Below are 55,568 nucleotides of genomic sequence, written 5' to 3'. Positions count from 1 at the left end.
TATTAGGGGTCTCATCTCCGACTTGGTTCAAAATGTACATGAAGTTTCCTTTCGGCTTACAATTAAGAGTTACGATATTTTAAAGGCGGGCAAACAATATATCGTTCTTGGGGAAAATCATCAAGTGATACTGTTTTAGGTAAATACATAGAAAACTGGTGCTATCCTCGATTTCAATAATTTTCTAATATGTCATCAAAGCTATCACTCTGAGACCTTCAGAAGGTTTTAGCCAGCTATTGTTTATTAAGAAGTTATTAACGAAAACTGTTTAATGATATTTCAAGAATTTTTAGCTGTGAAAAGTGTTACATTGAGAGGTTAGATTAAGTTAGATTTTTGCGAGGAGGGGATGCAGGTGGAGGGGTGAAACCCCCCCTCCGTCCACATATCCACTATATCTATAGATCCTTTATAAATTTGCAGAGTCCAGAGTTTTATATTGACAAGGGGAGGCCACAGGATGTACCTGGACTTTTTGGACGAAACGATGAGTATTTAGAGAACAATATGTAGATAACGGTAAGAGGGGTCTCCACTTTCGGAACTTTTCGGAACCCAAATAAATAAGATTACAATAGTCACTTTTTATTATATTCAATTTTTCCTTTCCCGAACAAAATTGAGCAAAAATTACTTCTGCAATCTTCTTTTCTAATCAAAATAGAACAACCAAAATTATATGTATATACAGGGTGTCCCGTAAAGACCGGATGAACTCTTAAGGGTAGATTCCTGAGATGATTTTAAGGCGAAAATCCTAATACTAAAATGTCGAGGCTATAATAGTTTTTGAATTATAAGCATTTATAGTAAGCGAATCAGATCGCCTAAAGTTGGCGCGCTCAGACGTGGCACAACGCAAAGTGCTAAAGGCGAAAAGTAAATGTCGCCCTTCTTGTTTACATCGATACAAAGATTACTTATGCGAAGATAAGATTACTTTTATTAATATTTCTGCAAACGCGCATTGCGCAATGTAACCTTTTACCGTTTTTTTAAATATTGGAAGTGGACATTTTTGTGTTTTTATGTGATACATAAAGTGCAAGCTGTCAGATGACATTTCTTTCAGAAATCCGCTGTCAATTTCATATTCTACAGGCAAAACTATAGTTATCAAACAGTAACTATGTAATTAGCAATAATATGTATTTAGTTTACAATTATTTAACAAACTAAGCAGCTATTATTGCTAATATCCAAATGAAACTCATTCAAGTAAAGTACTCTGTTAAGTATTCTGTTTGATAACTATAGTTTTGCCTGTAGAATATGAAATTGACAGCGGATTTCTGAAAGAAATGTCATCTGACAGCTTGCACTTTATGTATCACATAAAAACACAAAAATGTCCACTTTCAATATTTAAAAAAACGGTAAAAGGTTACATTGCGCAATGCGCGTTTGCAGAAATATTAATAAAAGTAATCTTATCTTCGCATAAGTAATCTTTGTATCGATGTAAACAAGAAGGGCGACATTTACTTTTCGCCTTTAGCACTTTGCGTTGTGCCACGTCTGAGCGCGCCAACTTTAGGCGATCTGATTCGCTTACTATAAATGCTTATAATTCAAAACCTATTATAGCCTCGACATTTTAGTATTAGGATTTTCGCCTTAAAATCATCTCAGGAATCTACCCTTAAGAGTTCATCCGGTCTTTACGGGACACCCTGTATATACATATAATTTTGGTTGTTCCATTTTGATTAGAAAAGAAGATTGCAGAAGTAATTTTTGCTCAATTTTGTTCGGGAAAGGAAAAATTGAATATAATAAAAAGTGACTATTGTAATCTTATTTATTTGGGTTCCGAAAAGTTCCGAAAGTGGAGACCCCTCTTACCGTTATCTACATATTGTTCTCTAAATACTCATCGTTTCGTCCAAAAAGTCCAGGTACATCCTGTGGCCTCCCCTTGTGAGTGGACAAGAGAGGGACTCTTCCGGCACTCCCTTGCCGCAAAAACCTAACCAAACCTAACTTAACTTAACCCGTATCTCCTCCTTTCGCGTAGAAAATTTGTACAGTATCATTAAACGTTTTTTCTTAATAATTTTTTAATAAACGAGAGATAGTTAAAGCCTTATGCGGGTTACTCAGGACGATGACCTTTATAATATGTCAAGGTCAAGTTCTTGTTTGGTGTGGACAGCTGAAAATTCATGCAAAACCATTAAATGGTAAATATTGACAATAACGGAGGCCGCCCCGATGACCTGGACTTTGATATATATTGTCAAGATTACCCTCCTGAGAGACCTTCAAAAGATTTTAGCCGTCGCTCGTTGTTCAATAAAAAGTTATTAACAAAAGAAGTTTAATAATTTTGCATGAATTTTCAGTTGTCCACGCGAAGCAAAGACTTGAGTTTAACATATATTACAAAGGTCACCTTCCCGAATACCCCGCATTAGGTTTCACCCGTCGTTCATTGTTTGCTAAAAAGTTATTAACAAAAAAGTTTAATAAATAAAGCATAATTTTACGATACCATATACGTTTACGAAAGAGTATATTTGATGGAATTTTAACTTTAAATCAGAAATAGGATTGGCTTAGGTTACATTTTCCGAAAGTGGAGCCCCGGACACATACGCTCGTTTTCAGCCCGTTTCGCGGGAGGGTGGGGAGGGAGGGGCTTTGTCCCTTCCCCCGCCGGAGCCAGTGTAAGAGATTTTACCGTACAGATTTTGATCACCTGGTACACGGTACGAATTCCAGCGGGGGAGGGGCTACGCCCCCCCCCGCCCTCCCGCGAAGCGGGCTGAAACCGAGCGTATGTGTCCGGGGCTCTAGTTTCGGAAATATCAGGTTAGGTTAGGTTAGGTTAGGTTAGGTTAGGTTAAAGCAGAGAATACTTTGTATTTAACTGTTTGTGCTTTTGGTTAAAGTGAAGAATACTTTGTACTTATATTAAAAGAAACTATTCTATATATTAACGATTCACTGCTTTAAATGACTTTCCTTCCTGCGTTCATATACATATTCGTCGTTTATATCTTTCAATATGCAAAATAACTAATATATTTTCGAAACTTCTTTTGTTAATAACTTTTTCATAAACAACGATCGACGACTAAAACCTAGTGCGGGTTATTCGAGAAGGTGACCTTTGTAATATATGTCAATATCATGTTCTTGCTTCGTGTGGACAGCTAAAAATTCGTGTGAAATCATTAAACTTTTTTTGTTAATAACTTTTTAATAAACAACGAGCGACGGCTAAAACCTTTTGAAGGTCACTCAGGAGGGTGACCTCTATAATATATGTCATGGTCAAGGTCATAGGGGCGGCCTCCGTTATTGTCAATATTTACCCCAGTTTCTATATATTTACTCCAGACATTATTATTTCAATAATAATTTATATTAACGAAACCTTGAGTTAAGTATTTCCACAATTGTTTGAAAAGTAGTCTCCAATAAAGTATATACATATCTACAGTGTATACAACATACAAAAAACAACCTAAATGCGAATAGCACTTGAAGCTCGACCACTTGATGATTTTCCCCATGAACGACATACTGTTTGTTCGCCTTGAAAATATCGTTTCTATCGACTTGGTATATCCAGTACGTAGCAAACTTTGAACTCTTATAACTCCTAAACTATTGCGCATTGGCAAGAGTTATATGATAGTTTGTTAGTGGGAGGGGTGAACTACAATATATTAATAAGAGGTCGGGTACACCGTCGGTCATTTTCGCTCATAGATTTGAATTTGATCATGATTTTGACTGGGATGATGTACAAGTTGTTGACACAGAAAGTTTATATAGGAAAAGATTGATATTTGAAATGATTAATATAAAAAACAATTAAACTCTTTGAATCTACAGAGTGATATTCAGTCGTTGCCGGTTGAATAGTTTCCTTGCTTAAATTTGTTTTCTTTCTCTTAACCTTTGTTTGTCTGCTAATAGGTCTGTTTGTGTGTGCGACTGTTCACTTTTGGGGTCCCGTCGTGCTCAGTCTCTCTGTAACACTCGACTGATAATGTTATATATTTGACATTTATATGTGTTCGGTTTATTTGAACTTTATTATGGTAGGCTGTTTTTCATTTATTGTAATTTGATGTAACAATGACTCAATTTTATTTGCGATTTATTATTTTTATTACTTGTTATTTATTTACCACATTGTTCTTGTTTTTGACGTAACATTGACAGTTAATTGGTTTCTTTTTATAAAATTTAACACGTATATAAATCTGTACAGGACAATAAGCTATTACATATGTCAAATGACTACGACTATAATTGCGACTTGCATTGTTTGTGTGATAATATTGGATCCTTGGTTTGCGGTATGTTCACATGCTTTTTATAATTTATCAGTTCATTATGTTTATATGTTCTATAATTTGTTAATTCATACTATTATATGCTTTCTATAATTTGTCAACTTATATTATTGTAATTATTGCGACAATCTTGGTACTTTGCTTGCTACACTGTAATATATATATATATATAAATTCATACAGGTCGATGAGCCGTCAATTCCATAATGTGATTCTAACGACTTCTAACACCGATATCAAGAGACACGGTAGTGTCTCGCGCCAAGTTCACGCGCAGCGCAACGGCAGCGAGAGACGGACCGTGTATCTTTACGCGAGCCGACTAGTTGAGACTAGCCGAGATTTGCGGATCTTAATAACGCGTGGATCGATCGAGTTAAGAACAGGCTCAATCGATTCTGCGTACTCGAATTATATAATGAAAGTGTTTTTATTTTTCTCCTACATGCCCGGTGAAGGGAGATATTACGATACAAAGTCCACATCGTGAAATATTTTTATTAAGAAACTCTTTATCGTCGTCGTCGTCTTGGTCACGGAAAACGTACAGTTCACCTTTTAACTACTAGGCGGCGCGGCGTTTACGGCAGTGCCGGCACGGCTGACGGCTCCGCTTAGAGAGCAGTTAGTGCGCATTCTAGTATTTGTGATTCTAGAAAAATTTGACATGACAAATTAAACGTTATTTATTTCGATGATTAATTATAATATACTGGGTGTCAACTTTCGATTATAATTTAGAGGGTGTCCGATTTTAATTGACCAACCCGAAAAACTTGTAATTGTGAGATTCTAGAAAAATTTGACACGAGAGATTAAACTTTATATTTTCCGATGATTAATTATAATATACTGGGTGTCGACTTTTGATTATAATATATAGGATGTCCTATAAGATTATAACATGTAGGGATTTTAATTGACCCGAAAACCCGAAAAACTTGTATTTGTGATTCCAGAAAAATTTGACATGATAAATTAAACTGTTTGTATTCCGATAGTTATTGCAATATACTGGGTATTGACATTCGATTATAATAAAAAAAGAAATGATATCTCACAAAAATTACTTTTTTTAAAAAAAGGAGAAAAAAGGCACCAAGTACACGCGCCAGTCGCAACCAACCAAATAAAAAGTAATCTATTAAACAAATGTCGTATATATATAAAATTAACCAAGTAAAAATTAACTTATTAAAAAAATGTCGTATATAAACCTATAAAAAATATGATGTCGGAAAATGGCGCCAAGTAAAACTTTACCAGTCACAACTAACCAAATAAAAATTAATTTCTTTAAAAAATGTCGTATATATATATAAATAAAAAATAGTAATGCTAAAGAACTTGGCGCTGCTACATAAAACAATATTCACTAAGTAAATAACAATATTACATTAGTGAACACTGTCAATTAACGTATTTAAACATTAGTTAGCATTGTCAGTTAACGTATTACTTGATGATGTAGCAGCGCCAAGTTCTTTAGCATTACTATTTTTTATTTTTATGCAGGGTGTCCAATTTTAATCTATCACCCCTCGTAACTTTTCAGGGAGCGGTTGTAGAGAAAAATGGTTCATACAAAAGTTTCTCGACTTCGAGGGGGACATGAGATGGTGTCATTGGTTTGACCTTGAGTGAACCTGCCAAGGTCATATGGAGTTCAACTTTGTTTTTTTAAATAGAACCTCCTATTTTTCATTGCATATTTTTTTTTTTTTATTAAAGATAATGATTCCCTTCTCGGGATACATGAGTTTGCGTCTATTTACATGCCTTCCTATATTTATTTCATTGTATGCCTTTAATTATCTTGTTTCTTTTTTCTTCCGTCTTTCTCCCTCCTTCCTTCTGTTACATAACTCCAACATCCATTCTATTCCTTCTCCCTCTTCTGCCATTATCGATTCTTCGGTCTTAGTTGTTCTGGATTCTGGGCATTCCTTCAGTATGTGTTGCCAAGTTTCTTCCTCTCCGCATAATCTGCACGTTTTCCTGCTTTCTTCCTCCCAGTATCTATTTCCTTTCCATTCATTTCCGCACCTAAACCTTGCTATGGTTTTTATCTTCCTGCCTTTTCCCTTCTGGTCTAAGTATCTTGCTCTTCCTTCCGTCTTCCATCTTTTGTATTCCTTTGTTGATTTTGATTCTTCCACCTTCCTCCTTCTTTCCTCCAGTTTCCTTTCCCTGTAGATATTCATCCATTCTTCCACCGTGTTTGCTCCTAAATCCTCTCTTGCCTCTCTTGTCCATTGACTTGTTCTGCCTTCTTCGTAGAACATCTTCATCCTTCTGCCCCATTGTGTTTTCTCCCATTCTGTATTGTTGATCTCTCTCCTGCACTCCTTTAATATCTTATTTTCTGTTTCTCTCTTTATCTTTTCTTGGTACTTTAATACTCTTCCTCCTGCTTCTATACTGATTTGTTCTGTTTTTGTCTCTTCTCTCACTATATAGCCTGGTGTGCATCTATCTAGTCCTAGCATCCATCTTATATATCTTTCTTGTAGTGTTTCTATTTCCTTCCATTCTCTCCATCCCCATATTTCCACTCCATATAACAGTATGCTTTTGACCATGATATTGAACATTAACATTCTTCTGCCGTAATCTTCTCCAAATTTCCTTTCTCCTATTCCCCATATCTGCGCCATGGCTGCTGCTGCTCTTTTCACTACATCTTTTATGTGCGCCTCGTCCGTGTTGCATTTGTTAAATGTAAATCTCAGATATTTAAATTCTTTGACCTCTTCTATTATTTCGCTCTTCCATCTCCATCTTCTTTCTTGTTTTACTTTTTCTTTCTTACAAATAACCAACATTTTCGATTTGTCTGCATTCAGTATTAATTCTTTTTCTTCCAGATATCTCTCTAGGCTCTTCATCATTTTCTTCATTTCTTTTTCCGTTTCCGCCATCATTGCTAGATCATCTGCATACGTTAAACTGTGTATTCTCTTTCTTCCTATTTTAATCCCTCCGTTCTGTCTTTTCTTTAAGAAATCTTCAACGTTTGCGATGAATATTATGAAGAGAAGTGGGCTGAGTGGGCACCCTTGCCTCAATCCTCTCTCTGTCCTGAAACTGCTTGTACACTTGTCCCCCATGATTACTCTACTAATTGTCTCTTCATAGATATCTTTTATTCTGTCAATTAATCTTTTGTTGATGCCATATTCTTCTAGTACCTTCCATAGTTTCTTTCTGTTCACCTTATCGAAAGCCGCCTTTAGGTCTGCAAAGAATACGTACAGCTTCCTTCTTTCTTTTGATATCACTTTTTCTGTCGCTGTTTTTAGTGTGAATATGTTGTCTATACTACTTCTCCCCTTCCTAAATCCCGCTTGCGTTTCTGGAAGAATCCATAGTCTTTCTGTTTCCTTCCTTAACTTATCTTCTAGTATCATCGCATAAATTTTGTATCCAAAAGTGTAATTCCTCTGTAATTTTTAACTTCTTTCCTGTCTCCTTTCTTATGGATTGGATATATTAAGCCTGTTTTCCACCCTCTTGGTATTTTCTTTCCATTCCATATCTTCCCTAGAATTCTTCTTAATTTTTCTTTTGTTTCTCTGTCTGCATTTAACCATACTTCGTTTTTGAGTCCATCTTCTCCCGTTGCTTTCTTTTTCTTGAGCCTTTTTATCGCAGTTTCTAATTCTTCTTCTGTGATTCCTCCTCGTTCCTCCACTGCCTCTTCCTCTCTGCACAATTTTTCCCGTATATCCTTCTCTTCCTGCTCGTCTTCTGTATCGGTTATTTCTTTTCCTTCCAGTAATTCCATAAAATGTCTTTTCCATTGTAATTCTCCTATGCTGTTGTCCAGTTGTTCTCGTTGACCTCTTTCCTTCCTTATGTATCTCCATATCTCTGTTTCGTTGCTTATTTCTGCTAATCTTTTCTGTTCTCTTTCTCTGTCCTCTTTTCGCTTTCTTTCACATAGTTTGTTGTGCCTTTGTTTTTCTTCTATATATTCTCTTCTTTCTATCGTTCCTTTTTTCATTTGTCTTAAAGATCGATTTAGTTTCGTTTTACTGTTTCTACATTCCTTGTCCCACCAAGTTTTCTGTCCTATTCCTTTCGCTTTTCTCTTGATTGTCTTTTTGTTTATCGCCTTTCTGATTTCTTCCACTAGTTCTTCCCATTCTTCCTGTGCTCCTTCTTTTTCTGTCTTTCTTCTCTTAAGATTTTCCTTATATATTTTTATTCCTTCTTCTGACCAATCTTTTATCTCTATTTCTCTCTCTTCTTCCTCTCTTCTTATCTCCTCTATTTTCGCCTTCATTTCTACCACCAGTGGTTGGTGATCTGCCTCCGTCCTCTCTCCTATTTTGAAGCTCTTAATTTCTTCCCATGTTTCCACATTGCAGATTGCATAGTCTATTACTGATTTTCCCATTGTCCCTGTAAACGTCCACTCTCCTTGTTCATCCTCTTCCTTGTTTCCGTTTAGTATACCAAGTCCCATCTTTTCTATTTTCTCTATCAAATCCATTCCTTGTCTGTTTATTGTCTTATCCTTCGAAGTCCTTTTACTTTCTTCTTCCTCATTCCATACTATTTCTCCTTTCTGTGCCGTTCTCGCGTTGAAATCTCCAATTATCAGTTTCTTCTCTCTTTCATTTTCAATTTTTTCTTCTAGTTCTTCTAATGTCCTCTTTTTCCCTTCTCTGTTGTAGATTGAAATAATTCTCCATATTTCTCCCTTAATCTTTACTTTGTAGCTTATTATTCCTCTTGTTTCTTTTTGTACGTCTCCATCCTGATATTTTTCTTCACTCCTACTATCATGCCTCCACTTCCTCTTCCTTTCTTCTTATCCCTTGTTGCATATTGGATTTCCCATTTAAATTCTTTGGGCATCCATGCTTCCATTTTATTCCACGTTTCTGTTAGATTGACTATCTTAAATTTTCGTACATACTCCCAGAAATCTTTATCTTTCCTTGCAATTCCTGCCGTGTTCCAAAATATTACCTTGATCTCTTTTGTGTTTTCGGCGTCATCCTTTTTTAGTTTATTCCTTGTGTATTGTTTCTTTCGTTTATTTCTGAGCCAGTTTTCGTCGCCTTTGTTGTTCTGTCTCGTTATTTTATCCGTTCCGTGTTTCTCCCGCCTTGGTCTGTGTCGGTCTTTGTTCCGAAAATTTATCTCCTTCATTCCTTCTTCTTCCTCCCATATGAAAGTTTTCCCGTTGGCTATAAGTTTCTTGTATCCTATCTTTACTTCCTCTCCTTGTTCTCTTTTTGTTCTTGCTATTCCCGTTATCTCTTTTTGTACGTCTCTTTCCTTTTTCGTTAGATCATTGTCAATGTACAGTTTCTTTCCTTTCATTTTGCTCTTCTTTATTAATATTTCCTTCTTCTGTTGCCAACTCCCTAACTTTGCTACCAGCATTCTTCTACCCTGCTCCCTTTTTATCCAGTACGCATCTTCTATGTCCGCCTCGATTTGCAATTCTTGTCTTAATGTTTGTTTTATTATCTCCTTCGGTGATCCTTCAGTCGGTATCCCCTCTCCTTTCATAATGATGTTGTTCCTTCTTTCTCTTCTCTCTCTTTCATCGTCTTTCCTTTCCAGTTGTTTCATTCTTGCTATCATCATTTCCATTTGTTCCTCTTTAGTCTCTAGTTCATTTAGTCTCTCTTCCATTATCTTCTTCTCTTTCACCCATTCTTCTTGCCTTCTTTTCCACTCTTCCCTCATGACTTGCAATTCCGCCTTTATTTCTTTGTTTTCTTTTTTTATCTCTTCTGTGTCTTTTTTAATTGTTAGCATAATTTCCGTTATCTGTTCTAATTTATCCATGTCTGTTTCTTCCTTGTCCCCTATTTTCTTTCCTTTCTGAATTTTCCGTGACTCTTCGGTTTCTTCTTCTTTCTTATGTGGTGGTGTTCTATCCACAATCCTAGATTTACGGAAGATCTCGTAAAATTCTTTTTCCGCCTTTATCCTGTCCTCTTCGTCCTCCTCTTCTCTTTTTCTCTTGAATGAGTCAGCTATTGACCCTAGACTGCCTGTCCTCTGCCTGGTAACTCTTTCTATGATGATGGATCTTTCTTTTCTTTTTGATTCCTTTTTCTTTTCTGAGCTTCCGCCTGCCTTAGTCATTGGTGTTCCACTGTTTCCTCCGACCCAGCTTGACTTCTCCGTTCCGATGATAACTGCTTCCTTCTATTATCGGCTGATAACTGCCACTTATTTTCATTGCATATTCTTGTAGCTTACCTCGAGAGCTTTTCAATTCACTATAAGAAAGTATTTTTTCATTAAGTACTTTTTGAGTTACAAGGCTTGAAAGTTACAGTACCGCCGGCATTAGCATTACCCAAGGTGTACCACGTGGAAGTTGTTCGGTCGGATTTACACCTCTTTGTGTGTGTGTGTGTGTGTGTGTAACAGAGGAGATGAGGACCCCGTGGTTCGTCACTCCCACAGTATTTACCGACTCCAAACCCTCTCCTTTTGTGTGTGTGTGTGTGTGTGTGTGGTGTGGTGTGTGGTGTGTGTGTGTGTCACAGAAAGGGTTTGGAGTCATTAAATACTTCGGGAGTGACGAACCGTGGGGTCCATATCTCTGCTGTAACACACACCCACCCACCCACACCACCCACACACACACACACACACACACACACACACACAAGAGGTGTCAATCCGACCGTGCAACCTCCACGCGATACACCTTGGGTAATACTAATGCCGGCGGTAACTGTAACTTTCAAGCCTCATAACTCGGAAAGTATTTAATGAAAAAATACTTTCTTATAGTGAATTGAAAAGCTCTCGAGGCAAGCTACAAGAATATGCAATGAAAAATAGGGGATTCTATTTAAAAAAACAAAGTTGAACTCCATATGACCTTGGCAGGTTCACTCAAGGTCAAACCAATGACACCATCTCATGTCCCCCTCGAAGTCAAGAAACTTTTGTATGAACCATTTTTCTCTATGACCGCTCCCTGAAAAGTTACGAGGGGTGATAGATTAAAATTGGACACCCTGTATATATACGACATTTTTTAAAGAAATTAATTTTTATTTGGTTAGTTGTGACTGGTAAAGTTTTACTTGGCGCCATTTTCCGATATCATATTTTTTATAGGTTTATATACGACATTTTTTTAATAAGTTAATCTTTACTTGGTTAATTTTATATATATACGACATTTGTGTAATAGATTAATTTTTATTTGGTTGGTTGCGACTGGCGCATGTACTTGGCGCCTTTTTTCTCCTTTTTTTAAAAAAAGTAATTTTTGTGAGATAGTTAATACATTGAAGATGGTTTAACGAAAAGACCGAAACGTTTGTTGTGAATTGTATTGTAATTTAATTTTAATAATAAGCACGTACACCTAGCTTCGCTCTTTGTTTCAGTTTTATTTTATTTGTATCTAAAGAATTTGAGCTTTTATTTGTCAATATATTAAAAGTTGAACGAAATCAGAGGGATTACACCTTGGTCCTCTCCTTGTCAGTTAAGGCCCAGTTTCACAATTTACTTTAACCGACATTTAACTCGTTAATGAAGAATTCATACTGCGTCCGATGTCCGATGTTTGACGTTTAATCCAATAGGAGAGTTCGTTTTCTAGAGATTCTAAACGTGACGCATTGTGAATTCTCCATTAACGAGTTAAACTCCAGTTAAAATAAGTTGTGGAACTGGGCCTAAGTCCCAACTATACGCCATTAACCGGCGGTAACAGAGTTATGAGACTCCCTGTATAATATATATTAATATACAGGGTATCTCAGACCACCCGTACCTTTTTAAAATGAAAATAAATGACTTTTATCAAAACTCGCGAACAGTTTTTAAGTAAATCGAGTACGCTCTATCGAATGGTGATATTTTCAACTTTTGATTCCGACCGGAAATACACCATCTGGACCTGAAGTTGAATGTTTTGAGGGGAACATGGTACTTTTTATTACAGGTTCGAATTGTACGTGACAAAATAAGAAACTTTTGTATCAAACGTTTTTTCTGAAAGTGCCTCTGTCAACTTTAAAATTGACCTTGAAAGTAAATGTGATGAAATAATGAACTTCAGCTTTCACGGCTACTTCCCATCAGTTGAATATCGGGTTAATTTAATGTATTTACTATTCTTGATAACGAAGGTTTCATAAAGATCCATCTAGCCATGTCCTATTCGAATATGGAAGCATATGATATGCTACTAATTTTGGGTGAGTGTAGAGGTTCGTTCTCTGCAACTGAAATATTATGGCGACAGCGGTATCCTGATCGAACACCTCATTCACGCAACGTTTTTCCACGTTTGGCTAAACGAATACAAAACGAAGGTGTCATTCAGCCTCACCATAACAAGGATAGACAGATCCACCGTCCAATTAGGGATGAAAGAGCGGCGGAAATTCTTGAATCGGCAGAATTAAATCCTCGTGATTCCTTAAGACGCCGAGAAAGAAATTCTGGTGTTAGTCGTAGTAGTATCTGGCGCATTTTCAGACAAAACAAGTTTCACCCTTATAGAATGTCTCTTCATTAAGCATTGACTAACAATGCTTTTTATCAGAGACTTGCATTTTGCAACTGGATAAGACAACCACCTGATTTTCATCACAAAATTTTGTTTTGTGATGAATGCACATTTAAAAGTGTTGGATCTGTCAATACTTGGAACTGTCGTCATTGGTCACAGGTTAATCCTCACTGGTTGAGAGAAATAGACCATCAACATGTAGGGAAAATCAATGTTTGGTGCGGTATTATTGGAAATCGCATCATAGGTCCTATTTTCTTTCAAGAAACTCTAAATGCTGATAGATACTCAGCCTTGATAGAGACAGATCTTCCTGTCTTGTTAGAAACTCTTCCTCTGTGATTGCGCCTGGATATGTAATTCCAACAAGATGGATGTCCGTCACATACATCGAAAGTTGCCCGTACAGTATTAAATACTATGTTTCCCAACAAGTGAATTGGCAAATATGGTCCGATCACTTATCCACTCCGATCGCCGGACCTCACTATCCTTGATTATTATTTATATGGGGAAAGGTAAAAGATTTGGTGTACCGTAAACGTTCAACTACAAGATGTGATATGATTCATAGGATAAGTGAAGCAATTCGATCCTTAGGCGATGATGAGATTCTTCGAGCAATCAATTCCTTCCAAAATAGAATAGATGCTTGCATCACAGCGAATAGTGCTCACTTTGAATATTTTGTTTGAACATACACTTCAGTCACTCAGATACGTGTGTGCGAACGTTCATAAGGTACCGTACATGCAAGCACATACACATCCTTGTCATTAGTTACGCCACAGAAACACGAAGTTATTTCATCACATTTACTTTCAAGGTCAATTTTAAGGTTGACAGAGGCACTTTCAGAAAAAACGTTTCATGCAAAAGTTTCTTATTTTTTTTACGTACAATTCGAATCTGTAATAAAAAGTACCATGTTACCCTCAAAATATTCAACTTCCGGTCTGGATGACGTATTTCCGATCGGAATCAAAAGTTGAAAATATCACCATTCGATAGAGCGTACCCGATTTACTTAAAAAATGTTTGCGAGTTTTGATAAAAGCCATTTATTTTCATTTTAAAAGGGGTGTACGCGTGGTCTGGGACACCATGTATATTATACAGGGTGTCCGGCATGAAGCGGACAAACGCTCGTGAGCTGGTAAAGCACAATGAACTGAAAAGAAAAGTCCTGTACCACTTTACAATTTTCGCAATAATTATCAAGTAATTAATTATTAAAAATTATCATATTAAGCCGGCCTACCGCCAAATGTAAGCGCGCGAGATGTGACCGCCTAGCGATCGTGGTTGCTAGGCGCGCGGGGCGGTAGTTTATTACATACTTCGCGATCATACTTCGTTACCATATGACATTTGCCATTTGTGCGCCATTGCCGCTTGTAGGCAGGAATTAAGTTTATCACCTAATATTATGATAGAACCAGACTCACGCAAATATTTTACGTGATGACTGCTTCTGTAAATTATTTTGTTACTCATATCATAAGCAAGCTGACTAAAATAAATAAATAAGTCGCAAGCACTTCCTCTGTGATCGTTACGAGAGCATGAGCGCGATAACCGTCGCAGCCTGTTTCACTTCGCGCATTGCGCCCCTGGCTTACTCTTGTAACTCCACACTGATTGACTGATTACAATAATTAATTGCGACGAAACTATTCATCGCATCGAAAAGTAGTATTACACATTTTTTCTTATATTTTCATTCTATACCGAATGGTGTTGAGCAAATCCGACACTTTTTTAATACCCTGTATATACATTTATATACATATAGGGTGTCCCATTTTACAGTTTCCCCTAAAATATTTCAGAAACACTGCGTTAAATCGAAAAATGTTTCAAACAAAAGTTTTGTGACTTCGAGGGGGACATAAGACGGTACTATTGGTTTGACCTTGGGTGGCGTTATCAAGGTCATATGGAGTTCAACTTTTATTTTTTTTAACGGAATCCCATACTTTTTATTGCAGATTCTGATTCTTCGTCAAAAAGTAAGTAACTTTTGTCCGACATTGTTTTTAAAAACACCCTCCTTATCCCGAAAACTCAGGTTCAACCTTTAGCGGACCAATAATAATACTCGCTTTATAACAGACACTGAAGTTTTTTTTAGTATTTTACTGTTTACCATCAGCATGTGCGTGCGTGCGTATGCATGTGTTTTACATCCAGCCAACTAAGGCAAGATCGATCACAGATCCGGCCAATTAAGACAAGATTGATCACTGATCCAGCCAGTTAAGACAAGATCGTGCTCTGATCCAGCCAGTTAAGACAAGATCGTGCTCTGATCCAGCCAGTTAAGGGGTCATACCTAGTTAGAAAAATCGAAAAAATCGATTTTTGGGTTTTTGCATATTCTTGAAGTACACCATTTCAAGAATGTTTTCTGAAAATTTCATGTCAATCAGACGAAAATTGACAAAGTTATGCGAGTTTGAACGTAGGGACCGCTCCGAGAGCAGGTAGCGCGCGCGGCGCGGCGGCAAGCAGGGCGCACTACCTGGGTTTATACTCACAATAGACAGGACACAATAGGACAGGTTCGCTACACGTCTAAACAAGTTTCTGTGTGCTTGTATTCAAACGGCCAACGAGCTCAGTTTGGCAGTTGGTTTTGGGCTAAGCAGATCAACTTAGCTACTTCGATTTTGCTGCAGGTTTTCGATTTCGCTTTCATTTTCGCGTGTTTTTCACGATGAATCCGAATGAAAAAGTCACACGAAATAAAAGAGCACTGCTAAAAACGTACAAATCAAGATCAAAGAAGAGAAAACAATCTTTCAACCCTAAGACAGCGGAGATGAACGAAGCAAGTTTTAGTGCACAAGAGGCCAGAAAGCGTCGTAGACAGGAGAAAATTGATGCTTTGGAGGTGGCTTCAGCAGCAGAAGGCTTACTTTATGGGCCTGAAATCGATAATTCTGTGTAAGTTAAAAAAATTAAACTATACTCTACTACTGATAACTACTGATAACTAGACTGCAAACTTTAAACGCGTTTTTCTCGAAATTACATTTTTCGAAAAAGTCCCGTGCGGTGATCACGATATCTCGAGAACCGTTAAAGCAATCGACCTAAAATTTTTTCGTACTTATTCTGTGTATCAAGGGCTTGTTCGTGAACGAAGTGTTTTTTTTTAATGAAAAATTTTTTTTCTTGAAGGAAAACGAAAAATTAAGAGCCCGAAAAATCACATTTTTCCTTAAAACGGTCGCCATTTTGTCAAAATTTATTTTTTCAAAAAATCCTTCGTTCACGAACAAGATATATTCATATACTAACAGAATCGTTTTGGTTTTTTTATTTTAGATGATTTGGCTTGGAGTTATCGCGAACACCGCACGACACCGCTGAAAAACCAGGTTTCCTTAAGGTGGCCGTAACTTCCTCAATTTACAATATTTTTCAACGAAAAAAATTCTGAATGTTGTTCAATATATGTACTTTTGATATCAACATTTTGTTGTAAGAAAAAATTACTTGAACTTTCTTATAAAAATCCCCGAAAATCACGTTTTTTTTCACCTTGCAACTAAGTATGACCCCTTAAGGCAAGATCGTGCTCTGATCCAGTCAGGTAAGGCAAGATCATACCGTTATGTAGTCAATTAAAGCCAAGTAAGGTAGTTGTAAATTAGTTTTGTAGGTCGTCTCTCTGCTCATCTGATGAGATGTTCAAACGTAGCTCCGTTGACTTGTTGACAATATTGAATCCGTCTCTCGAAGTTTGTAACAGTACGTAAGAGAACATCACGTGGAATAATGTTACACGCTGCTCGGATCCTCTCCATCATGTTTTCTCTTGTCGTTGGTCTCTCCCGATAGACTACATCTTTCAGGTAACCTCATAAATAAAAATCTGGAGAAGTTAAATCTGGTGATCTTGCTGGCCATCTTACTCGACTACCCCTTCCAATCCATACTCACGGAAGGTCTTGTTCAGATAATCTCTGACGATATTGGCATAGTGAGGACCTGCACCATCATATTGGAACCACATTCTTCTCCGTGTATTAAGGTCAATATCTTCAAGAAGTATTGGAAGAATATCTCTTAGAAATTGTAAATAATTCTGAGCATTAACCATACCATCAAAAAAGTAGGGGCCAATTACATAGCCATTGACGATTCCGCACCAGACAGTGAGACTCCATCGATGCTGAATGTCTATTTGTTGCATCCAACGAGGATCAACTGGAGCCCAATAGTGACAATTATGACGATTCAACGTTCCATGACTATGAAAAGTAGCTTCATCGCTGAACAAAACGTACTTAAAAAAATCGCCATCGTGCAGAAGTTGCTGTGTTGCCCAGCGACAAAATAATAGCCGTTCTCGATGATCATTCTCAGTCAAGGCTTGATTTAGTGTAATATGATAAGGGTGGTACTTTGCAACCTTCAAGTATCTAGAAGCAGTCGATCTTGGAATTCCCATTGTACGCTTAATTTCACGTAATAATACATGAGAGTTCAAATGAACCATCGCCAGAGTTACGAGGAAACGAGCATTCAGCGCGTAATCATCTACGTTGTAACATCTTCTTCGTCGACAGAGATTCCCTCTCCGAATCCTTATTTCAATTTTACGTATTGCAGTATGACTCGGATGTTGTCGTAGAGGAAATCTTCTTCGGTACAATGCTGCTGCTCTTTTGTAATTACGTCGACATTCTCCTAGGATGAGAAGAATGTCGGTCAACTCGTTCGACGTATAACCGAGCATTGTTTTTGCTTGGACAACAATGGAATTTTAGAAACAAAAAAATTTGAAAATCATTCACGAATGATGTGACGAGTTAAAGAGGAAGTGTCGAGAACAGAAAACTTTATGCTAATTGCTCAAGGACTCATACAAGTTGAGAAAGACACCAGCTGTCAATTGATAAGTCAACTTTCAATGAGATGTATCGAATCCTGCAGTAAATAAGAATAACCAATAGTGTTTAATATTGAGATGGGAAAGTAATAGTGCAATAATCCTCAAACTCTCGAGCCGATTAAAGCAAAGACCATTTCTGAATGTTCCACTCTTGGCTTTGAAATAATAATTCGGAACTACCTACTGTTTGACCTTGAAATTATGTAACCAACGAGTGACGCCCAGTTACGCACAGAATAAATCGGACACAGCAGGTTTAGTGAATCGGACACGGACCCAATCGGACACAATAAGAAACGGACACACTGCGTGTGGAATCGGACACAGTGATAATCGTACACAACGCTAATCGGACACAGTGGCAATCGGACACATTGGCAATCGGACACAGTGCCAATTGCGCACAGTAGGAAACGGACACACAGTGGTTGCAATCGGACACAATAGGAAATGGACACATGTTCCGTAACAGTTTCATTCTAATAAGGAAGAGTCAAAATTAGATGTAGAGTAAACATTGCTTTGTCTTGCAAAGTACATGCGTGGATACAGTGTGGATACTTTCCCAGTATAAACTTTCTTACTTTAATATTATTAATTTTTTATACTGGGAAAGTATATGCTTAGGTGGAAGAGTACTAGGTGACGGGTGAAGCCCGTCTCCTCGTGCTCATAAAAAAAATAACAAAACTTTGGGGTGACCAAAAGTACTGCGTGGAAGTTACAATGTAGAATTTTGCTTCGTGTGGAACCTCGCTTCATATACTCTCAGCATATGGTTTCTAAATTTATTAAATATCGCACGTATGTGCAAAGTAAGCATGGTATCATCGTTACGCCATATAAAGAAATAGAAATAGAAAAGTCCTTACAAGTAACATTTCCAGGTTAGGAAAACTGTCACGGAACATATGTCCGTTTCCTACTGTGTCCGATTGCAACCACCGTGTGTCCATTTCCTATTGTGTCCGATTGCAACCACTGTATGTCCGTTTCCTACTGTGCGCAATTGGCACTGTGTCCGATTGTCGATTGACAATGTGTCCGATTGCCACTGTGTCCGATTAGCTTTGTGTACGATTAACACTGTGTCCGATTCCACACGCAGTATGTCCGTTTCTTATTGTGTCCGATTGGGTCCGTGTCCGATTCACTAAACCTGCTGTGTCCGATTTATTCTGTGCGCAACTGGGATCATCCCATTTGAAACCAGAGGTGACCACCGACGAGGATGTTCAGGATCTTTTAGATGAGTTAGAAGCCTTTTTAAGTGACCCCGATATTTTCCCTCCACCATCTGAAACATCATCTCCATCCTATTTGCCCATCCCTTTCGATCAATTATCGCAACACTCCCCCGTGCGTTATGTCTTACGGTCTCCCTCTCCAATCCTACTGGAGGATATAGAAACCTTCGTCGATCATCCTCATCAAAACTTATCCCCGGCCGACTATCCATTGTTTTCCCACCTTCCACCTTTCCTTCCGGATCCACCACCTATCATACCTCCACCTCTAACTGACACTGCGGACGCCGAAGAATCCCAGTGAACAGATCGCTATTGTTTACGTTATTAATCATATATTTACATTTTTATTATAATTTAGATTCAATTACTTATAAATTTTTTTCAAGACTTTAAAAGTACAATTTCCGTTCACCAAATGGTTAATTCTTTTATCTGACTATTTTAATAAAATTAATTTTTATTTGCTCATGTTAATTTTTGTTTAATTTATTTACCTCTTTCCTTCCTCAATTGATCGCACGAGGTCCTGTCCCTTGTAATAGGAATTCGATTCCCTTACATAAAAAGGACCGACGAGCAGACATTAATTTGGAAGAAGCGTAAGAGTGGCTTTCGGCCGCTGACCTTCTTTCCGATAACTCGGTCGACTCGACTCGCGTTGATACGTGAGAGATACGTGGTTTGTGCGTCTCTCTTAGGGAGCTGGACGTAACAGATATAAGACGGGACATGTGGTTTCAACATGACGGAGCACCTGCACACTTCAGTTTGAACGTACGCCAGTATCTGGATCAGCGTTTTCTGAACAGATGGATTGGAAGAGGAGATCCCGTAGCTTGGCCTGCGCGATCTCCTGATCTTAATCCCCTCGACTTTTTCCTTTGGGGTTTTGTGAAGTCTCTGATATACGAGACTCCTGTACTTGGAGAGGAAGATCTTCTCGCAAGAGTCATGGCCGCTTGCGAACATGTGCAAACTATTCCCGGGATATTCCATAGAATCCGTGAATCCATGAACCGACGATGCCATCTGTGTATAGAAGAAAATAGCCAACAATTTGAGCATTTGTTATAAATCCAAATAATTTACTCTCCTGCAAAAACGGCTCATTTTCGGGTATCGGTATATTAATAAAAGTTGCTTGTTTTGGTGTCCTCTATAACCCCCTGAAGTTTGTCGGTATGTTTTTGGAATATCCTGTATACACACACACACACACAAACACGGCGTTTTTTATAATGTTACCAAGTTAAATAAACTATTTCACCAGCTTGATATATAAAATGAAATATACTATTATATATCTCTCGAGATTTTCAGGCTTTAATATACAGGGTGGACCATTTTAATCAATCTACGCGAATATCTCGAAAAGGAGAAGTTTTTCAAAAAAATGTTTCAGACAAGAGTTTTATGGCTTCGAGGGGGAAAGATGAAGATATTATCAATTTAATTTTAGATGGCGCCACTTTAGAGATTTCATCATGGCGGCCATTATTGTAAATGGAAGTCGAATAAAATCCGAGTGGCACCTACCTGCCGTTTTGGAACTGTTGTAATGTAGCACCCATGGCGAAATCTGATGCAGAAGTAAGGGCGCAGCTTCGCGAGGATGCGCTAGAAGAGAGACTTGAGCGAGTTGCTGTTTACATGCGTCGAATGTACGCTCGGTTTCAGGGCACGTATTATGATACTGTTCGGAAACGATTCCGATCGGAATGATTCCGTTTCTCTACATTTTTCCCTAGAAAAAAGAAAGAGAAGAACAGGGAAGAAAGGGACAAATGTGGAAAAAACGGAATCATTCCGATCGGAATCGTTTCCAAACAGTATCATAATACGTGCCCAGGAGTCCATGTAACTGAGCGCTTGTCGCATTTAGTTGCCCCTGCGATGAGAGCATGAAGAGGTGCTTGTGTAACAGCTACGTTCTTGATGAACCTCCTATAGAAATTTATTAAACCAAGGAATCGTCGAAGTTCCGCGATTTTCGGCTTAGGAAACTTGGCGATTGCGTCTACTCGATCCTTAAGAACGGTGATGCCATTTTTGTTGACTGTGTGACCGAGGTACGTTACTTCTTCCGCACCAAAAGTACACTTGGCTAAGTTGATGGACAGACCGTGTTCTTGTAATCTTCTCAGGACTTCTCGGAGATGCCGTTCGTGGAGCTCCGGCGTAGGGGACGCGATGATGATATCGTCAATGTAACAAAAAACGTAACTTAGGCCTCTGAGAACCGTATCCATGTGTTGCTGAAAGGTCTGAGCTGCGTTGCACAGGCCAAAGGTCATTCGTGTGAACTGGAATAGACCAAATGGCGTTATAACTGCGGTTTTAGGTTGGTGTGCAGGTGCGATGGGAATCTGATGGAAGGTCTTAGTTAGATCGAGGACTGTGAAGATGGTACAATCCCGGAGCTGGTGCGAAAAATCGTGTAGATGAGGATTCGGATACTTATTTGGCACTGTCATTCGATTGAGGCGGCGAAAGTCACCGCAAGGTCTCCAAGTTCCACCCTTTTTATGGACCATGTGTAATGGGGTAGCCCAAGGGCTAGACGACGGTTGGCAAATACCTGCAACCAGAAGTCGGTCGAACTCTGCTTTCGCTGCTTTAGCACGAACCGGAGATAGACGGCGGGCTAGTTCTGCGATCGGTTGTCCTCGCGTAATGATATGGTGCTCGATCGAGTGTTTAGGTTCTTGAACGCCTACGGGTTGCGTAACGGCGATGAATTCTTTGAGTATTTCATGGTATTTGTTGCCCTGATCGATCGGTGAGAGCGATGGCGTCGGACACGCTAAGAGGCTGCCAAGGACTTTGAATTGAGTGGTACTATACAGGAGCCTGCGACCATGGAGATCTACGAGCAAGTTAAATTGTTTGAGAAAGTCAGCTCCTATAATAGGCTGTCCCACGTTTGCGACCATGAATTTCCAGGTAAATGCTCTTCGCAGTCCGAGGTTCAGAGTGAAAGTCTGGTTGCCGTACGTGTTGATTGGTGTGCTGTTGTCGGCATATAGCATTATCTTCGAGAAAGTCGTACGCCTGCTAACACTTTTGCGATGAAGTACGGATATGTTCGCACCGGTGTCGATCAGAAATCTCATGCCCGAGTTGCGATCTCGGATTGCGAGACGATTTTGCGTTGACACCGCTCCCGAGGTCGCCTCTACCCTCGGGGCGCTCGTTAGTTTTCCTGCAGAGCGGGTTGCTTGGCTCAAGTATAGGGAGTCTGGCACTTGCGCGCATCTGCACCGAACTTCCTATGATAATAATATGCCTTAGTGGTTTCTGCGCTAGTCACGCGTTTGGGAACGACCACGTTTCTGATGTTCACGGTTGTGAGAACGTCTCTGTTGCTGCTTGTCTTTTTTGAAAGCCTTGGTGAGGGCTTCTACCTGTAGGATAAGTGCGTTTAACGCACTTTGTACGTCTGTGTGCTCGCTTTGTGGTTTGCTCGGCTTCTGTGAAGTGGTGGGTGTTACCTGCAACGTTGACCACAGCGAGAGACGGTTTTGACACTTCCATAGCTCGGTCTGCCATTTCAGCAAGTCGGTCGAGGTCCTTGATGTCCGAGACGACTAAGATAGCTCGAACTTGTTCAGAGAGTTGTTCTAGGAATAGTGATCGCAATACTGCCTCACTGCATTACCCAGTTGCTAGGTTTCGCAGGCGGTGTAGATATGCCGTAGGTCTTTCGTCGCATATTTCGTTGCTGCGAAGAAGGCGGCGTAGACGCTTTTCATTTCCCTCGTAGGAGGTCACGATACGCTTCTTAAGAGCCTCATACTTGTCCTCGTTTGGAGGCGATAGAAATGTCTGAGACACTGTCTAGCACTTCACCGGCAAGTTGTACAGCCACATGTCGAAACTTACTAGTTTCCGACGTTATATTGTTGTTGAGGAAGGCCAATTCTATCTTCGCGAACCAGAGGCGTGGATTTTGTTTGCAAAACGGTGGTAAGTGTAGTTGGCGGTAACGGCCGCCAGGTGCGTCGTGTCACCTGCTGCCTGCTGCATATTCGGTTCCTGCTGCGCGGACTCGGTGTCGTCGTGTGACGAGCCTGCTGCTGAAGCGGAGGCTGGAAGTCTGGGAGGCTTTATCGGCAAGAGGGTATCCGGTCACTGCGTAGAGCTCGTCGGGCCGTCGCTCGTGATCACGTCGGGGTCACTAATGTAGCGGTTAATGAATCACTCACGATTCAAGATACACTACTTTATTGTTACAATAATATCCAGTACCGGCGTTAGGGTAGGACGTGGTGGGGCGATCGCCCAGGGCGCCAGATCTGTAGGGGCGCCGCTGCCCGGTGCCCCCTAGTATGCAGGTCTCTATACCTCCTCACTGTCACTTCCCTCTATTTATATCTGCTGCGGCACTGTCTCTATGTCTATATCTTCCTCGGCGTGCTCTCTATACCTATTAACTTATGCGTACGATTGGTAGGGCGCTCCCACCACCTGCTTAGCGCGCGTAGTGGGGATTGCTGAAGCTTCGGTGCTCGAGCACGGTACGGCTCGTTTACTTGTTTTTGGCTGGTCTGGACTCGAACGGTGCTCGGTCCTCTAAAGAGTCTAAAGCTCTCTCTGCCTAAAGTCTAAGTCTGCTGATTGCTAATCTATTCCCCAGGATATCTTCTCTCGTAGCGCTATCGCTATACGTACCACACTTTGCTGCTCTTCAGTCTTCAATTGATTTTGGTAGCAGGCTTGCGACGTATTCCGAACTTTTTCCTTCTTTCTCTTTTCGTTTTTTTACTGGTTGATTGTATTCGCAATTAGTAAGGAAGATTTTTTTCACAATGTCCGACCATAGATTGAAAAAGAAACCATCTGGTTCGGAATATCGAAAACGCAAGACCGAAAAGGAAAAAGAGTTTCAGCAAGCCAAAAAATTTATGAATCTCGATAAATACATTGAAACGAAACAGCAAAATGAAGGTAATTTAGAACGAGGTGCTGCTTCATCTTCTACTGCTTCTATATCAGGATCCTGCAGTGAGCTTCAGGGCATAACTGAAACGAGAATTGATGAACTCCCTAATGAAAGTAAAATTTCATCAGACCTGCTCCCATATCCAAGCTTCCTCACAATCATGATGACTCATTGTCATTTTCAGGAATTACTAATGCACCATTAGAGCTTGAAACAATTAATTTATCAGATGTAGGCACTTGACCGGCTATTCGGAATAGCAAAACTATTGACCACATAATAACTATAGGTCCAACGCAGATTCACATTGATCGAGATAACTTTCCGAAAGATGAAACCGGTCGTCATTTTTGCAAGCTCTCACTATTCTAGGAAACTTGCAAATAATGAAACAATCCTGCGTCGTTGGTTAGTTTACTCTATTTCTAAGGATCGGGTTTTTTGTTTTTGTTGTCGGCTTTTCGAAAGTCAATCGACATCGAATTTAGTGTCTGAAGGATATAATAAATGGAAACATTTATCTGAAATTCTGAAAACACATGAAAACAGCACATCCCATAAGAAATTTTACCATGATTGGATTGAAGCTGAAATGAGAGTGAAGATAAGAAAAACGATCGATTGCGAAGAACAAAAATTTATTAACAGAGAAATTTTGCGATGGAATAATGTTTTGATTCGGTTGATGAATATTATTTTTTACCTCGCTGAAAATAATGGGAGCTTTCCAGCAACGACACAGTGCGATACAGAGTATCATTCTATCTTTGTTGTTCACTGGTATTGAAAGAAGATATAATGATACTCTGTGTCGCACTGTGTCGTTGATGGAAAGCACCCAATATGGCGTTCAGAGGAACCTCGAACAAATTATACACACCGAACAATGGGAAGTTCTTGGGACTAGTACAACTAGTAGACAAGTTTGATCCGATCATGCAGGAACACTTGAAGTTAGCAATGGCAGGTGATATTTCAAACCACTATTGCGGAAAGGATATTCAAAATGAATTAATAGATCAGATGGGCGGAAAAGTCAAATCTGAAATTGTATCGCGAACCAAAAACTTCAAATATTATTCCATCATAGCTGACTGCACTCCAGATATAAGTCATATTGAACAACTTTCTTTAACAATTCGATTCGCTGATTTATCAGATGACAATACAGGGTGAACCATTTATAATGATAATGACAAATTTCTCGTAAAATATGCATCGTATAAAAAAATGTTTTAAACAAGATTTGTTTGGTATCAAAGGGGTTACAAGATGGCACTACCTGTTTTATTATAGATGGCGCTGCTGTAGGTCAAACAGAGGTCACCTTTACTTTTTTTAAACAGAAACCCCTAGTTTTTATTGTTTTATGTGAAAGTGGAGATAAAAACAAATACTTTTTATTCGAAACATTTTTTTTATTGAATGCAAATTTTTCGAGATAATCGACTTGAAAGACAGATTATTTGTGAGATTCACCATATGCAAAAATCATATCAATTTTTTCTGCGATTGTAAAACGAGCCATTTTTCATGAATTCACAAGTATCACGCAATAAACGAATATTAATGCTCCGTACTGACAAGCAACACTACTCAAGTACTACACGCCGATTTTGATAAGCTTTGAATATGTTGTTGTCTAGGTCAAAATATGAGACACGTATTTTTTTATACGGGCCCGTATCGCTATTAAGGGGGTGAAACACCCTGTTGATAAAAATCGGTTTTTATATTTCTTAGCGAATACCGTGGAAACAATAAAAAATATAAAAAAAAAGTTTCAAGTAAAATTTTTATGGCTTCTAATGTACTTTATAACAGTGCAATTAGATTTTTCGAAAATGTCATATTTTTCGAAATCCCTCCACCCCCTCAATTTTTGAAAATTTTTAAATTTATTTTTCAACAAAACTTAAAGCATATTTAATATCAAATTCAACCATATATGATAAAGTCATATTCTGAAAACGCATTTTTAAAAAAAAAAAGCTAAAAGTACCTCTATATCGCTATATACGCGCCCCATCCGTATTTGCGTTTTTAATACGCCAATTACTTTTTTTTTAAAAACGCTCGCTCCTGCCTAACCATTGCCACTTGTAATAAACAATTCCCCGTGTACCTAGCAATCTCGATTTCTAGGCGGTCGCATCTCGCCGCGTGGTTGTATTCGGCGGTAGGCCGGACTAATATAGCGATTTTTAATAATTAATAACTCGTTAACTATTGCGAAAATTTCAAAACGGTAAAGGACTTTTCTTCTCAGTTCAATTCATTCTCCCCGCTCACGAGAGCTTCATACACAATTCTGGAACACCCTGTATATATATAACTTTATTTATTTCAACCATTACAGTCAAAAAGTGGGACTTGGTTTACAATAACATGCTTAAACATTCATTCCTTTCCACACACATCCTTCCACCCTCTTCTACCCTACTGTTTTCCAATCATCCTGCTTACAGCTTTCTTATACCTACTTACAACTTTCCTTTCTATCTCTTCCTTTGGTCTTCTCTTAATTTTCCAACATCTCTCATCCATCTAACTGCCTCTCTCTTTCCCTCCCCACCTAATATTTCCTTCTACCTTAATTTATTCTTCTGCTTTACATGTACCATTATATGTTCTATTGTTCCTTCTGCTTCTTCACATATTTGACATTTCCTTTTTCCCTCTGTCATCCAAAATCTGTTTATTTCTTCTTCGTTTCCGCATCTCCACCTCGCAATCAATTTCTGGCTTCTTTTCTCTCCTTTCTTCCTTAAATATCTCGGTCTTCCTACCTCCATTATGTCCTTATATCTCGCATTATATCTCGTCACTCTGATTTTTCCATCCATCCATTGTCCTAGCCTCTCGCGTTCTCTCTGTTTCACTATTTGTACTATTTCCTCCCTACACTCTCTAAGCATTCTCACCCCCTCCGCACTAAACTAATTTTGTCTATAAAATTCTTCTCTTTCCTTTCCTACCTTATTACTACCTCTTTTCCTCTCCTTTTCCTTTATATACTCTATTACAAGTTTTTTCCTCCCTTCTCTCATCGCTTTTTCCTCAAAATTCATCGCTCTACATCCTGCTATTATATTTATCTTATCTATATTTGTTTCCTTATATACTAAATAATCCGGTGTACAGGAGTCAAGACCCAGGGTCCATTTAACATACTTTTTTGTATTCTTCCCAGTTCTTCACTTTCCTTCCATCCCCAGATCTCAGCTCCATACATTAATACTCCCAATACAAGATATTTAAACAACATCATCCTTCTTTCAAAATCATCTCTAAATCTACGTTCCCCTAATCCCCATACCTGCCCTATTATCATATTCGCCTTTTTCTTTAAACTCTTTATCTGTCCCTCATTCCCTCCATTCTTCCTTAATATATATCCTAAATAATTGTATTCCTCTTCCTCCTCTATAACTACTCCTTCCCATTTCCATTCTGTTTTCCTTCTTCTTCCTCCACCTCTTTGGAAACACATCATCTTCGACTTATCAGTATTTAGCTGCAGCCGTTTCCTTCTCAGGTATTTTTCCATTCTCTTCATCATCTCTTTCATTTGTTACGTCCAGAGCTCCGTGAGCTCAAGGAAAGGCGCAACCAGACGCCTCTCGAGGTTCGTTGGCACTCAGCAGCAGAATTTCGAGTTCGAGCTGACCGATACGCTTCGATGTTTGGGTCAACGACCAAAGTCGATCTACCCTAATAGTCGAAACGGTCAACTCGTCGGTCCCTTTTAGGTAAGGGAAATGAATCCCTATTATCAGGGATAGGACCTGTACGATCTGTCGATGAAAGCGAGTAAAACGAGGGTAGTTAAATAAATGAAATTTGTCTTTTTTTACAAAATTAACAATGTTATATTTGGTCTAATAAATACATTAGAGACTTAATCAAAAATAAATAATTTCTAAAGATACAAAAAATAACTATAATTTAAAATGAACTTAAAGTTGGATTACAAATCTTATTTAAACATGATTATAATTCTTATGATTAAACGCAAACTTTAAATTAATAAAAAAAACTATAATTTTAAAAATTTGTAAAACAAAGGTTCCGATTTCACACTTCTATGTCTAAATCGCTTAGGTTACGGGGTATTTAGTAAAAATCTAATAAAAATTCACGAACGTAAGATGCAGGGATAAGAACGGGATGGACGCGATTCCTGGTGATAAAAGGAACCAATGTATCAGGACCAGCGCTCCTGAGTGCGTCCCTGAGGGCAGGTACGTTGATTGATTCAGGTCCGCAAACGAGGGTGTGAGGCGGAAGGGGAAAGGAGTAGGTAGGGAAAAATTCAAGGAAATACTCACATAATAACTGAAAGGCGACTTGGGAAAATTCCCTTAATGCGGAAATGGACGGGAAAGGTAGCCCAGAGATCTCGGTGTTTTCTGAGACTGGAGACGGTGGGGGAATGGGTAATTACGGATACTCTTCAGCAAAGGCGTTTTGTAAATTGTTTGAGAGATACTGGTCGAGCTCCGGGAAGGGATGGGTGAGTACCATCGAGGGGACAGTTCGGGGAGAGAGAGAGAGGACCAGCAGGGCGGAGAAGGTGGATTAGGATGTGTCGAGGAAGTAGGAGACAGAATGTCTATAGTTAACGGAGATAAACGCTCGAAAAATTCGTGATAGGAGGACTGAGGTGGGCTGTCGCTAGATGCGGTTCGGGGGAGGCTGCCGTTTGGTCGGTAGACAATATTTCCGGCGGGGAAGTCGTGGTTCTGCGTCCACGATTTATATGGGACACTTAAAACGGTAAAACCAAATAAACTCTCTTTGATAAAGCAAGAATAAAAGGCGCGAATTGGTAAGAAGGGAAAAAAAATAAATTTACATGGAAGGTTTGCTTATTCTTTTCAATGCTGATCTTCGGATGGAGATTTCGGTTCCGCTGCCTTCGATCAGGGAACAGACCCGGCCAGAGGGTCTTTGGGCTGGAGTTTTTCACTGACTTTATCTTGTGGCAGAACTCTATCGCGACTTTTCAATGACGGAAACGAAACTTTTCGTATGTGCTAAAGTTTTTTCACTGACTCTATTTTTGTGGCAGAACTCTATCGCGACGTTCCGATGACGGAAACGAAACTTTCGTACGTGCTGAATCCAGATCATCAAATGCAATCCTCTGGCCAGATTGTTTCCCTTATATAGGGCCGAAAGAGCTTAAGAGGAGGTTATTCTAATTCCGAGAAAAATATAAAAAATTTGTTTCTAACGAACCAGCGTTTGTTACTTCTGAAATTAGCATGATATCTGACAGGTTTATGGTATTGCTTTCGAGAATTAAAGTGCGGCACTTGTAATGACCCTTCTTTCGACCCCTACATATATAATCCAGACTTCCGTTTCCATTCGTCCAGATTTATTTATATCACATATCTGGTTCGCGGCTGCCCATGTATGGCGAGATTCTCGGTATTAAAATTAGATGAATTATTTTATTGCCGTCAACGGGTGACGTCTCTCAAATGCCGCCCACCTTTTCCCGATCTGGAGCGGTCTTCCTTAAGTGATTTTAGCTGCTTACCCCAGATATACTTAGCCTAACAAGTGTTTCGGCTGGGCACAGGCGTCAAGTTTGTGAGTTTTATAATTCGTACATCATTTCGTGACATTTGTTGAAACTACTTGGCCTCTGCACCCGTGCGGTCGCACTCTCCGCAACGGGGAGTTCGTTAGATTATTATTTTTTCTATTTCTAAATTTAATATTTCCTGTGGAAGCAAGGAACCGTGGAGTCTCTTGGACGTAACACATTCCTTTCTCACTTTTGGCTATCAGTACTAGGTTGTCAGGAAACGCCAGGGTCCAGAACCTTTCTTCTCCCACTTGCACTCTTCCTACCTGTCCTTTTCTCATTTCCTCCTGCACATCTGCTATCAGGGCACGTATTATGATACTGTTCGGAAACGATTCCGATCGGAATAATTCCACATTTGTCCCTTTCTTCCCTGTTCTTCCCTTTCTTTTTTCTAGGGAAAAATGTGGGGAAAACGGAATCATTCCAATCGGAAACGTTCCCGAACAGTTATCACAATACGTGCTCTGGTTCGTGAACAGGAGTGGACTGAGCGGACATCCCTCAGTCTCTGTCTCACACCTTTCTCTGTCCAGAAGCTACCTGAGGACCTCCTGTACACTCTGATAGCGCATTTCGTGCTCTCATATATTTCCTTCACTCTCTCTATTATTCCTTTCCTTATTTTGTTCCTCTTCATAGCTTCCCACAGTACACTTCTGTCCACTTTGTCGAAAGCCTCTCTCAGATCCATAAAGAATCCGTAGAGTTTTCCTCCTTTTTTCTTTACTTCCCAGTTTATTATACGCTGTAGTATGTATATATTGTCCATCGTGCCTCTACCTGTTCTGAACCCTGCCTGCGTTTCCGGCAATAGCATCTTCTCTTCCATTTCTTCCCTCAGTCTAACCATTAGCAAGTATGTTAGCAGTATCTCGTGCGGGAATCGCACGCTTGGGTATTTGGGAAGTATTAAGGGGAAGCTGGAGTCGTTTGTATTACCGACGGAATAAATGAGACGGAGTAAATAACTTTTTTAATAAATCTTTTTATTGGTTACGCAGAATGAAAAATCCTTTTGCACGATGAAAGAAATCCTTTTGCACGACATCAAAGACCTAATCTTGTGCTCTGTTTTAAAACGTGCAAAATCATTAAACTTCGTTTGTTAATAACCTTTTAGTAAACAACGACCGACGGTTAAAATTTGCACAATGTTACTCAGGAGGGTGACCTCTATAATATATGTCAAGGACAAGGTGATAGGAGGTGGGTTCGCTAATCGGTAGATTTACCATTAAATATTATAGTTTAAAAAAATTTAAGTAAAGGCGGTTTTTTTATTTAATATTCTATTTATTTCTAGAAATCATGTATTTAAGAGTGACAAAATTAAAAAGCCAGTTAAGATAATACAGAATTTTAATTTAAAGAAACAATAATATTATTTTACTTAATAGTCAATATGATTTCCTTTAGCCTCAATAACTTTTTGAAGTCTTCTTGGTATACTTTCAACTAGATTTTGCAAATGTTGTGAGTGCAGATTCTCCCATGCTTTTTGTAACGCTTCAAAATAAAAGTTTTTATTAGTTATTCCATATTTTTGAACTCTATTATCCAGAATCGCCCACAGATTTTCGATTGGGTTCAAATCTGGAGACTGTGAAGTCCATTCGAGCTGTTTGATTCGACAGGTACGGAAAAAAGCTTGACTTTTCTTTGCTGTATGTTTCGGGTCGTTATCTTGCTAAAAAATAAAATTATCTTTTAGCCCGAGTTTCAGCAAAGACTCCTCTAAATTTTCATTAATTCTGTCAATGTAGACATCTGCCGTAATTCCATCAATTTTTACAAGATTTCCGATTCCTGCCCATGAGAAACATCCCCAGATCATAATAGATCCTCCACCATACTTTACAGTTTTCTGAGTATGACGATCTTGAAGTTCTTCTCCGCGTTTTCTCCAGACTCTAATCCGCTTCTTTTGTTTTCAAATAACTCAAATTTGCTTTCATCTGTCCATAGAATCTTTTTCCAAAAGTCCAATGGCATATTCGCGTACTTCCGAGCAAACTGTAAACGTTTTTTCTTATTGATAACGCTGATGAAAAGTCGTTTACGTGTGAACTGGCTGTGTAAATTTGCTTTATTAAGTCTATAACGAACAGTACGGTCAGAAACATTGAGATGAATATTTTCCTGAATTTCTCTGACAGTAATCTTTGGGTTTTTTTAACTTCTCGGACTATTTTCATATCTTCCCGCTTGGATGTTACTCGTTTTTGGCCTCTTCCGATTCTATCTATCACCGATCCAGTTGACTGGAACTTCCTTCTGATCTGTTCTATCGCTCCTCTGCTTACTTTGTAGTTTTTGGCTATCTTCCGTTGGGAAAGACCTTTTTGAATATCCCGCAATTAAGTTTCGAACCTGTATGGAAATTGGTTTTCCTCCCATTTTTGATTACGGACTTCGGACAATAACCAAAGCAAGACGATGTCGGAAGAATGAATGCAATAACATGAAGTGAACACAGTAACGCGAACATGACAAACTTCACGATAAACAAAACTGTTGACGTGGAAATCACAAAGTATTATATCTATACAGGGTGTCTCAAAACCTCCGTCCAATATTTTAATAGCGTATTCTAGAGGTAAAATAGAGTGAAAAATTCTAATACCAAAATTTCGAGGCTACAATAGTTTTTGAGTTAGAAGCGATCAAAGTTTCCCAATAATATTGCGTAAAACTCGCGCGCTCAGGCCTGTGACTACACGCGTACCGATCTGTCATCTGTTAATGATTTTCAAGTCAGGTGATATGGATTTTTACTGCACAGCTGATTTTGTCATTTATTATGTATAGCGAAAACATTTAATTTTTTAAAATAAAAATTTAAATAATTAATTACACATTTTTAGACTTTTTGTCTGCTGCTTGAATATAAAATATCATTTTCGATGTATTTTTTCACGCTGAACACGAATCCGACCGCGAAATTGCTCTATGACGTCAGGTTTTTGAGAAAAATGAGGTTAAAAGTGTCAAAAGTGACGTTTTTTGCCAGTTTTATGAATTTTTCGCTGGTAAAATAAATTTTATTTTTTATTTTCGTTTACGCCATCGTAAAGTGCCAACTTTATCTTTAAACTCGATTTTTTGAAACTCCGTAAGATTTTTTTCGCCAAATTAACCACTCCGCTGTCAGACTAACATTTTGGTCTCCGTAGCACTTGATTTTAAGTATTTATGATATTATGTTATTAAGTTTATATGTGCATATGTGCTTATATAATATCTTTTTAATGATTTAAAAATAAAAAAATGAAATTATAAAAAAGATTAAAAAATGAAAATTAAAATGATAAAAAATGATAAAACAATTTAAAAACAACAAAGCTAAAAACATAAAAAAACGATCAAAAGAGTATGATGTAGGCTGCCTCCACGTGGTGCACTCTGGTAAACGTAGAAGGTAAAATCGCTCCTACTGCGGCTAAACGGTCTACGAACAAAGAACATGGTGGAGGATACTGTGTTTGCATCAGTAAGGTACAGTTAATATTTGCTCGTATAAAGTACATTATACACAGAAGATTTAAAATGCCAGAATCTCATTTGGAGAAGCGAAATGTAACCCACCTAGAAGTAAAAAAACAGTATATACCAAATTTTGTTGAAATTCTAATAGTTTTACAAATTTTGGTCCGCCATATTGGATCGGCCATTTTGAATTTTTAAAATCTTATTTCAGATTTGGATTCAGCGACCTCAAAAACCTTCATATTAAAATCATTATTATCCAGTTCTGAAGTTTTGTTCTCCAAGTACATTTTTAGCACGAAATGTTCGTCTGACAGCGAAGTGGTTAACTAGGCGAAAAAAAATCCTACGGAGTTTTGAAAAATCGAGTTTAAAGATAAAGTTGGCACTTTAAGATGGCGAAAACGAAGGTAAAAAATAAAAATTATTTTACCAGCGAAAAAATCATAAAAATGGCAAAAAACGTCACTTTTGACACTTTTAACCTCATTTTTCTCAAAAACCTGATGCCATAGAGCAATTTCGCGGCCAGATTCGTGTTCAGCGTGAAAAAATACATCGAAAATGATATTTTATATTCAAACAGCAAAAATCATGTCGGCCTGTGTTATCATATTCGATAAAACATAATGTTCTCACACATGTGAAAAACGAAATACATTTTCGTTTTAATCAGAAAGGTGAAAATTAATTTATTATAAACGTAAACATTTAGAAAAAAATTGTTTTTAAATGTTTACGTTTACAAAAAATTAAAGGTATGTGTGATATTAATAAAAAACAAGATTTCGATAAAATAGATAACTTAATCTTATTTTCCTTTCAGAACCTGTCACAAGAGAAAAAATAATAATAATAAATTAATTTTTATCTTTCTGATTAAAACAAAAATGTATTTCGTTTTTCACAAATGTGAGAACATTATATGTTTTATCAAATGTGATAATTAATTATTTAAATTTTTATTTTAAAAAATTAAATGTTTTCGCTATACATAATAAATGACAAAATCAGCTGTGCAGTAAAAATCCATATCACCTGACTTGAAAATCATTAACAGATGACAGATCGGTACGCGTGTAGTCACGGGCCTGAGCGCGCGAGTTTTACGCAATATTATTGGGAAACTTTGATCGCTTCTAACTCAAAAACTATTGTAGCCTCGCAATTTTCGTATTAGAATTTTTCACTCTATTTTACCTCTAGAATACGCTATTAAAATATTGGACGGAGGTTTTGAGACACCCTGTATAATACTAATACGAAAATATAATGAGAACTCCTAGACCATAGGTCATAGGTCAAAACGGACAACGGGGATCGATCAGGCATGGTCCCAAAGGTCTCAGGTTTTTATTTTTCTGAACTTTGACCCCTAAGTTACGTAACCAAAGCTAATTTTTTAACGGTTGAGATTTTGGATGTATTGGGTCGTCCGGAAAGTTCGTGCCGATTTTGAAGGAAAATTCAAAGGCAACATTTTTTTATGTCGATAAATATTTATTGACTTATGTATGCACCGTTTTGTTTCACAACCTTTGTCCATCTTTCACGCAACTGGAAGATTCCATTCTCCCAGAACTTCTTAGGTTTCTCGGCGAAAAACTCCTCAAGGTGGTTTTTTATGTCGATCAAAGAGTTGAAGTTCTTGCCGCTAAGAGAATTTTGCAAAGACCTAAATAAGTGAAAGTCTGAAGGTGCAATGTCTGGTGAATACGGTGGGTGAGGTAGCACATCCCAGCCAAACTCCAACAATTTTTGTCGGGTAGTCAAAGAAACATGAGGTCTGGCATTGTCCTGACGGAACACGACGCCCTTCCTATTAGCTAATTCTGGACGTTTTTCCTGAATCGCTGTCTTTAATTCGTCCAGTTGCGAGCAGTACTTATCTGCATTTATCGTATGGTTGTGTGGTAGGAGCTCATAATATAGGATTCCTTTCCAATCCCACCAGACACAGAGCATGACTTTTTTTGGATGAAGGCCGGCTTTCGGAGTGGTTAATGCTGGTTCATTTCGCTTACCCCAGGATCTTTTTCGTTCTACATTGTTGTAAATGATCCATTTTTCGTCACCCGTCACTAATTGCTTCAAAAATGGTACGTTTTCGTTGCGCTTGTACAGCGAGTCGCAGATGGAAATGCGATCCATTAAATTTTTTTCGGCCACATTATGCGGAACCCATACATCATAGCGACTTACGTAACCAAGCTTCACTACATGATCGTGGACAGTGGTTTTCGATATTTTCAGTATCTCTGCTAATTCACGTGTCGTGTAGCGCGGGTTATTCTCGATCAGTGTCTTGAGTTGGTCATCATCAGTAGTAGAGGGTTTGCCCGAGCGTTCTTGGTCTTTAAGGTTAAAATCACCAGCTCTAAACTTAGCGAACCACTTACGTACGGTTCTTTCAGCTAAAGCGCCTTCTCCGTAAACAGAACATATCGAATTTGTTGCTTGTGAGGCATTTTTGCCTTTCCGGTAATAGAAAAGCATCAAGTGTCTAAAATGTTCTTTGTTTTCTTCCATCTTCAAAAGAGTACAAAACTGACACGAATCAATTTATCTGAAACAACTTTTTTCCTAAAGATGCGTTGAAATGTCACCTTTAAGCATATGTATATAAATCGTATGTTTTCAATAACATTGATATATTCAGACATGTTCCAACGCCATCTATTAAAAATCGGCACGAACTTTCCGGACGACCCAATACAATCAAACAAAAATGTGCCTCATCCACGGATGAAAAAGGGGGCATCCGCAGGGCCAGCTGGGGAAATTCCGGGGACGCTCAAGGGTGGCGTAAAATTTAGCTAGAGATCTATCCTTTTACTCGCGCGACGGGTTTGCTAGTTATACATATTATACCAAATAGACCTTAGTGGCTTTTTTATTTTGTCAATTTAATAAATTGTATTATTTAAGAAATATAAGTAAAATTAAAAATAAGCAATAAATTATGTACTTTTTAAACTTAACCTTTTAAAATATAATAAATGCTTCATATTTCATCAATAAAAATAACATTATTTTAATATTTTTATTAAAATATAATGCGAAACAGGATAATTAAGGAGGTAGCTTTTTATTTTTGCCGGTCACTGTATATTATTAATATTAAAACGAAGATTTTGCGGCTCTACAAGGTTCAACGGGACCGAGAAAGTTTTGTATTGAGAAATGGGGAAGGCCAAATAGTTTGGTCAAGGTACTTGAGTTTCCTAAGGGAATCCTGGAGTCGTCTGTTTTACCATCAACTTTCTTCCAATCAGACTCTTTTTTGGTTGCATAAAACAACAAATCCTTTTCCACAATTACAATACACATAAAAATGTTTGTCAATGACCAGGACTTAATATTATAAATGAAAAATAATTTCGAAAATTACAGTTTTATTACCGACTTGTGGCTTGCATCTTATGATAATATATATGCTTATAATATATATAAGCTGTGCAGTTTGTACGTACAAAATGAGTAGCTATGGACAAAGAGACAGAAAGAAAGAATATAAGGAAGCTTTTAAAAGAGACTTCAGAAGTCTAGTAAAAAAGTTTGATTGGAATAACAATTTTGAGCATATGTGCATCTCTAAAATTGTGACCAAGAGTAAAACAGAGCACAAGGTTAGTTCCTGTCGTGCAAAAGAATTTTTCATTCTGCGCAACAAATGAAAAGATCTATTTAAAAAACTCGACGACGACTCCAGAATCCCCTTAACGGACAAGATATAATAACTGTAAAATAAAGTTGAAATATGTATATTGTATATTAATCATATTTAATACACATAAGCAAAATTTAATAATGGTATGTATTAATAATTATATTAATTTAATAATACGAAAGTATTTATCTCTAGATAAATTTTATTATGGTTATTTTTTGGCTGAACTTCCGAAAAGCTCCCACATTCGATTTACATATTCTTTAGTGAAAATGTTTGAAATGACTCAAAATGAATACCCTGAAATGGATTTTTACCGACAAGAAGGATAAAGGCATAAAAAGTTCAAATAAAGTAATATGTAGTGATTGAATATTTTCAGCTGGATTTCTGTATATGTACAGAATAACCGCACTCAAAGTACACCAGAAGATTCCTAAGATCATGAAATATATATGTATATATATATCACCTCGTATGTATTGCCGGTATATATATAATAAAATATATATATATACATATGATGACTAATGTGTTTATTGTTTATCTCGGATGTTTTTTGTACGGTACGGAAAATAAAGACATATTATTAGATGAATGAAATAAACAAGTTTGTTTCCTTACATGTAGTGTGCTATGTAACGTTCACACGGAAGCATTATTTCTTTCTGAAAAGAGCGACAGTGAAAATGTGAGAAAATATGAATTTGTTTTTACTGGGCTCAGAATTAAAAGATAGAGCAACAACATTACAATGGGCGAGAGAATTGGGACTGATACCTAGTTCGCGGTATTGTAATACTCATAAGCAGCAAATGGTTTTAGATGACTCTCGAGGTGTATGTGGAGAATTTTGATGTCGAAAACGCCGAAAATATGATCATAATGTAACTTTCAGTAGAAACACATATTTTGAAAGGTGCCATATATCACCGGAAAAATGTTTGACATTAATATATTGTTTCGTTGTTGGAATGTCTTTCGAGCATGCTGTTCGTGAAAGCAGTTGGATTAATGGAGAACAAACATCTACTGAAACAGTAGCAGATAGATATTCTTTCTGTCGTGAAGTTCGTGCAATAATTAGACAAACAATATGATGAAGAAGGTTTTCTTCTATTTAATATTTATTTTTATTATGATATATAATATAAATATATTAATATTTAATATATTAAATATTTTATACTATTAATTAATATATAATTTTTATTTGCAAATATATATCAAAAAATATTTAATTACTGCTATAATAATTTATTTGAAAATTTTATATCTTTATCAGGTTATATTGGAGGAGAAGGTTGCATTGTTGAAGTAGATGAATGCAAAATCGGTCGAAGAAAATATGAACGGGGGCGTCTAGTTGAGGGATCTTGGATATTTGGAATGATAGTCCACGGACAATCTATAGATTACCGTTAAAAAGAAATATGTCCTAACAATCAACGAGATGAATCAACTTTATTGAGTTTAATAAAAAAAACATGTTGCTCTCGATACTGAAATTCATTCTGATTGTTGGAAAGGATATACAAATTTAATACAACATGGATATAAGCACAAGACTGTTAATCATTTTGTAGAATTTGTGGATACTGACAGTGGAGCACACACTCAAACTATTGAATCATCGTGGCGAATAATGAGAAGGTCGCTGAGTCGGGGGGGTATTAGGATAGACAATTTAGCTGACCATTTGTGTGAGTTTTATGGCGACGAAATGTGAAAAAATATCATTTAGATCCATTTCAAAAATTAATTACAGATATTAAAAAAGTATATTTTGGTTCAAAATAATAAATTTATTAAAAAACTTAAAAATTTCAATGTTTATTGTATTTATATTTAATCCATTTGTACTTTATGTTGCTTGCCTCGGGTTTAGTTGGCGATATGGTTCCAAATCGACTGGGTTATCGACTGTCCACGCGAAGTGAGGTTCACTTCATTAGTAAGTTGGGTTGGGTTAGGTTAGGTTAGGTTAGGTTTTCATAGAGAGGGATGGGATCCAGGCGGGGGGGTCGCGTAGGGTAGGCGCTGGTAGGAAATGGGTATCCCTACCAGTTGCATAAATCCTCCACGATGGGAAGTTACGGTACAAGTGGTGGTGGCCCCACTTTACCGTATTCTGGGATGTGCTCCGGGGGGAGCGGTTAGGGATATACCAGCGCGGGTTGGGAGCGATGGAGGCCTCGAGGGCCCTCTCCCATGGTAATGCTTCGGCTGAGCTGAGAGAGGAACCTCTTGGTGACCTATGCACCCTCCCGCGCAAGGCAGGCCATGGCGGTTATAGGTTTAGTGGGTTAAAGCCCCACACTCCCCCGTGCGTCCTCCCAGGGACCACGGGAAGTCGAAGAGGATTCCCCCGCCTTAACAAAAAAAGAAAGGTTAGGTTTTCATTTTGATCAAAAAGGAAAGTTTTTACACAGTTTTACAAATATCCAGCCGAAAAAAACAAAAATCACTATTTATTACTTTGTTTGAACTTTTTATGTCTTTATCTTTCTTGTCGGTAAAAATCCATTTCAGGGTATTCATTTTGAGTTATTCAAGCATTTTCACTAAAGGATATGTAAATCGGGTGTGGAAGCTTTTCGGAAGTTTATCCCTTGGAATGTCATCAATTGTATGACAATAACTATGTTTCCATCGAGGGTTAAAGTCGGGTCAGAGTCGGGTTGGGTTATCCGTTTCCATCGGACCTTTGGTAGGGTTCAGGTTCGAGTTTGGTGTTTCTACCGCAAGAGCGCTCATTCCAACTCGACTCTGACCCGACTCTAATCCGACTTTAACCCTCGATGGAAACATAGTCAATATTCCTTAAGTGGGTTCTATAGGCATCGACATCTTTGCGGAACGACAAAAAAAGCCGCGAGTACCATCAGGTCCTGATGGCATTCTCATCACGTTCTCAGGTAAATGCATCATTGTGATACCACTGTTACTTCTAGATCGACAGAATCCATTTTGTTCCGAACCCGAAGAACATAAAGATAATCTTCTGATGTTCATATCGTAACCAGAATCACGACTGCATGTTGATAATCTTCTTAAGAACGATCCGTAATCAATCGATTCACGACGACTTGTGATATAACAGCTTTCTTCATGTTCCATAGAGGAACCTACAACAGATGATAAAATCATAAATTAATTATGTAGGTTTTCCAGCAAGTTACACAGACGATACAGTGTAACACTGTGTCCAACACAGAATGTTCCAACTGTGACACTGTGTCACACTGCTCGACATAGTAAAAAGCTAAGTACAAGCGTGTAAAATGTCCCAGTGTTACCAATATTTTAAGAAATCTTATATTTAGTATTTAAATGGTGGTTTCCAAAATTTGTATAATAAAAATAAAGAACCGTAATACTCTACTGAGATTTTTAGAACCATAATACTCTACTGAGGTTTTCAGAAATCAAACCTACACTTTACTGTTCCAACAAGAACTTTACACGGTGTAACACAGTGCAATTTTCCGTGTCCTTGCTGGAAAATAGCCATCATTTAATATTAAGGGGATTCTGGAGTCGTCTGTATTACCGACGTAGTAAATAACATTTTTTAATGTAATCTTTTTATTGATTGCGCAGAATGAAAAATCCTCTTGAACGATGAAAGAAATCTTGCACGATATCAAGGAACTAATTTTTTACTCTTGTCTACGATTTTACATGCGAAATTTGGCATGGAATTTTCCAAACAATGGATTTTTTTATTACGTTTCTAAATTCACTTTGAAAAGCATCATCGTATTCATTTAATGTGTGACCAGTGTGGATGATAGCCATTTCGTACATGCAAAGCCAAATTGTTATATTAAACACATTATTGTACGAGGTTAGGTTAACAAGCCGATAACAAACCTGTAATTTTCGAACTTTTTCCCGTTTCGAGGCTTTGTATATACGAAATAGCTATCATCCACACTAGCCACATATTAAACGAATACGATGATGTTTTTCGAAGTGAATTTAGAAACGAAATAAAAAATTCATTGTTTGGAAAATTCCATGCCAAATTTCGCATGTAAAATTGTGGACAAGAGTAGATTAGTTCTTTGATATCGTGCAAACGGATTTCTTTCATCGTGCAAGAGGATTTTTTATTTATTCTAACTAATAAAAAGATTTCATTAAAAAATGTCATTTACTTCGTCTGTATTACCGGCGAAATCGGTGATTTTCCTGCACACTAATCTTTTTATTAGTTGCACAGAATAATAATTCCTTTTCCACTATTAAAGTACACCCAGTAATGAACTGTAAGGTGGTTGATTTTATCTTAAAAACGAGGAAAAGTTAGAAAATTACAGTTTTGTTATCGGCTTGTGACATAACCTCAAAATGATGTGCTAACATATTTGCTATAATATTTTTGTTTTGCAGTTTGTACGCCTAAAGTAACACCAGCTTACAATCAGGACAGGATCAAGGAAAATTATGAAACTTTTAGAAATGAGGTTGCTCCCTTAAACTAAATAATTACCGAAATGAGTTTAAAAGCCTAGTAAAAAAGATTAGCGTGCAGGAAAATTTCGTGAATATGAATGTGAAAAATGCAGTGAAAAATCGAAGTAAAGGATAAAACAGAGCACGAGATTAGGTCCTGGATATCGTGCAAAAGGATTTTTCATTCTGCGCAATCAATGAAAAGAGTTATTAAAAAAACTCATTCATTCTATCGGTAATACAGACGACGCGAAGGAGTTCACTAGCTACTCCTTTAGAGCATATATACTGGAGGAGGAATTGTCCATATCTCCCCTACTACGAATGTCAGGCAAACATCTGTGCGAGAGAGAAAGGTATAAAGTTCTATTCGTCCACTGTGCGCATGCGTTTCTATGACCGCGCATCCAAGCTGCACATCCATATGTCCGACGCGTATAAGTCGTATACAAGTCGCATTTGCTTAAGGGGGGAGAGTCAAGTAAATGACCTAAACTTTGCGATTTTTTTTTCGAAGAGAATAATAAATCGATTGTTTTGAAAATTAGTGCATGTTTTTATATAGTATTTAAACTGCACACAGGAATTGTTTTACGTAAAAATAATGAAAATTCATTGAGCAGTAGCTGGTTGAAGTTGCCTCCTCCGCGAACGCGTCGTGGTTTACAGCTCAGTGAATTTTCAAACAATCGAAATGTCCTTGTAGATACATATACTTTAACATCTTCTCCTCAGCATGAACCTAACGGATTGTGAAAATGTTTGCAATAAACAGTTGTTTTTTGCAATTGTTTGTAAAGAAGAGTCGTTTTTTTTTAAATTGCTATTATTTTCTCAATTAAAAATTTTTTTTCTTAAATAGGTTCATGCTAAGGAGAAGATGTTAAAGTATATGTATCTACAAGGACATATCGATTGTTCGAAACTCCACTGAGCTGCGATCCACGGCGCGTTCGCGGAGGAGGCAACTTCAACCAGCTACTGCTCAATGAATTTTCATTATTTTTACATAAAAAAATTCCTGTGTGCAGTTTAAATACTATATAAAAACATGCACTAATTTTCAAAACAATCGATTTATTATTCTCTTCGAAAAAAATCGCAAAGTTTAGGTACTTGACCCTCTCCCCTTAACCTATTTTTCTGTGTCGCGCTGATTAATCTGAGCATATTAATTTAATATATACACAAAATGCCTTATTAAAAGTATTATAGAAATATATATCCCTCTAAAAAACCTTACAAAGGTAAAAAAATACGTCAATACATAAAAAAGCAAAACTAAATATGTTGAAATCCATATACTATGTTTACACGAGCGCTACTCCTGTAGTAACTTATTCGAATTATCGTAAGTTACTATAATTCGAGTAAGTTACTAGAAGTAGCGCTCGTGTAAACGTAGTAATAGTTAACTAGCCAAGTACCTAGAAGCAATTCAGTTTGAGGATTTGTAATTTGAAATAATACTTGGCGTGCCCGGGTCGCATTGGACATGCATTCTTCTAAATTTGTACTGCCTTGAGTATTTTCACTAATGACTCGTAAATCTTTGTATTTGGTAATATTAAAACAAATACGTTTACAGTTTTGCACATTAGCGGAGTGATTATAAATATCCCTTTTCATTACTCACTCAATACAAATAATTTACACATAGAGTTTACACAAATTATAGGTAGGACGTACGTTTTAATGCGACCCGGGCACGCCAAGTATTATTTCAAATTACAAATCCTCAAACTGAATTGCTTCTAGGTACTTGGTTAGTTAACTATGGATTTCAACATATTTAGTTTTGCTTTTTTATGTACTTGGCGTATTTTTTTACCTTTGTAAGGTTTTTTAGAGGGATCTCATTACTTTTTGTAAAAATTTGTTACATTTCATTAATTTTAAATGTTTTTATGTATTTTTGTATTGCCACAATAATATGTCATTTTATTTCTGCTGTGAGATCTCATCAAATATAAAAATGTTGGATAATAAAGATTTATCTAATCGTGCAAATATTCTTAATATTTCTAATTGTCAAATATAAATTGTGACAATTTAAAATTTTCTCTCTCTCCCTCTCTCTTTCTTTCTCGGTTTCATTCTATGAGTATAAAATGTTCCAACTTATATCTTAAATTGTCATCATTTATATTTCAAAATTAGAAGAATTATATCCTTATCATTGCGACGCTATCACAATGATTTCGTTTAAAACAAGTAATTTTTAATTTTTTATATAATAGTTTTTGCGATTTATATCTTAATCGTAAAATAAAATATTTTCCATGTATTAAAATCAGTTTTAATTCATAATAAATTAAATCGTGCATCTGTGAACGCACCTTTGAGTGACAAAATCGCTTTGCATGTTATGTGCGAGCATACGTACGTGAGTTTGAACCTGATTTCGGAAAAGGAGGAAACGAAACGTCACAATTCTAACATTCAGTTACAATATCTCAGGATAAACTGCACCAATCTTATTCGAATTGGTCGCAATCGAAAGCTTGCATCCATAATATGCTATTAAAGTGCCGTTAGATTTTTACATAAGGCTTTAGTTCCTGAAATATTTTAATCAAAAGTTTGTTTGACATGAATTTGGCATGAAATTCCGGATAAGCTATACGGTAGCGCTTGACGTTTATGCAATGAATTTGGCAACGTTCGACGTCTATGCAGTGATGCTTATTGCTCGAAACCTTGTTTTTTTACGTACTTGACGTCGCGACGCTATCGTGTCGCTTGATAAATTTACGGGTGCATTATGAAGCCAAGTGTGCGACTAATTTAGTTGAAAAAAAATATATTAGGCATAAGTTTACCAAATTAATTCATTTTGTACATGAATAAAGATCAAGCGACGCGGTAGCGTCGCGACGCCAAGTACATAAAAAAATAAATAGCCGCTTGATACGGCACTGGCGCGGCATCGTCGAGGCGCTACCGTATAGCTTATCCGGAATTTCACGTCACACAAACTTTCGATTAAAATATCTCAGAAATTAAAGCCTTATGTAAAAATCTAACGGCACTTTAATAGCATATTATGGATGCAAGCTTTCGATCGAGACCACTCCGAACGCGATTGGTGCAGTCTATCCTGAGATATCGTAATCGTATGCTAGAATTGTGACGTTTCGTTTTTCTTCTCCAGTCCAGATTCTTGTTCAGACTCACGTACGTACGCTCGCACGCACACAAGCAAAGCGAGTTTGTCCGTCAAGGTGCGTTCACATAGCGCGTTATGGAGAATTCACACTGCGTCTGATACGTTGAGTATTGAGATATCGCGAATCTGCTTGCGCTGACTTTTTGACAATCGTTTGTAGTTTCGTTTTGTTTGTAGTTGAACTGTTCAAAAGGTATTAATTAACATTTGTTTAAATAAAAATAGCTAACTTTGCCATTTCTTAAGATATCGCGAATCCGCTTGCGCTGTCTTTTTCAGAATCGTTTCTAGTTGTTTCGTTTGTAGTTGAACTTTCAAAAGTTATTAACATTAGTTTAAATAAAAAATAGCTAACTTTGCTATTTAAGATATCGCGAATCCGCTTGCTCTATTTTTTTCAGAATCGTTTCTAGTTGTTTCGTTTGTAGTTGAACTTTTAAAAGTTATTAACATTTGTTTAAATGCAAAATAGCTAACTGTGCCATTTGTTAAAATATCGCGAATCCGCTTGCACTTTCTTTTTCAGAATCGTTTGTAGTTGTTTCGTTTCGTTTGTAGTTGAACCGTTCAAAAGTTATTAACATTTAAAGGAAAAATAGCTAACTTTGCGATTTGTTAAGATATCGCGAATCCGCTTGCGCTGTCTTTTCAGAATCGGTTGTAGTTGTTTCGTTTCGTTTGTAGTTGAACCGTTCAAAGTTATTACCATTTGTTTAAATAACAAATAGCTAACTTTGCCATTTATTCAGATATCGCGAATCCACTTGCGCATTCTTGTTCAGAATCATTTGTAGTTCTTTCGTTTTATTTGTAGTTGAACCATTCAAAAGTTATTAACATTTGTTTAAATAACAAATAGCTAACTTTGCCATTTATTCAGATATCGCGAATCTGCTTGCGCTGTCTTTTTCAGAATCGTTTGTAGTTGTTTGTAGTGCTTTTCGTTTGTAGTTTAACAGTTCGAAAGTTATAAACAATTAAACAAATTACAAAAAGCTAACTTTGTCATTTCTGGAGATATTGCGAATCCGCTTCCGCTGACTTTTTCAGAATCGATTTAATATAACATAAACCTGAAGAGGAAGAAAGACTGCTGGAGAAATTGGAAGATGGTTTAGTTGAGAGACAAAGTCCGTGAGAGAGAGAGATATATTTTCGTAGTATACTGATTTTAATGTGAGCGCAGGCTGGCGAATATATTTTAATCTGTATCTTTAACATAATACTTACTATCTATACTATAAATATTAGTTTCACTTTGAATTCTTACCGGTGTACGATAGAGTTCTTTTGTAGCAAAATAATTTCTGCGATCGGTGTATGGTATGTGTATGTGTGTTTTATGTAAGTGCACAAGTGTACATATACTTTATAGAGAATTTAAACGCCAGATAATTAGGAATAATAATTAATAACAAAATAATCTATAAATAATTTATTTTTGAACAATTAAATTCTATGCTATTTAAATTTTAAAATTTACAAAAAGGAGTGAGATCCTCAAAATCTTTTTTTAAAAAAGAAAAAATAATATACGCCAAGTACATAAAACGTGTCGGACTTTGTAAAAACAGTGTAATTCACAAAATTTTCTAAAAAAGCTTAATTATTCATTATTCATTCAAAATATATATGAATCAATGCAAGTAGCCAAGTGAATAGCCAAGTGTGTGCCATAGTGAAGCAAAAATAGCCAAGTTATCGTGTTATTATTCGAAAGTGCACTGTTCACAAATGGATATGAAATCAATGCACTTTATCTAGTATTTCTTTAAAAATGGATTTTTGTCAATGCAATATCCAATAATTACATACAACAACAGATTTATGCTAACTTAATCCAACAATTATATTGAACAAAAGTTTTGATATCATAGTAGCAAAAAACTTGGCGTGCACCGCATAATAATTACATCAATGGTTATAATTGGATAGGGCTATTCCATCTTAATAGGGGCACGCCAAGTTTTTTGCTTCACTATGATATAAAACTTTTGTTTCATATAATTGTTGGATTAAGTTTGCATAAAATCTGTTGTTGTATGTAATTATTGGATATTGCATTGACAAAATCCATTTTTAAAGAAATACTAGATAAAGTGCATTGATTTCATATCCATTTGTGAACAGTGCACTTTCGAATAATAACAACGAAACTTGGGGCTATTTTTGTTTCACTATGGCTACACACTTGGCTATTCACTTGGCTACTTGCATTGATTTCATATATATTTTTGAATGAATAATGAATAATTAAGCTTTTTTAGAAAGATTTTGTGAATTACACTGTTTTTACAAAGTCCGACAGTTTTATGTACTTGGCGTATATATTTTTTCTTTTTTTAAAAAGATTTTGTAGGGATCTCACTCCTTTTGTAAATTTTTAAAATTTAAATAGCATAGAATTTAATTGTTCAAAAAATAAATTATTTATAGATTATTTTTGTTATTAATTATTATTCCTAATTATTGGCGTTTAAATTCTCTATAAAGTATATGTACACTTGTGCACTTACATAAAACACACATACACATACCATACACCGATCGCAGAAATTATTTTGCTCAAAAGAACTCTATCGTACACCGGTAAGAATTCAAAGTGAAACTATATTTATAGTATAGATAGTAAGTATTATGTTAAGATACAGATTAAAATATATTCGCCAGCCTGCGTCACATTAAAATCAGTATACTACGAAAATATATCTCTCTCTCTCACGGATTTGTTCTCAACTAAACATCTTCCATTTCTCCAGCAGTCTTTCTTCCTCTTCAGGTTTATGTTATATTAAATCGATTCTGAAAAGTCAGCGGAAGCGGATTCGCAATATCTCCAGAAATGACAAAGTTAGCTTTTTGTAATTTGTTTAATTGTTTATAACTTTCGAACTGTTAAACTACAAACGAAAAGCACTACAAACAACTACAAACGATTCTGAAAAGACAGCGCAAGCAGATTCGCGATATCTGAATAAATGGCAAAGTTAGCTATTTGTTATTTAAACAAATGTTAATAACTTTTGAATGGTTCAACTACAAATAAAACGAAAGAACTACAAATGATTCTGAACAAGAATGCGCAAGTGGATTCGCGATATCTGAATAAATGGCAAAGTTAGCTATTTGTTATTTAAACAAATGGTAATAACTTTTGAACGGTTCAACTACAAACGAAACGAAACAACTACAACCGATTCTGAAAAAGACAGCGCAAGCGGATTCACGATATCTTAACAAATCGCAAAGTTAGCTATTTTTCCTTTAAATGTTAATAACTTTTGAACGGTTCAACTACAAACGAAACGAAACAACTACAAACGATTCTGAAAAAGAAAGTGCAAGCGGATTCGCGATATTTTAACAAATGGCACAGTTAGCTATTTTGCATTTAAACAAATGTTAATAACTTTTAAAAGTTCAACTACAAACGAAACAACTAGAAACGATTCTGAAAAAAATAGAGCAAGCGGATTCGCGATATCTTAAATAGCAAAGTTAGCTATTTTTTATTTAAACTAATGTTAATAACTTTTGAAAGTTCAACTACAAACGAAACAACTAGAAACGATTCTGAAAAAGACAGCGCAAGCGGATTCGCGATATCTTAAGAAATGGCAAAGTTAGCTATTTTTATTTAAACAAATGTTAATTAATACCTTTTGAACAGTTCAACTACAAACAAAACGAAACTACAAACAATTGTCAAAAAGTCAGCGCAAGCAGATTCGCGATATCTCAATACCCAACGTATCAGACGCAGTGTGAATTCTCCATAACGCGCTTATGTGAACGCACCTTACGGACAAACTCGCTTTGCTTGTGTGCGTGCGAGCGTACGTACGTGAGTCTGAACAAGAATCTGGACTGGAGAAAAAAAACGAAACGTCACAATTCTAGCATACGATTACGATATCTCAGGATAGACTGCACCAATCGCGTTCGGAGTGGTCTCGATCGAAAGCTTGCATCCATATTCTGTTATTAAATTGCCGTTTGATTTTTGATTACGGCTTTAGATCCTGAGATATTTTAATCGAAAGTTTGTGTGACGTGAAATTCCGGATAAGCTATACGGTAGCGCCTCGACGATGCCGCGCCAGTGCCGTATCAAGCGGCTATTTATTTTTTTATGTACTTGGCGTCGCGACGCTACCGCGTCGCTTGATCTTTATTCATGTACAAAATGAATTAATTTGGTAAACTTATGCCTAATATATTTTTTTTCAACTAAATTAGTCGCACACTTGGCTTCATAATGCACCCGTAAATTTATCAAGCGACACGATAGCGTCGCGACGTCAAGTACGTAAAAAAACAAGGTTTCGAGCAATAAGCATCACTGCATAGACGTCGAACGTTCCCAAATTCATTGCATAAACGTCAAGCGCTACCGTATAGCTTATCCGGAATTTCATGCCAAATTCATGTCAAACAAACTTTTGATTAAAATATTTCAGGAACTAAAGCCTTATGTAAAAATCTAACGGCACTTTAATAGCATATTATGGATGCAAGCTTTCGATTGCGACAAATTCGAATAAGATTGGTGCAGTTTATCCTGAGATATTGTAACTGAATGTTAGAATTGTGACGTTTCGTTTTCCTCCTTTTCCGAAATCAGGTTCAAACTCACGTACGTATGCTCGCACATAACATGCAAAGCGATTTTGTCACTCAAAGGTGCGTTCACAGATGCACGATTTAATTTATTATGAATTAAAACTGATTTTAATACATGGAAAATATTTTATTTTACGATTAAGATATAAATCGCAAAAACTATTATATAAAAAATTAAAAATTACTTGTTTTAAACGAAATCATTGTGATGCGTCGCAATGATAAGGATATAATTCTTCTAATTTTGAAATATAAATGATGACAATTTAAGATATAAGTTGGAACATTTTATACTCATAGAATGAAACCGAGAAAGAAAGAGAGAGGGAGAGAGAGAAAATTTTAAATTGTCACAATTTATATTTGACAATTAGAAATATTAAGAATATTTGCACGATTAGATAAATCTTTATTATCCAACATTTTTATATTTGATGAGATCTCACAGCAGAAATAAAATGACATATTATTGTGGCAATACAAAAATACATAAAAACATTTAAAATTAATGAAATGTAACAAATTTTTACAAAAAGTAATGAGATCCCTCTAAAAAACCTTACAAAGGTAAAAAAATACGCCAAGTACATAAAAAAGCAAAACTAAATATGTTGAAATCCATAGTTAACTAACCAAGTACCTAGAAGCAATTCAGTTTGAGGATTTGTAATTTGAAATAATACTTGGCGTGCCCGGGTCGCATTAAAACGTACGTCCTACCTATAATTTGTGTAAACTCTATGTGTAAATTATTTGTATTGAGTGAGTAATGAAAAGGGATATTTATAATCACTCCGCTAATGTGCAAAACTGTAAACGTATTTGTTTTAATATTACCAAATACAAAGATTTACGAGTCATTAGTGAAAATACTCAAGGCAGTACAAATTTAGAAGAATGCATGTCCAATGCGACCCGGGCACGCCAAGTATTATTTCAAATTACAAATCCTCAAACTGAATTGCTTCTAGGTACTTGGCTAGTTAACTATTACTACGTTTACACGAGCGCTACTTCTAGTAACTTACTCGAATTATAGTAACTTACGATAATTCGAATAAGTTACTACAGGAGTAGCGCTCGTGTAAACATAGTATATGGATTTCAACATATTTAGTTTTGCTTTTTTATGTACTTGACGTATTTTTTTACCTTTGTAAGGTTTTTTAGAGGGATATATATTTCTATAATACTTTTAATAAGGCATTTTGTGTATATATTAAATTAATATGCTCAGATTAATCAGCGCGACACAGAAAAATAGGTTAAGGGGAGAGGGTCAAGTACCTAAACTTTGCGATTTTTTTCGAAGAGAATAATAAATCGATTGTTTTGAAAATTAGTGCATGTTTTTATATAGTATTTAAACTGCACACAGGAATTTTTTATGTAAAAATAATGAAAATTCATTGAGCAGTAGCTGGTTGAAGTTGCCTCCTCCGCGAACGCGCCATGGATCGCAGCTCAGTGAATTTTCAAACAATCGATATGTCCTTGTAGATACATATACTTTAACATCTTCTCCTCAGCATGAACCTATTTAAGAAAAAAATTTTAAATTGAGAAAATAATAGCAATTTAAAAAAAACGACTTTTTCTTTACAAACAATTGCAAAAAACAACTGTTTATTGCAAAAATTTTCACAATCCGTTAGGTTCATGCTGAGGAGAAGATGTTAAAGTATATGTATCTACAAGGACATATCGATTGTTTGAAAATTCACTGAGCTGCGATCCACGGCGCGTTCGCGGAGGAGGCAACTTCGACCAGCTACTGCTCAATGAATTTTTATTATTTTTACATAAACAAATTCCTGTATTCAGTTTAAATACTATATAAAAACATGCACTAATTTTCAAAACAATCGATTTATTATTCTCTTCGAAAAAAAAATCGCACAGTTTAGGTCATTTACTTGACTCTCCCCCCTTAAGCAAATGCGACTTGTATACGACTTATACGCGTCGGACATATGGATGTGCAGCTTGGATGCGCGGTCATAGAAACGCATGCGCACAGTGGACGAATAGAACTTTATACCTTTCTCTCTCGCACAGATGTTTGCCTGACATTCGTAGTAGGGGAGATATGGACAATTCCTCCTCCAGTATATATGCTCTAAAGGAGTAGCTAGTGAACTCCTTCGCGTTGTCTGTATTACCGATAGAATGAATGAGTTTTTTTAATAACTCTTTTCATTGATTGCGCAGAATGAAAAATCCTTTTGCACGATATCCAGGACCTAATCTCGTGCTCTGTTTTATCCTTTACTTCGATTTTTCACTGCATTTTTCACATTCATATTCACGAAATTTTCCTGCACGCTAATCTTTTTTACTAGGCTTTTAAACTCATTTCGGTAATTATTTAGTTTAAGGGAGCAACCTCATTTCTAAAAGTTTCATAATTTTCCTTGATCCTGTCCTGATTGTAAGCTGGTGTTACTTTAGGCGTACAAACTGCAAAACAAAAATATTATAGCAAATATGTTAGCACATCATTTTGAGGTTATGTCACAAGCCGATAACAAAACTGTAATTTTCTAACTTTTCCTCGTTTTTAAGATAAAATCAACCACCTTACAGTTCATTACTGGGTGTACTTTAATAGTGGAAAGGAATTATTATTCTGTGCAACTAATAAAAAGATTAGTGTGCAGGAAAATCACCGATTTCGCCGGTAATACAGACGAAGTAAATGACATTTTTTAATGAAATCTTTTTATTAGTTAGAATAAATAAAAAATCCTCTTGCACGATGAAAGAAATCCGTTTGCACGATATCAAAGAACTAATCTACTCTTGTCCACAATTTTACATGCGAAATTTGGCATGGAATTTTCCAAACAATGAATTTTTTATTTCGTTTCTAAATTCACTTCGAAAAACATCATCGTATTCGTTTAATATGTGGCTAGTGTGGATGATAGCTATTTCGTATATACAAAGCCTCGAAACGGGAAAAAGTTCGAAAATTACAGGTTTGTTATCGGCTTGTTAACCTAACCTCGTACAATAATGTGTTTAATATAACAATTTGGCTTTGCATGTACGAAATGGCTATCATCCACACTGGTCACACATTAAATGAATACGATGATGCTTTTCAAAGTGAATTTAGAAACGTAATAAAAAAATCCATTGTTTGGAAAATTCCATGCCAAATTTCGCATGTAAAATCGTAGACAAGAGTAAAAAATTAGTTCCTTGATATCGTGCAAGATTTCTTTCATCGTTCAAGAGGATTTTTCATTCTGCGCAATCAATAAAAAGATTACATTAAAAAATGTTATTTACTACGTCGGTAATACAGACGACTCCAGAATCCCCTTAATATTAAATGATGGCTATTTTCCAGCAAGGACACGGAAAATTGCACTGTGTTACACCGTGTAAAGTTCTTGTTGGAACAGTAAAGTGTAGGTTTGATTTCTGAAAACCTCAGTAGAGTATTATGGTTCTAAAAATCTCAGTAGAGTATTACGGTTCTTTATTTTTATTATACAAATTTTGGAAACCACCATTTAAATACTAAATATAAGATTTCTTAAAATATTGGTAACACTGGGACATTTTACACGCTTGTACTTAGCTTTTTACTATGTCGAGCAGTGTGACACAGTGTCACAGTTGGAACATTCTGTGTTGGACACAGTGTTACACTGTATCGTCTGTGTAACTTGCTGGAAAACCTACATAATTAATTTATGATTTTATCATCTGTTGTAGGTTCCTCTATGGAACATGAAGAAAGCTGTTATATCACAAGTCGTCGTGAATCGATTGATTACGGATCGTTCTTAAGAAGATTATCAACGTGCAGTCGTGATTCTGGTTACGATATGAACATCAGAAGATTATCTTTATGTTCTTCGGGTTCGGAACAAAATGGATTCTGTCGATCTAGAAGTAACAGTGGTATCACAATGATGCATTTACCTGAGAACGTGATGAGAATGCCATCAGGACCTGATGGTACTCGCGGCTTTTTTTGTCGTTCCGCAAAGATGTCGATGCCTATAGAACCCACTTAAGGAATATTGACTATGTTTCCATCGAGAGTTAAAGTCGGATTAGAGTCGGGTCAGAGTCGAGTTGGAATGAGCGCTCTTGCGGTAGAAACACCAAACTCGAACCTGAACCCTACCAAAGGTCCGATGGAAACGGATAACCCAACCCGACTCTGACCCGACTTTAACCCTCGATGGAAACATAGTTATTGTCATACAATTGATGACATTCCAAGGGATAAACTTCCGAAAAGCTTCCACACCCGATTTACATATCCTTTAGTGAAAATGCTTGAATAACTCAAAATGAATACCCTGAAATGGATTTTTACCGACAAGAAAGATAAAGACATAAAAAGTTCAAACAAAGTAATAAATAGTGATTTTTGTTTTTTTCGGCTGGATATTTGTAAAACTGTGTAAAAACTTTCCTTTTTGATCAAAATGAAAACCTAACCTTTCTTTTTTTGTTAAGGCGGGGGAATCCTCTTCGACTTCCCGTGGTCCCTGGGAGGACGCACGGGGAGTGTGGGGCTTTAACCCACTAAACCTATAACCGCCATGGCCTGCCTTGCGCGGGAGGGTGCATAGGTCACCAAGAGGTTCCTCTCCCAGCTCAGCCGAAGCATTACCATGGGAGAGGGCCCTCGAGGCCTCCATCGCTCCCAACCCGCGCTGGTATATCCCTAACCGCTCCCCCCGGAGCACATCCCAGAATACGGTAAAGTGGGGCCACCACCACTTGTACCGTAACTTCCCATCGTGGAGGATTTATGCAACTGGTAGGGATACCCATTTCCTACCAGCGCCTACCCTACGCGACCCCCCGCCTGGATCCCATCCCTCTCTATGAAAACCTAACCTAACCTAACCTAACCCAACCCAACTTACTAATGAAGTGAACCTCACTTCGCGTGGACAGTCGATAACCCAGTCGATTTGGAACCATATCGCCAACTAAACCCGAGGCAAGCAACATAAAGTACAAATGGATTAAATATAAATACAATAAACATTGAAATTTTTAAGTTTTTTAATAAATTTATTATTTTGAACCAAAATATACTTTTTTAATATCTGTAATTAATTTTTGAAATGGATCTAAATGATATTTTTTCACATTTCGTCGCCATAAAACTCACACAAATGGTCAGCTAAATTGTCTATCCTAATACCCCCCCGACTCAGCGACCTTCTCATTATTCGCCACGATGATTCAATAGTTTGAGTGTGTGCTCCACTGTCAGTATCCACAAATTCTACAAAATGATTAACAGTCTTGTGCTTATATCCATGTTGTATTAAATTTGTATATCCTTTCCAACAATCAGAATGAATTTCAGTATCGAGAGCAACATGTTTTTTTTATTAAACTCAATAAAGTTGATTCATCTCGTTGATTGTTAGGACATATTTCTTTTTAACGGTAATCTATAGATTGTCCGTGGACTATCATTCCAAATATCCAAGATCCCTCAACTAGACGCCCCCGTTCATATTTTCTTCGACCGATTTTGCATTCATCTACTTCAACAATGCAACCTTCTCCTCCAATATAACCTGATAAAGATATAAAATTTTCAAATAAATTATTATAGCAGTAATTAAATATTTTTTGATATATATTTGCAAATAAAAATTATATATTAATTAATAGTATAAAATATTTAATATATTAAATATTAATATATTTATATTATATATCATAATAAAAAATAAATATTAAATAGAAGAAAACCTTCTTCATCATATTGTTTGTCTAATTATTGCACGAACTTCACGACAGAAAGAATATCTATCTGCTACTGTTTCAGTAGATGTTTGTTCTCCATTAATCCAACTGCTTTCACGAACAGCATGCTCGAAAGACATTCCAACAACGAAACAATATATTAATGTCAAACATTTTTCCGGTGATATATGGCACCTTTCAAAATATGTGTTTCTACTGAAAGTTACATTATGATCATATTTTCGGCGTTTTCGACATCAAAATTCTCCACATACACCTCGAGAGTCATCTAAAACCATTTGCTGCTTATGAGTATTACAATACCGCGAACTAGGTATCAGTCCCAATTCTCTCGCCCATTGTAATGTTGTTGCTCTATCTTTTAATTCTGAGCCCAGTAAAAACAAATTCATATTTTCTCACATTTTCACTGTCGCTCTTTTCAGAAAGAAATAATGCTTCCGTGTGAACGTTACATAGCACACTACATGTAAGGAAACAAACTTGTTTATTTCATTCATCTAATAATATGTCTTTATTTTCCGTACCGTACAAAAAACATCCGAGATAAACAATAAACACATTAGTCATCATATGTATATATATATATTTTATTATATATATACCGGCAATACATACGAGGTGATATATATATACATATATATATTTCATGATCTTAGGAATCTTCTGGTGTACTTTGAGTGCGGTTATTCTGTACATATACAGAAATCCAGCTGAAAATATTCAATCACTACATATTACTTTATTTGAACTTTTTATGCCTTTATCCTTCTTGTCGGTAAAATCCATTTCAGGGTATTCATTTTGAGTCATTTCAAACATTTTCACTAAAGAATATGTAAATCGAATGTGGGAGCTT

General features: G+C 36.7%; 4 protein-coding genes and 1 long non-coding RNA gene across 5 annotated transcripts in view; 1 reads left to right on the top strand and 4 right to left on the bottom strand.

Moving 5' to 3' along the window:
• Positions 1–6,113: 6,113 nt before the first annotated feature.
• LOC113562404 lies at positions 6,114–7,751 on the bottom strand. The gene has a single exon (XM_026971839.1). The coding sequence runs from the start codon at positions 7,724–7,726 to the stop codon at positions 6,128–6,130; it is 1,599 nt and encodes a 532-aa protein (XP_026827640.1). The 5' UTR covers positions 7,727–7,751; the 3' UTR covers positions 6,114–6,127.
• A 41-nt stretch (positions 7,752–7,792) lies between these two features.
• On the bottom strand, positions 7,793–8,787 carry LOC113562409 (inner centromere protein A-like). Its single transcript, XM_026971844.1, has 2 exons — positions 7,912–8,787; positions 7,793–7,867 (listed from the first exon to the last, which is right to left on the bottom strand). Exons 1-2 carry the CDS (start codon positions 8,785–8,787, stop codon positions 7,793–7,795), a joined length of 951 nt encoding a protein of 316 aa, XP_026827645.1.
• Positions 8,053–10,502, bottom strand: LOC113562405 (vicilin-like seed storage protein At2g18540). The gene has a single exon (XM_026971840.1). It carries the CDS (start codon positions 10,428–10,430, stop codon positions 9,048–9,050), a length of 1,383 nt encoding a protein of 460 aa, XP_026827641.1. The 5' UTR covers positions 10,431–10,502; the 3' UTR covers positions 8,053–9,047.
• Positions 10,503–24,775: 14,273 nt separating this feature from the next.
• Positions 24,776–25,108, top strand: LOC113562408. The gene has a single exon (XM_026971843.1). The coding sequence runs from the start codon at positions 24,776–24,778 to the stop codon at positions 25,106–25,108; it is 333 nt and encodes a 110-aa protein (XP_026827644.1).
• Positions 25,109–36,907: 11,799 nt separating this feature from the next.
• LOC113562391 overlaps positions 36,908–55,568 on the bottom strand; it is a 19,441-nt gene continuing 780 nt past the window's right edge. The window contains exon 2 of the long non-coding RNA XR_003406890.1: positions 36,908–37,165. This is a non-coding gene — a long non-coding RNA (uncharacterized LOC113562391). The remainder of the gene's footprint in view (positions 37,166–55,568) is intronic.

This window comes from Ooceraea biroi, chromosome 8 (assembly GCF_003672135.1).
Source record: "Ooceraea biroi isolate clonal line C1 chromosome 8, Obir_v5.4, whole genome shotgun sequence".
NCBI lineage: Eukaryota > Metazoa > Arthropoda > Insecta > Hymenoptera > Formicidae > Ooceraea > Ooceraea biroi.
The sequence above is the reverse complement of the archived record's forward strand: the minus strand, read 5'-3'. Positions and strand labels throughout refer to the sequence as shown.

Coding starts and splice junctions, on each gene's coding strand:
- LOC113562404 (XM_026971839.1), bottom strand. CDS start 7,726: ATGATACTAGAAGATAAGTTAAGGAAGGAAACAGAAAGACTATGGATT.
- LOC113562409 (XM_026971844.1), bottom strand. CDS start 8,787: ATGGGACTTGGTATACTAAACGGAAACAAGGAAGAGGATGAACAAGGA. Junction 7,868..7,911: donor AAGATGGACTCAAAAACGAA/GTATGGTTAAAT, acceptor AAAATTAAGAAG/AATTCTAGGGAAGATATGGA.
- LOC113562405 (XM_026971840.1), bottom strand. CDS start 10,430: ATGACTAAGGCAGGCGGAAGCTCAGAAAAGAAAAAGGAATCAAAAAGA.
- LOC113562408 (XM_026971843.1), top strand. CDS start 24,776: ATGGCGTTCAGAGGAACCTCGAACAAATTATACACACCGAACAATGGG.